Consider the following 72,089-nt stretch of genomic DNA (forward strand, 5'->3'; position numbering starts at 1 on the left):
TGGGGGTGGAGGGGGGTGGGGTGGGGGGTTGGGGGGCGGAGGAAGGTGCGAAAGGGAAGGATGGGAGAGGCGAGAAGCCGTCAAATCAATGCCTGTTCCCTGGAAGCCTGGTTTCGCTTATGACCTGTTGATGGGAAAAGTGAAGTTGGATTATTGCCAGTTTTTGGACTTACTGAATCAATACAAACTCCCTCTCTCTCTCTCTCTCTCTCTCTCTCTCTCAGCAATCAACAATCTCTCTCTCCCCTTTCTCTTCCTTTCTTTCTCAAGCTCCCACTCTTCCTCTCTCTCCCTCTCTCTCTCTCTCTATCTGTTTCTCTTTCCCACACATGTAGCTGTCATTACTTTGGCCTGCCTTTACGACTCACATCTCAATTTGCTTCTCTGAGTCCACATGTGGGTTCGCCTACGCCTCTGTGTGTGTGTGTGTGTGTGTGTGTATATGAGTAATTACAGGGCAGGGGGGGGGGAAACTTCTCCCTGTGAACTTTTTCCTTTTCTCCTCCTCTTTTCCCGCTCCTCCAGTCGAGGCCAGCCTGCCTCGGTGTGCAGAGACAAGAACAGCATTCCCACTCCTACATCTTCACTCCTGCATCTTCACCTCCAATCCTTTCTCTCTCTCTCTCTCTCATAACTCCCTCTCTCCCCCACTTCTTCCTCTCTCTCCCCCCCCCCCACTTCACCTCACACAATAGACTTCCCCTCCGAGCCTGAAGGAAAAGGTAGGGGGGGGGAGGGAGGAGGGTGTAAGATACGGTTTCTACAACAATGGAAATTCAATCAGGAAATGGAGAGGAGGCGGTGAGCGCTGTGTCGGCGACCTCAGGCTCCGTTTCCTGCAGTCCCTCCGGCCCGCAGGTAGACGCATCAGACGATCCCGTGCTCAGAGAGGACCTGCAGGCGGCCAAGAGGATCGAGAGGTTTGACATCCCGCTGGATAGCCTGAAGAGGATGTTTGAGAAGCCTGCAGGGGCAAACACAGTAAGTGCTGCCACCGGTTTGTTTGCTATAACAAGGCCTCTGTTCATTTTGCACAGTGAAACTTATAGCTGTTTTTCAGGCAAATGGGGGATTGAGTAACTATTATTCTCTGCTCTGAGTATGTGAGATAGATATGGATGGCTGGGAATGAGGTATTCTGCATTTTTATGTATTGTAACCTCTGTAATATGTTGCTACAACTTCACAAACCTTGAAAGAGACTTGAAAATGTTACAGTTGTTTGAGGCGGTGACATGAGGTCAAGCCACAGATCTGGTTTCTGAGCGGTGAGACTGCACAGGATGATTAGACTGCCGGTATGTGTGTGTTGTAGTCTCAGCTTTCCTATGTAATGACTCTTTGTGGAAGGGGATATTGTAGTACTGGTTATAAACGTTTTAGGATATAATGGGAAAGAGTGATACTTGCAGCATTTTTGCTCATCTTACAAACAATTTGCTCTCAGACTTCACAGAAATATGATACAGTGTTTGGCACGGGGGGGGGTTTTCCATCATTTATGTTGACTCTGCTGAAAAATGCTTACACGTCTCCTTTTTGCCGAGGAGGGCGGCCGACTCTCCCCCCTTTGGCTTTCCGTCCCATTGGAGTTGGCTTGTCTGAGAGGAAAATCTAAGTCTGTTGGAAGAAAAGTGGGTCATTATGAGAAAACCTCCCATTTACCAAATGTCTGATGATGAGAGAGAAAGGGCCCAGCTGACCTACTTCTGCTCTTATTAGTTTTAACGCTGTCCTGACATCAACCAGAGTCACTCCGAGTCTTCCAAGGAGGATGAGCTCAATGGAAATTGGACTGTAAATCTCTCTTCATAGTGTCCAAACTATAAAACTATAAAGCTACAAAATCCACATGAGCCATCATTAATGTGATACTTTATTAATCCCCATAGAGAAATTCTCTTTTCTTGTAATACTCATGCAAATCTTTGGACCTAATAGATTCAACATAATTCTCAGTGAATTTGAGACTGCTGCATTATGGGGAATGTAGTTCCACTGTATGCCAAGGCGAGCTGGTGGCACTGATACGCGCGCTCTGCGACTGTGCAGTGCCATGCGGCGGGTGCTATTCGACACCCTGTTATTTAAGACCTATTTTGGGGAGCTTTATGGTTAAGCAGGATTTTAAAAATAACCCGGTAATTGGCATGTCGGCTGTGGCTGGGAGCGGTGCACGGCTTCTCTGTGACGCTCTCGCTGCAGTCTGACTTTCTCAGATGGCAGAATAGAGGGAGAGAGAGAGAGTGAGTGAGAGAGAGAGTGTAGACGTGGACCTATTGGAAGCGGATCAGATTTGGATCCTGAGTCACTTGTACACCATCCTCTTCCTGCGCACTATTAGCTACGGTGTTCATTTGATTCAGTATTTTCAAGATTTCAATATTCAGTAACTTCTTGTCATATTGAACAAGACTGCCTGGAATTTGCCTCAGGGTAAGAAATAGGACATGACATTCAGGTACAAATCATCTCCCCCTATATATATAATATAGAGGTTTTTAACTGTCCAGACATTTTTACATATCAACAGGGCAGAGAGAGATGAAAACTATAAGCAGTTTCCAGATTACAATGATCTACTAAAACTAAGACTCAAAGAGGTTTTTTGAGGTTTTCCCTCTCTTCTCTTCTCTTTCAGCCGTTCAGGGTGACGCATCATCTGGTGTTCAGAGCCTTGACAAAACAAGGCTAATTTAGACTAGACTATGCTAATCTATTTGGACTGGATACTACTGTAGTAGGAGCCATAACAGTCTGAAGAGATAAGAGTTCGGCTTTGACTTTGCTGCGGCTGTTGCACATTCCAGTGTCAAGATTTTCGCTGGCAGAAAGAAAGAAATAGGGACAATTAGGTGGAAGAGTGTAAAATACTTCACTTATACAGAATAGTGACTTAGCATGAGGAGATGGTGGTGGTCTCCTCATCCCAGCATGAATGATGGGATTCATTCTGCTAATATCATCCATTTGGGAAACTGATACTTTGTGGAATCGTTTACTTTGACCTTTTCTCTTGACATCTTTAATTTTGACAACAGCTAATCAACTTTACCGTTTTACATTCATTGTCATGCTTCGCTTCCGTTTAAGTGCTCTTCCTCCCAAATTGAATCATCACTGTGTTATTTTTTTAGGCAAGGTGACCCATGGGAGACAAAAAAAAAAGATAATTTATTCATATTCCTTTTAAATAATCAATGCACAGCTAGACATAACTTCCACAATATGTCATAACTTGGCATTGCAACACATATCTTGGCATTGTATCATAAGCTGTAGAGTGCTCACAGTCTGCTCCTATCTTTTCTTTGACATGCTTCAAAAAAAAGCCTGTAGTCAGTGTTAATGGAGCATATGGGCAGCGTTCCCAGAATTCCAGAGAGAGGAGAGGACTAGAGCTTTGCAGCCGGCTGGTGATAAAACATGACCTTGTCTCTAACTCATCTGTAAGGCCGAGCTTAATATTTGATGATGCGCCGTATTTTTCTCTCTGTGCCCCATTTCATTATTTAAACGGCGCGATGTCATTGAACAGTCAGTCATAACAATGAGCGATGGATTCCCGGGTGGTCGCTCAGCTGTGGGCAGATCCTCAGCGGAGAGACGGAGAGAGGACAGGCCGTGTTTCCATGCACCCCCCCCCTCCCCCCCAGATGTGAAGTGATGCAAGGGTTTATCTCGAGTGCAAAGAGCGTGTTTTTCCGCTCGCGTAGTACCATCGGCAGGCCGATCCTCTGGGGACACAGGCTTGTGTTTACAACATCTGTCTGACCTTCTGGTCATGACTGCACACACAAACGCAGGCGAGGGTGATGCATTCAGTTATAAACACACACACACACACACACACACTCATGCATGTGCACATGCATCAGGTAGGGGAGGTGATACTGTACTACATTAGATGCATTAGGGTCAGGGGGGGCAATGTCAAGTCTTGTCTAGGGCCTAGAATTCCCAACAGTGCCCCTGCACACATGCACACACACACACACACACACACACACACACGCAGGCAAGGTTGCGTAATTCACATGCAACGCCACACACAAAGGGGATTACTCATCAACTGTCAAGCATGAGCTGAAATACATGTGCACTTTAGAAAGCATATGCCCCTGTTCTGTACTTCTTCATTAAGTTTTTCAAGCATAAATTAGTAGTTATGTAACTTAAATGTTGGTTTATAATGCACATGCCCCTCACTTGGCACCCCTTCATGGTGTGATGGCCTCTGTTGGCCAGCAGGTGGCAGTGTAGCATCTGTGAGACTGCAGCAGTGACTGTGATGTTAAAAAATGTCACTTTCTAAAGAGACACGCATGAGAAGGAGGAGATAATAAGTGTATATCCAAGAGGGATACACGGTGAGACAAATACTAATTACCTCGTGTAAATTGGCCGATTGAGTAATTTTCATACCGGAAGGTGTCTTACAATGATTTTCACTTATGTCTGAGGCTGTCAGATTATCGGGATTTGCATAATTGAGGGAATCTCATTAATTCCGACGTGCTAGGCGAATTCAACGCAACATACATAGTATTTTAACAGGGATTTCATACTGCAGGATAAAGCGAGTCACACCTGGGTGACGGGGTGAGATGAGAAGGGAGGCCCACCTTCACAACGGAGGACTGGGGCTCCAGCATCCGCCACGCTGAAGAGTCTTTGATCACTGAATCCCCAGCAACTTTAGCAGGCTCGTTTTCTTTTTCTCCTGCAAATGAAAAGAGAATTTCATTACAGGAAGCAGCGAAGCGTTGTGTTATTACTGATGTCACATCTTGCTGGCTTGTTAATTCAACAGAGAATATTTAAGAGTATTTGTTTTTTGGAGGTTGGAGCATGTTTCATCCTCTGAGCTCACCTGCTGTTGCTTTCTGTCCTTTTTTCTGTGTGTGTGTGTGTGTGTATGTGTGTGCCAGAGGGAGAGAGAGAGAGAGAGAGAGAGTGTCAGAGAGACAGGAGAGAGTCTGACAGCATGAGGTGTCTGCATAAATTCAGACGATGGCATTGGGAGGTCTGGAATGTTCCTGAGTTTATTTCCATGAGCTGAATTGTCACTGTCACTGACTCGCTCTCATGTGTTTTATGTGTCTCGCTCAATGCACCGAGCAGACACTGATACTTGTCATTTTGCTCTCATAAGCATATTTTCTCTGTGGGGCTTTTCATAAAATGCCCTCAGCGAATGGCCTCCTTTCAAAACAGCATTCAGACTCTATTTAAACGGCACACTTCACACTAATTGAAACACTGCATTAAGACTGTCAAATCGCTCATTTCTATAGCTGTTTTTAGGTCTTCACTTCTCCGGCTTTATTAAGTGGAGAGAGTTAGGTTTGTCTCTCTGCCAGGCTGAAAGATCTCACTTTAAAGTGTCAAATGACACGCTGAGGGATGGCAGAACCGGGCGGCCTTTTGGCTAATTGTGGACCATTTTCCGAAAAATAAATCAATATGCACCGCCGTTCCTAAACGTACTTAATGAAATGTTAAATAAACTAAAAGCCGCGGCAACTCCACGAGAAATTGATCCGGCCTCGATGAGGACACTCGCGTCCTCATTGAGCTCGTAAAAATTCCATTAACTTTTACCAGGCATCTCTTTCGTCTCAGTTTCACAGATTCAAATCTTTTAATGGAGCTGGCACCGGGGCTGTGTGTGTGACGCACTGCCGGTTTTCGCTGTGTGATGATGACTTGTTGCTTATTGCCTTGGCTCCGGGAATAGTTGCGCTGTTACGTGGTCTGCCAAACACGGCTCCGAAACTCCCCGCTCGGCTTAACTCATTCAAACGACTCCTATTCATTTGCTTACCTGCCGTTTGCTTTGTTTACGGGTTTTGGGGAATCAAAACCTGACTAAAACCTTTAAAGGATCCTCTGTAGTGCTGGAAATGCTTGTTGAAGCAATATTCCACTTCGTTTTAACATGGGGGTTATTCGGCACTTGACCGCCATGAAAACCAGAATATAAACTAATCACCAAGATCAGATCCAGCTGGACGAGTTTGTAGCGTTCGGATTTTTACTTCCCATCAATTTGAATGAGGCCATGAAAATAGACTGAAAACTGACATTTAACATATTTGTGAACAGATTCAACGACATATCTTGCTGCTGTGATTTTCAACTGACTGTGGGTCCAACATTTTAGAACATTATTTCGCAGAATAGCATTTTTATTGATAGAAGAGAACCTAGCGGGGGGATACCATTTAGGAGAGGTAGTTCCTGTTTGGGAGACAGGATCTAGTTTTATTTTTAAATACTAATTTTAGTGTAAAGCAAGAATAGAAATGCATAATGACGGACCCGGGATCTGTTGTTGAATCTGTTCACAAATGTTAAATGTCAGTTTTCAGGTTATTTCCATTCAAATGAATGGGAAGTAAAAATCTGATCGCTACAAACTCGTCCAGCTGCATCCGATCTTGCTGAGTAGTTTATATTCTGGTTTTCATGGCGGTCAAGTGCCAAATAAACCCCATGTTAGAACGAAGTTAAATATTGCTTGAAGGCGCCCCTTTATTCCAGAGGCATTGTAATCGTAGGTGTATATTCATTCCAACGTACTCTAATCCATTTCCATAGCTGGATAATGAATGCATATCTCCGGGCCTTTTTCCCTCCAGATTGTGCTGCGACTCGGATTGTCTTTTCTCTAACGCGGCTCGACACCGCGCTCTCTTCGAGAATGTGTGTGTTCACCGATTAGCCAAAGACCTAAAGGCTTAGTCTTTTAATCATTTATGTAGATATGGTTCTGAGACGATGGCACTGTGTCAGTCTGAGGATCGTTGCCATTGCAAAAAAAAAAAGAGGAAGCGGTCTTGGTTTATGATAAGGTTCACGATGCAAATCTGTTGGCCCGCTGATCATAAACTAGAGCTCAATCATTAAACTTTATAACTAGATGAGAGACAAGAGTTCACACACACAGGGACCAATGAGTTTATGTTTTAGAAGGATTAGAGTCCATGTCACGTTTCGGTAAAAGCCGAGGTGAGGTGAAGTGACGTTTGTTCACTTGCATCTACTTGTATTACGCACTCACACAATTATAGACTTAATCCCCAGAATATCAAATAGGCATGCGGTGTGTCACCCGATGTCAGTTGCACAGTTCAGTGTATATTGGGAACATTTCGAAGGCCTGAAAACGGAGCTGGATCCCAAGCCACTTTAGAGCCGTCATGTATAAATAGTGGTGGCTGGCGTTGTTGGCAGCGCTCACTTGAACATTAAGGGAGCAAGGAGCCTGATGAAAGAGACTGAAATATGATTTACATTCAATAAGCACTGGGCCAGATGGGGAGACAGAGGAGTGAGAGGGTGGATGGGAGGGGAAGGCGGGGGGGGGGGAAAGGGGAAATGGAGATGGATAGGGAGAGATTCAGAGTGAATCAGCAGGGGGGGTTGAGAGAGAATCCGGCTGAATGAAGAATGAAGAGCGAGTTCATATTTTAGGACGACAAGCAAGTCATAGTGCCTGATTAACAAATTAGATTCATGTTTCAATAAAGATAGGCCTCATCAGTCCCCACTTCAATCTTTGACACTGATGGTTTTACCATTTTTAGCTTTTTTTTTTTCCCCCTAGTCTTACTCTTTTCCCACGGCTTGCTCTCCCTGAAGGCGAGCGGATGCCTGTCAGTTTTCAGCCCCAGTTAAGAGCGCTTCCCCCCTAATCAGGAGAGAAACGGCGAGAATACAGAATGAGGAGACGCTGGCACAGGCCGCAAGGTGCGATGAGCGCACCTCTTAATGTTCTGCTAATGTCGCTGTTAGTTTTTCCAGCAGCCAACACACATGAGAGGAGTTTCCGCAGCCAAGCAGATTCAAGCTGGAATCGCTGGATGTCTGTCAGGCTTTAATTTCTCTCATCCTGCCCTCTCTTCCCAGATCTGGGTCAAATCAGATTTGCAAATTAATCTGGTTGGGGAAAGTGGAGAAGTAATAAGACTCTCGCCTCCCTCAGCAAACTGCAGGGAACCTTGAGCATGGCACTTAACCAAGGGTGGAAGTAACTAATTACATTTACTCACATTACTGTAATTGAGTAGCTTTTTTGTGTACTTGTACTTTTTTGAGTATTTTTTAAAGTCAGTAACTTTACTTTTACTTAAGTATTTTTTTTACTGAAAATTTGTACTGAACTACATTTTAAATCACATCCATTACAGAGTACACATTTTTTTGTAGGTAGTGAACGGTCAGTCAGCTGAGAAGAGAAGCGTAATCTGGCTTTACTTTGTGCACTTTATTATGTAATTTCAAAATTTTCCAATTACTGTAATAGAATCGAGTTTGAACTCCGTCCTCTAATCCTTTAAGAACTGAATGGAAAAGATCACAGCTAACAACGTTCTCTTTTCTAAAATGTAACTCAGTAACTTTTACTCTGAATACATTTTAAAGCTACTTTTTACTTTTACTTCAGTAGATTTTTACCCCAGTACTTTTACTTCTACTTAAGTAAAATATCAGCAAGGTAACAATACTTCAAAGTAGAGTAGGAAATTCTAATACTTTTCCCACCACTGCACTTAACCCTGTAGCAATGTATGTGTCACAGTAGCCTATACTAATGTGAGTACGGGGGGCTAAAAAACAGGCTAAAACTGTCGGAGTCTAGCAACAAGTTAATGTTACAGAAAAGACTGATAAAAAGGGAAATAATTTACAATAGTGATGAACTATGGTATGTATGGTGGGAGTCTATAAATAGGGCAGACATTACCCTGTCGGTCACTGTCACTATTCATTAACCTCATTGGATAACAAGCATCTGGGTCACAGCTGTTAATGGACTACTGCCTGGCTTTCTTGTAGCAAGTTAAGCTAGCTAGCTAATGAGGAGTAACAGTAACGTTAAATATAGCAACGAGTTTGTTCATAACCCCCACCTGCTCCAGTGGCCAGCAGTAGAAGATGTGGTTGTACCTGGCAGCTCCCAGGTGGGAATGTGCAAGTGTGAAGCAATTGACTGAGCGAGTGTCTTCCCTGGATAAATATTTAAATCTAGAAGTTTAACTTTCTGTGGTTCAGTTTCGTCTGCCTCGGTTTTAGTCTACCTAGGTGCCAATTTGGGGTTTGTTTGCCAAGTTTGTTTAAAAGTTAATTCAGTATACTTTTCTGTGATTGATGACATACCTGTCACAGTCTGAATTGTCCGGTGGCAGTATCATTAAATCAAAAACTTACAATTATTTTAAAATTATATTTTACCTCGGTTTGCACCGCGCTCCATGAAAATAAATAAATAAATAAAGAGCAGAAACCACTGTGTGTGTCAAGTCAACATGAGAGGAGGATTCTGACAGGACTGAACCACAAGTACCGCTGAGGGAAAGCTCTGACTAAATGTTGCATCACCCATCCCGAAGAAAAAAAAAGAAAAGAAAAAAAACAGAAAGAAAAACAGTTTCACCAACACGGGATGGGATGAAAACGCATCTCCCGAGCTTTTCTGTGTCAAAAAAAAAAAAAAAGTGCCAGAGAGGAAAAGGAAGCTGTGACCGGGGACTGCAGCATGCGAGCCCTTCCCTCATGTACTGGGGAAGGTTTTTGTTCTGTAGTTTGTTTGTTTTTCTGTCTCTTTCTATCTGTTCTTACGCAGTCATTCTCCCCATCTGTCTCTCTCTCTCTTCCCATCTGCCCGTCTCTCTGAGTGTCCCTCTATCCGCCTCGCCGCTGTCCGTCCCTGCGCCTCTTCCCGGCTGTTTGGCCTTTCAGTTAATCCATTCTGCCCCAGCTGGCCTTGAGCAGCAAACCTCAAATCACTATTACAAAGCTGCACCCCGACCCAGTCGCTACGATGATCCGCCCACCTCTTCCTTTCTCTCTTTCGCCCGTCTTTCTCAGCCTCGCTTCCTCTATCTGCCTTTGAATTGCCTCATGCGTCTGTTCATGTCTCTCTCTTTATCTCTCAGTGTGTCTCCTTCTGTCTTCTTCCTCTCTGTCTGTCCTCCCCCTCTCTCTTTCTCTCTCTCTCTTCTATCTGCACTCCACCATCTCTGTCTGTTCTGTTAGTCCTTCCATCGGTCTCAGTACTTCACACTCCAGTTATATCAGACTCGCTCTCTCTCTCCTCTACTTTGTTTTTTCTGCTTTCTCTCTTCTTCTCGTTTTTGGCCTGTGGCTCATCTATCCCCATCTCTCTCTCTCTCTCCCTCTCTCTGGTCCATGACTCTTTTGTGTCCATGTTTGCCCAAGAGTACTTGAAATATTGATGTGGGCGGTTCTCGCCATGCCTCGGTTTAGTCATAATGAGGGCAGTCGATGGAGGATTGTGCGGCTGCAAAAAAATGTTTTCATACTTCTATTGGATTGCAAAAGGAAAGCTTATGGCGCCCGGTGCCAAACAAACCAACACTTGAGGAAAGCAGCGTCTGCCAAGGCGGAGACAGAGAGAGAGGGAGTGAAAGGGAAGACAGCCTGAGAGCCTGGATGACCTTCAAAGGAAGAATGCAAACTGTTGTGTAACGCCAACAAGGAGAACGTGGTAGAAAAAAGGCAACCGATTAGCCAAGCAATCCAATTTCAGCCCTTACAAGACTCGTCCCTTATGCTTTATTGGCGTTTAAACTTTTATTTAGCACTATTCATACGGTTCTAAGCCATTTTGATGTGAATTTTCTTGTGTTGCAAAGCTAATTGCTCCACTTGCCCCCAAGTTTGAACCTTGAAATAGCAAATTAAGTATTATAGCACTCCAAAACGATCTATATCTATGGAAGCTAATCATTACCTGTAGAGGATCCAGCCGGTGTCATTGTGCCAACAAAGGAACAAAGTTGTCTACTGTCCTTTAAAGGATAATACTAGTGTTTTTTTTTATTTTTTATTTGTCCCAATCATCTATGTTGCCCCTCTCCTTTAGATTCTTCCTGGTGCACACAGTCAGTGTAGCTGGAGATATCAGTGCTTGTTTTCCTCCTCCAGAAGAAGAAGCCATTTGCTGCCATTCATTCTTATACAGTATGAAAAACAGCTTCCACAGAGTTAGATAATCCATCACAGTAAACCTGAAGCCTTAATCTGGTTTTGTCAGAGTTTCTGTTTTATCGTTATTTCATTGTACCAGAGTTGAGTGTTTTCATATCAGCGCTGCGTTACGTTACGCTCTGCCTCCTGTCAATCACCTGACACCCACAGGGAGAAATGGAAGGCTCTGTCAGGAAATAATCCCTCAAAAACATATCGCCTTATAAACTTTGTCATATACGTGTTTTTTATTTGGGGTGTCTTTGTTATTTAGCCAGGGCATCAGTTAATTTATGTTTGACACTGTGTGTTAAAAAACCTAATTGCATCTGGCATGCACTGCAAAATAATTGGGGGAAATGTGAAATAGACATAGACAGAAATAAATGAGCTACTCTAAATGACACCAGTAGGGTCCTTTAAAAAATGCTGTTTTTTATTCCGTGCTATCAATCTTTTCTCAGAGTAGCTGTCACTTTTTTCATATAGGCGATTTCTCATTGTGGGACTTCAAATATTGTTGTGTTGTTCTTGCATAGCAACAGTTGGGAGTCGCAGCTAAGAGCTTGGGTTCATCGCTCTGACTTGTTGGAAAGGGTCGTCCGTGTTTAGAGAAACAACCCTCCCCGAGCAGCTGGTTGCCTCAGTCAGCCTCCTGGTTTGTTTATCCATGTAGATCCTCATGACTCATGTCTGAGTGTGTCCACTTCCATGTTGTGCCAGCAAACCAATAAGGCAGCTTTCACAGCAAGAGGCGCCCTGTCCAAGAGCGGTCAGATGGTGTGTGTGTGTGTGTGTGTGTGTGTGGGTGTGGGTGTATGTGTGAATACAGTACATGTGCATGTGTGCTAGTATGTATTTAAACGCGTGTGTATCATTTTCCGAAAACAGAGTCCTCCAATTTAAAATGAAGTAGCCAAACAATGAGTCATGTGTGAGTGACTTCTGTCCTTGGCAGACCCATTCAGTCACTCGTCCAATACCTGCCATACTGCTGCTCCAGAGACAGAGAGAGGGAGAGGGAGAGAGAGAGAGGGGGGGAGAGGGAGAGAGAGAGAGAGACAGAGAGAGAGACAGAGAGAGAGAGAGAGAGAGAGACAGACAGAGAGAGAGAGAGAGAGGGGGGAAGCACTGCAAAAAAAAACTGTCCATCTTAAAAGAGTACACCACTTTGAGGTGGAGGACTTCTCTCCTCAAGACTCTCCCTCATCTGATATTGAACCAGACGACCTCATCGATCCGGACCGCTCGCTCCACCGGCTTCAGCCCAAGCAGTCGGGGCAGTAGCCAAGGCGATGGAGGTGCAGGAGAGAATGGGAGAAATGTCCAAGTGATATTATATTGTGGTGTTCAAACTCATCATAAACATGTTCATTTGCCTACAATTCATATTTTGAAGTCCACTCTCAAAATCCCAGTCTTGGTTTGTAGACTGTGGCTTGGTGAAGGACAAAGGCTATGAACGAACACTACAATCGGAATATGGCTGCCTAAATTACTAAATATAATCAAAGAACATTATCTTGAACTTCTAAACACTATATGAACAATATGAACATAACTAGAAAGTTACAAAATAGAAAAATAATGAAAAGTCAGTGCAGTCTCAGAAGTCCAGCAGGGTATTAAATTTAAACCAATGGGGCTGCAGGAAAACTATGATTTTCTGCGTTAAAAATGTTGAACTAACACATTTACAGCATGGAAAATGTGATTCAGGTTTTAACAAGTCATTTAGTCTAGTACTCATAAAATGTTGTTTTCCCTAAGTGAAAAAAAAATTGCAATGGGCTGAGATAATTGTACTTGTTTCACCTGTTTCTGACATTGATCCTGACATTTGCATCAAGATAATGTCACTCGATTCAAGAAAAATCTTGAAGTCGTTAAACAAGTGGAATCATCTCACTCAAATGGCAGATTTCTTTTACAGCCTACTTGGTTTAAGAAAAACAAGATTTTAAGACTCAATACCGGACCAAATGACTTAATACTGACAGTTTTTCACTGAGGAGGAGACAAGGGGGGAGAGGGAGAGGGAGAGAGAGGACAGACGTTTAGGAAAGAGCGAGACAGACAGCTCTCCTCGGAGACCTTCCGCACGTCATTAAAGTCCTACAAGTCTGCAAGCGGGAGCACCCGTTGTTAGAGGGCTAGCACCCGCAATATGTCAACAGCTGACAAAAGACAATCAGCAATGTGAAAATGTAGAAGAGCAGAAGATACGCGTCTCCAGGAACAGTCTTTGCAGTGGCGACGTCTCCCTCTAATAGGCACCAATCGACTGAGATGAGGGTGTTGGGGAGTGTGGGTGGGTGGGTGGTGGCGGGGGGTCACGATGTTCACCTCCCCAATCTAGCGCCGCGTGTATCCCCATCTCCCGTTGCCATGGTTTCGCCGACACCGGCCCGACTGGCCTCTTTGTACGCGTCTGTCACCGTTAATGTCACACATGAAATGGTCCCGGATGGCCAGCATTGATTTCATTAGGCGAGCTTCTTTTAAGAGGATCAAGTGAATTTTTTTATTTATTTTTTTTCTCCCCACTGGGATTATCTCTTGCGACAGGCCCGCAACGTTTAGACAGATTTCACCAAGCACTGTCCCTTATTAACTCTGTCAGTCTGTTGGAGATAGGGAGAGATTCACCCCCCCCCCCCCCCCCCCCCGGCGTGGCGGCCCGAGCCACAGGGAACATATGGTGGAGAGTAGGAGCTAGATAGCACTCACTGACTGCTACATGGGGCAGTGTGCTGTACAGTAGCACTGGGTTATTCTATTTCATAACACAGATAGCAACAGTCCTCAGTTCTGTTTGACACATAGTAAAATACCTGGTGGATGCACAACTGTGACCGCATAACAGTTAGTTAAATATTAATGTAGTCACCCAAGATCACCGCTCACCACTCAGCTGCTGTTCAAGAACCATATCACTTTATGACTTAACAGTTATCATTATTATTTAGTTATTAATCAGAAAGAAAAGATGAATTGAACATTTGGTGTGTTATTGCTGCTTTGTAACAGCAGTAAGCCATGCTTGACAGTGATTTGAGAACGGTTAATGCCCCATCTGTCTGTCGGCCCGCCCGCCTGTCTGTGTGCAATTGTGTGAGCGCTAACTGCGCTTCGCATCGCGCCTTTCACACCTCATAGCTGTTCAATTGCTTAAGCTGAGTTCCTTCTTTGCTCAGTTCCCGCAGGAGCAGAATACACAGATAACTGACCTGAATTAAGAGCAAACGTTATTGTTGTAAAAACATTTGCCACTACAAGGATGTCCTCAAGATGCAAATCAGCTCAATCAGTTTGCATTTACTTGTGTCTTGAACACAACCAGTGCAAAATCTTGGAGGAAATCTTGACCATATAGTACGGCCTTGAGTATATAGAAAACAGATATATGTGAAAAATAGACACTCAAAAGTCAGATTTCAACGCACTCCTTATCCAAGTCCACCGTTTGCTCTACTGTGTCAGCAGCGTTTTCCATGTACTGCATAAGATACACGGATCAAACTAGCAAATCCTAATATACAAGCCACAATGCTTTATCATACAATGCTATTTATTGTGTTTTGTGGGTTTGATTGATCAGCATATGACTCTTATTTTGAAATTTGGTCTGCAGTGGTGCGCAGTAGAACAAATGGTGGACTTGGACAAGGAGTGGTCCATTTATGAGAAGTGTTTGAGTGTCTGTTTTTCACATATATCTGTTTTGTATTCAAGGAGAAAGGCATCACATCACAACCTGTTACACCGAGCACCTCTTGCCGCACAGCATGTGGTCAAGATTCCCTCTCAAGATGCAAGTAAATGCAAATTAATTCCAGCAACATCCTGAAGCTGTTGATGTTACATGTGATGTAACTCTCACTTGTGCTGTTAAGCTATGTCTATGAGACCTGGCTTGTATGTTAGAGAAAAGAAGGAGGTGGGTGAAAGGGGGGATGCAATTGTTATTATCAAAATTAAATTAAATTAACAGGAACAGAAACAAGAGAGACTCCTTCACTACGGACACATATTCTCTGTCAGAAACGTACTGCTACAGCTTCCTTGGGTGCAGAAGTTCAAGTTAACATTTTAGTGGGCCCATACATTCTTCAATACATTGGCAGTAGTGTTTCTTTGATGACCTCTCAGGTTAGAAATCCACAAAATGAAACTAGTTCTTTTCATTGGATAGCAGGTAATGTACGTGCTTGATTGACAAAACTATAACATTTTTACAAACTGGAGTCTCTTTATCTCAGAGACAGTGAATGATTTACAGTAGGTATTGATTTTTTTCCAACATGATGCACATTTGGAAGAGTTCTTCACATAAATACTGTTTCCCTTTAACAGCTTTAAAAATTCAACACATCTTTCTCTTGTGCTCAGACCCAGTATGTCAGCCTCCTTTGATAGACTACAGTGTGAAGTACGTACCTTCTGCCATTCAAGTCCTGAATCAATTAATTCCACACACTGACGCCTATCTATTCTCGCTTGTTGACCCACTTACTGTTGAAACGTATGGCTTGGCCACCTCAAAGGAATTAAATAGACATGGTTCATTTATATGCTGGTTTTACCTGGGAACTGATCATTTCATTTCTGATACATCTGACTGATTTTAGCTAACAGGTATCTGGTTATGACTGTCCTGTTGTGCACACTATCTAACACAGAAACACAAGTAGAAGACAAAGAAGTAGGGATGGGACGATGTATCGGAATTCAATATATCGCAAAGCAAAAATGTGACAATACATATCATGGGGCAGAAAAATGAATCGTGATATTAGCAAAATTTTATTCTGCTGTAGTAATCACAAATGAGACGGCTTGACCATCACAATTTCACAAGCTCTACATCCAAATTATATTATTGAGATTTGTGTCTCCAAAATAAACATAATTCTGCAGTTAGACTTTGTTGTCATTGAATTTTCATTTATTACATCGTATCGTGGTTGTATTGAATGGTGAACCACGTTTCGCGTATCGAATCGTATCGTGAGATAAGCATATTGTCCCATCTCTACATAGAAGCTAGTGTTAGTAGTGGCTAGTAGTCGCATTTTAAGATTAACATCTGTTCCTTTGCTGAATTAGCCTACTGGCTAGTTAGCTAGCTAACAAAGCCAAAAGCAACAGTTTTTCAGGTTAATTGAACTGACTCTTGTCAGAGTGTTTTAGACCAGGGCTAAAGACAAGACAGTTTACTGTGTCACAGTAACCTACATTTGAAACAAATCTACCATATCAGAATATTCACTTTTACTTACAACATTACTGAACTGACCTACACTCACACCACAGCAGTATTTTTCAGGTATCTCTCTTTCCCTGCCTGGTTGTTACATATTTACTATGGGCATTACTTGCAGGCAGCCAACTGGACCTGCATGATGGCGCCAGCTGTGGCTGCTCGGAGATTTGTGACGCAACTGCAAAGCCTCTATAAAACACGCACAGCAGACTAAACTATTACTGTATTAGAATGTATTAAATTCATAATTTATGACACACATTGGCCTTAAGTGAAGTGTAAACAAGTCGCTGTCAGACAACCAAAGAGGGATATGTTTGAATCCTTTTAATGCCTCTCAGTCACTGACACCCACTGATCTACTACTGCTGTAGCACTGCACAAACATTGTACCCCACACACACACACACACACACTCACACACACACACACACACCTAATAAACATCCCTGCTGCCCGTGCACTTTTAATCATCCCCTGAGCAAAGTAACACGCCATTGTAGACAAAATGTTCTGAGAGCGTTATTTAATAACAGCAGTCAAATACAGAGCGCTGGGGAGCCGCCGTTAGCAGCCGGTTTGGACCGTGTGTTTTGCTCCTCGCTGCTCACCGATTTGAGCTTCATTCAATGTGAGTGCTACTTCAGCAAGAGAGAGAGCGACAGGGACAGACAGACAGAGAGAGGGAGAGAGAAGGAGAGAGAGAGAGAGAGAGAGAGAGACTGGGGCCCCCTGACAGGAAGGAAGATGGGCGCTCAGAGAGAGATTGTGTTTACAGCCATATTTTGTCATAGTGTCTTCATGTCTCTGGTGTGTGTGTGTGTGTGTGTGTGTGTGTGAGTGCACGTCTGAAAACATTTATCAGCTGCTCCCACTGCTGAAGGTGGGAGGGAGAAAATGGAAAGATGAAGTGTGTGTGTGTGTATGTGTGTGTAATACTGTTCAAAAGTATGCAAATGACCATGCATGTATTTCAGGGATTTGTTAAATGGGATTTTTGGCGACAGTGTTTTGTTCTTTGCCGTTTTTTTTATGAAATTACGGTTGACACCTCCAGCAGAGAGAAGGAGAGAGAGAAAGAAAGGGAGAGAGACACAGGTGTGTGTGTACGCGCGTGTGTGTGTGTGCGTGTGTGTGTGTGTGCGGCCAGGTTGCCAGGTGGTTCAGTCATGTGTGGAGTCATTGTGTGTTTGTTGTCACTCTCTGCGCTGACGCCCTGCAAGAAGCCGTCGCAAGAACGCTATGGGGAATATATTTGATTTGCAAATACTGTGGAGAACACGTCCCCCCACACACACACACACACACACACACACACACACACAAACACAGACACAGACACAGGTGTGTTTGTTCCCCCGCAGGGATGATTTGCAACTGAATAGGTGTGTTGCTTTGGCTGACTTCTAAAGTTTTGACAAAATGCTTCCAGGGGAAAAACAAGACTGTATGCACCAAGGACACGCCATTTACCAATGTTGTGCCGTTTTATCAGCGGAAGCCTGTGAAAACGCCTTTGGTTACAGCGAGAGCGCGCCTATTAAAATTCAGCCAAGTGCTCTGTTTGCTCTAACTTTCCACTCAATGCCTATTTTGCACGTTGCGCTCAAGGTCGTCTGTGTTTGCCCTGACAGATGTGTGCGGCGTTTGTGCGTGCATATGTGTGTGTGTGTGTGTGTGTGTGTGTGTGTGTGCATACGTGTTGTGTGTGCTGTTCAGACGTCACACACATTCCATCTAGCAGAACAATGTTCCGCTGGAATTCACAGCTTCAATGTCAGCAAACACTGTCTCGTTTTTCATGTTTGTGTCATGTGTGTTAGCATCTGCATCCTCCATTACCTCTGCCAGTGTGTGTGTGTGTGTGTGTGTGTGTGTGTGTGTGTGTAAGGGTGTGTACAGGGGTTTTGGGCAAAGCCAGCTGGTTATGATGACCCATAAAGTCACCTTTCCACCTCCCCTTTGAGAAAGCACAGGTGTTTCCTCTGATAGCGCTCTCTCTCTCTCTCTCTCTCTCTCTCTCTCTTTTTCTCTCTCTCTCTCTCTCTCTGACCAGGAAGTGAGAGCTGTCCACACGCCCCCGTCCAAAAGAGCAGCGTCCAGTCCCGCTCAGGTCGACCAGAGCAGTGACCCCTCGCCGGCGCAGAACATGGCCTCGCTTCAGGACGCCGGTCTCCGTAAGTCTTCATTTTCTCACCATTTTTCTTCTGCTTTTCATTTTGTCAGAGGGAGTTTATTTCAAAACAGACTTTCCAAAGTTCATTTTCAGGGGGCTTTGATATAAAGTCTGAGGCGTTATGGCGTCTGACAGCGGGGCCTTAGCTCTATGATTGCACCATCGTTACACTAGTCTGTCAAGCGGTGCGGGATGCATGAATGTGATGTGGTGTCCCGTTTGGTATATGGGATAAACATTTGGCTTTTGAAAACCAGATCGCTCATAGCCAGATAAGGCTGCCCCCACGGATCTGGCAGGTTCTCTTTTTTAATGGGAAACGGCGGGCTTGCGAGATACTGCGCTTCCATTACTGTGATAGCAACGCTGCTGTGGCTAGCTCCAGTTTGTTTTCCACTGCCACTGATAGCAGTGTACACACAGATAGAGCGTACAGTGAGAGGTTCAGCTCATTATTCTGCTGCGAGGCTCAGAGAATAACAAAGCAAAAAGGGAGCAAGACATACACACAGCCACGGCCTCTGAGGTGTACGCTGATCTTGGGAGTGTGTGTGTGTGTGTGTGATAGTTTTGAGTGGGTGTGGATGTGTGAGAGAGGGAGAGACAGAGAGTGAGAGAGAGAGAGGTGTTGTGGGGGTGGTAATAGTTGATAGTGAGAATCTAAAGTGATGGATGTGTTGACAGGCAACTGCCTCAAAGTGGTATAGAGGTGTTAACTTCAAACACACACATACACACTCGCAAGGCGCACAAGCATGCACACACACACACACACACTCACACACACGCATACAGAGCCTTTCCATCTGTACCTGGGATCAGCCAGGGTTTGGCCCGTGTGTCTCTAAATCTCCGTCGTGTCTAAAATTGGAGGTTGTTGACTCTCCTCTGCGTTCCCGCTGTCCTGCTGGAGCGATTGCTTTTGTCTTGGCTGACAAGTTGTCAGCGGTGCGTCAATGACAACACTGCCTGATTTGCCGGGTCAAATGACTGACAGCGGGAGCAAGGGGAGTATAGGGGCTCTTTCCCCCCCTGAAGCCACAATGTTTAAATAAAGCACCGCGGCTGACTAACGGCGCTTTAAACAGATGGAAAGCTCACCTCCAAATCTCCATGCTTCTGCTCTTTCTAAATAGGCAACCTTGTTTACTTGCTTTCTCACGTATCGCACTGGAATCAGGGCCATGACACTACTGCTGGGTTTATATTTGTATGGTTTTCAACAGGACTTTTATTTTTATCTTGGCGATTGCCGACATTTTTTATTGTTTTTGGGGCATGACAGACATGGACTGAAATATTATTTGATTTTTTTTCAAGCCATTAGTGCCACCGAAATAGTTCAGAATGTGCAAATGCTGGCCATTTGGGCAAGATTTACCAAATGTCTGTAGGTTTAAATAATCTCTTCCCAGGTTTGCCTAACAACTGATGATGTCTTTGATGTCTTAGTATTACCTTGAGGAAAAACAAAGCTTTTTTCCTGTCAGTTTTAAGTTTGATTACCCTTGAAGACATTATTGACATGCGTTGGAAATCGAAACAGGCTTGATTGTATTGGTATTGATGTGTGGCTGGCCCATGGCTTACGCTCTCCTGGGTGAGTCAAAATGTCTGCTGACAGGTTCAATGTGCAAAAAAAAAAAAAGAAACTACATGACTTGTCCCCTGAAATCCTTTGACAGCTCAACATAATGTTTTTTAACCTTGCTGAACAAACATGGTTCTCACTCTGGAAGAGCGTAGCACCTCTTTTCTTGATTATGCTATTGATATCTTTGGTTTCACCTTGACTCTGGTAGATACACTTTCCTCATTATTAGAAACGTTTCAGATAAAACGGGACAAATAAAATCCCATGGATCCCAAACTGCTATCTCCATCCCTACAGGAACATTGTATTTCCACATTGGGAAAAGTTGATTTTTCTTTTTATTTGCCATGTATTTATAAATCAAGTAACTAGTCGATAAAAGTAGGATTTTAACGACCTCTATCGGTGTCCAAGGAATTGCTCAATGCCGATGACCAAGTTGGCGTCGATGCCAGATCCAGACGTTCACCCAAGAATTCTTATTCTACTTATTGTGTGTATTTCTTTAATGTTCATTTTGTTATACAGTTATGTTCATTTTGTTATAACAGTTCATCTTTGTTTGCCCACTCTTTGCACCAATTGCACACCTGACCGTCCTGGAAGTGGGATCCCTCTCTCTGTCAAGCAATCCCCAAGGTTTCTTCAATTTTTTTCCCCCTAATGAGGTTTTTGTGAGAGTTTTTCCTAAGGCCTAAGGTTCGGGAGTGTTGTTTTATTTATTGTTTCAAATTGCTGGCATTGTGAAGCCCTTTAAGACTGTAACTGTGATTAAGGGCTATGTAGATAAGCTTGACTTGACAGATCTCTGGCACCGTTTACGGTGGCCTGTAATTGACACAAATAATAAAGTCAGATTTTTATGATAGAGAGGAATAAGCCAGCTAATTAGAGCAGAGATCCAACGAAAACGTCTAGCGAAGAGGTAATATATCACCATGCAAAATACTGTAATAATAATACTGCTTTGCTTTTTTGGCTTGAGAACAAAATGCCTTGTAACACCAGTCGCTCCCTTGAGGCACTGGCAGTGATTAACAAATCTATCAAGACCCCAAAGATATATTATGGCCATTTTGTGTTATGGGACAGTAAAAATCCTACTCATTGCCCCTTTATGTTGTGAAATTTATTTCAGTTTAAAAGCTAGTGTGGACTTCTCAGCCCATCATTAGGTATTCTACAGGAGTGTGTTTATTTTCCACTTTAGGAACAGGAAATCCATGTGCAATTTCAGCGGGATTATCAGCCGAGTGCAGCCTCTCCACAGGCCTGATAACCAGGCTTTTCTCTAGTCGATGCGCAGCCGAGGCCAACTCACGGGGCGAGCAGGCAGGCGCGCACCCAGTGTCTTCGCTACTGGGGGTCGGTAAACAGTAATGATCACAACTCATAAGATGGAGTGACTGGACATAGATGATTCCCGGAGGGTTGTGTAAGCCGGAGAGTGCCTCACCTCTGATGTCGTGTCAGGATGGGCGCAGGCTGAAACACAGAGAGTGGAAGACCGCTGGAGAGCCGGCTTTGATCGGACACTCACACTGAGCAAGAGGTCGCTGGTTTAAAGGAGGAGATTTGCCATTGCTGCAGGGCGATGTAGGGCTGGTTCCTGTGAGAGAGAGAGAGAGAGAGAGAGAGAGAGAGAGAGAAAGAGATGAACAAAGAAAGAAAACAATGATACCAATATGATTACTCACCTTCCACCGAATATGTCTCCCGCCTGAGTGGCTTCTGAGTCTTGATTATTGGTGGTTTCCACCTCAGTCCTCTTGGGCCTCGCACTGCAGGAACTGTAATGAGTGAACTCCTTCTTTGCGTTGACCTTACCGCCCTCCTGTCCATTTCAACAGCTATATCTGGCAGGCGTAGGGCATACAGTATAGTCTGAGAAAAAGCTACAGTTCACCCAGAACGGGAGAAGCAATCCCTGCTAGCATGAATGATGCCCTTCATGTATTTTGTCCTAATTCTTTATTCATTCATTCACCTCGTTGAAAAGATTCACAGCTGTGCGCCGTTTTTTGCAACTCACACATATTCCACTCGACTTAAGAGATGCATCTGAAGCACCGAGCGAATATCCAAGTATCTCACACCTACACAGCACAAAGTGAAAGGTTTTAAGGTGTTGGACATCTGAGTTTCTGACCAAGGCTATCAGTGAGATAAAGCACCTCCGAGTAGAAGTGCTGATCTAGGAGCAGTGGTCAGAGCCGCTTTTCCCATCTGATGTTATTATGGTTTAAAAAGCAAGATTACACCCTGACTATATGTGATACTAAGCCCATGAATCCATAGGTCCATAGCTGCATGCAGAGAGGCAGGACTAGTGGGGTAAATTCTGCATGTAGGTTCCCATCCAAACCACCTATTGTTAGACCGCCTGTGAGTCTTATCTATTTTCTATTGTTGTTAACACGCCATGAACCAGTGTCAGCCACGTCAACTTCCCCATGTTTGTCTGTCTCTGCTGTCAACACACTGTAAAACTGTAGTAATTCATCTTGTAATGCGAACAGGCCCATTCACTGGTGATTTAGATTTTTACGTTAAATGTATACGGACAGCCTGTTGGTATCTATAAGAAGCAGTATTACTAATCCAGACTCAAAGTTTTCACATCCCCCCCCCCCCCCCCCCCCCCTACTCTTAGCCACTTTGTGCATATGAGCCCTCTGAAATGTATATGAAGCTATCTTCACCATGTTGTGCTATTAAATGCCATGATGTTTACCATGTCAAACATCCAGGTATCTCGTATCCCAATGTCTCCTTGCCCTTCTCCCTGTAAATGAAGGCTGTACCACATGCATGTTTTCCAAGTACACGGGAGATATATGGGACGTGTGTGTCCATAAGATCACCGTGACTTAACGTTAAGGGCATGTTGGGTACCTCGTCTAAAAAAAGCCAACCCACATCTACCCCCCCGCCCCCCTCCCCACCCCCCCTCCAACTCCATCCTATTTTTTTCTTCTAAAATAAAATCAGCTGTCACTGGATGCCTGGGCCCCACTGAGCTGTGGAGCGCACTGCTGGAGCTGGTCTCCAAGCCTCACTGTCTCTCTGCCCAGGATTGGCTTGCTGTGCTGGGTTAAGGCTGGGTGACCAAGCCCCCCCGCTTTCCTTTACTGGAGACCCAAGGCCCTTTCTATTCTGTTGGATTCTATTGTGAAGTAAAGAGCGACCTACACAGTTAAAAAAAAAAAAAAAGGTGAGCAACGCATGTGGATTATCAGCATTTCAAGGTTGACTCTTGATGTGTAACTACTGACGTAAGCCCCGCTCGTCAGTACAGCTTTCTGCGAGCGATGATCTACACAAGCAACAAGCGGAGGGAGACAGATTGAAAATGGTAGACGTCATTTTTGGTTGATAGTGAATTGGTGTGATGCACCCAGGCTCAGCAGTCTCGAGATATCTTTGGCGTAAAATCAGAAATAAGATGAAGCGGGGTTATTTAAATTGTGTTGCAATGTCGGGCGCTGTGGCTTCTTAAAGAATGAGATATGGTATTGCGGTATGTTTCCCGTGATTCCATTAGGATTTGTGGATTGTCATAAAACATGCATGCGTTCTTCCTGCTTCCTCCGACCAGACATAACCGGCAGCTATCTGATCCGGAATATTCTGAAAGCATAGCAAATTGAAGACAAAGTGCTTAGCCTAGCATAAGGAAGCACTTGAGGGCAATCCAGTTTCCGTGTAAAGAACTTCTTTTGATAGATTTGACAGCTCAATTATTGTGCCTGTTTTGCCTTCGTCGGTAAGGAACAAATCGCCCTCCGCGGCTGACATTTCAATTAGTGTTGCTCTTTTTTTGGCTCTCCTGTCAGACTTCGCCAGCCAAAAGCTCGGGTCAGAAAGTAGTGAACAGGAAATTGGGTTGATTTTGGTTTCTATTGTGGAGGGAGGGCAGGGAGAGGGGAGACACCTCTGTGATTAGGGGACGGCCTCTGCTTGACACAGATCTATGAGCCGATTTCACTCGGAGCTGCAAAGCCCTGCCGCTGAAACGCTGTCTCTCTCTGTCTCTTTCTCTCTCTCTCTCTCTTTCTAACACCCACTCACATATTGTCTCTTTCCCTCTCTCTCTCTCTCTCTCCCCGCGCCACCCTCCACCTCGCCGTCTCCGGCCGGCCGGCGGCGCGGCAGCTTCACCACTGATCACTTAAGCGCAGGCAGCGGCGAGGCGGTAGTGACAGGGAGGTCAGCGGCCCTCGGCTCGGCTCAATATAGCCGCTGAGTCGTGCATACCGGCAGCGTGGCTCTCCCCCGCCGACTTTTCCCGGCCCTCCCTCCCCTCCCTCCCCTCCCCTCCCCTTCCTATCACTAGTGCCAGCTGAAACCACCACTGCTGTGAAGAGATTAGGAGTTAATACCCCTCTGGAAAAGAAAAAGAATAATACTAATAGTCACCAATCTTCACCCTGGAGTGGTGGTAAACATGCGAGCAGTCCAAGGTGTTCTCCATCAAACGGCAAAGGAAATGATACAGGCGAAGCGCTGGTCCATGGAGAAGGCCGTCACACTTTTTTCCCCCCTTGATATCACAGTGTAAACAGAGACTAGGCCCTCATTAGAGAGGGGCATCTTAGGCAATAAGGCATCATGGTCGAGATCCATTAATAATGCTAATTAAACATCCGCTGGTGCCAGCGCTAATTAAGTGTTAGTCGGTGCCAGCGTGAGGGAGACGGAGGGAAGGACTTTCAAATCTCTGAAATGCGCGATCTCATTAGAAGTCCTTGAATCTCGAGTCTGACCTTGTTTTCTCTCCATCTCTTTATTTTTGTCCTTCTCTCCCTCTCTCTCTCTCTCTCTCTCACACACACACTCATCCACTCCATATCTCTCCCTATTACCGGGGAACATGACTCTGCAGACAGAGCCAGTTTATAAAAAGGAAAGGGTTTCTGTTTTTTTCAGGAGCCAGCACCCCCCCCCCCCCCCCTCGGAGCCTGTGTGTTACCTCACCTCCATGCTATGGGAGCTTTGCAGACGGCATACCTTCTCGGAGGCCGGAGATATCCAAGCCGTTGTTGTCGCCGCTCTCTGGCATCAGAACCCTTCGTCTGTCTAACCCCAGACCGTGACGCGAACTCTTATCCCCGGTGATAAATGAGGGCATTATCCTTGTGTTTCGGTCTTCAAACGGGCGTCGGGTTACGGCGCGGCCTCAGGTGTCGAGTGTCTGACCCATATTTATAGGATGTAGCGGGTAAAAAACCCCCGTTTATTTTCAGACGTTGCTGTCTCGGTCATCCCCCTCATACTCTTGTCTATTTCTTCTCCCTGCCGGGTTATTGGTTACACTAACATGCCGGACGTAGCAGAAAGCTAAAATTGGTGGGATGTGGGGGGGGAGGGGGGGCATGGTTTTGTCACATGGCGTCTGAATTACATCGGATTCCTGACTCATGTGAGAAATCATGCGGTTTTACCTAGCGGATGCTGCTTAGAGCGAGATCAAACCGGCAGGTCTTTGGGTGGTTCGTTGTGATGATCAATCTATGGATTCCAGGAATTGGCTAAATCAAGCTGCTGTATTCATAGGTGTTCTATAAGCGGGCTGAGGAAGGCGTTAAGATAGCTTGCTCTGCACAGCGGGGCATGAACGGCATGTACTATACCAAGCACCGAAGCTATTACTAACCTCTGTAGTACTATGGCAGCAAAGGGACCTTCATTAGACCCATACGCAGTTCAGAAGCAGCCGAGGAAATTCATTTTCAAGTAATCATCAATCAATTCTGAAGTAGCACCGATAATGAACTCAAAGTTATGCTGCTGCATGAAGAAATGTGTAAGCACCTGGTGCAAAAACACAACTAGGAGGCGGATTTGAAAATGTCAAAAGGTTACGAGGTGAGTATCTAATGAAAGAAAATAATTTCTATTTAGGGGCTCCTTTCATCCAGCGGCGCTGTTACCCAGAGAGAGAGAACATGCTACGGGCTAAAAGGTCCAGTGTGGGTGTACGCCGAGCCGTAACGCAGCCTTCTCAGTTGCTTAATGATGCTTTGTAGCACAGAAAAGTCAAATGTAAAATCAATGCTTGGCTGTAATTGGCTATCCGTGGGGATGTGCCGAGCAATATGAAGAATCATAAAGTGCTGCGCGCTGATTGATGAGCGTTCCACTTCGGCTTCACGTCAACATTCGTTAAGGATGGCCTCCGTCCGCCTCTGGCCACATCTTGGTTTAAATATCTATCTATCTAGAACTTTACAGAGGTGCGTATTGAGCTCTGGATGGGGCTTTCGGTCTTTTCATGGCATTTATGGTCAGAAGAAGGAATGCGGTATTGATAAAAAAATAGTTTGCCATAAAACTTCAGACATCAAGACTCCACTTCTATTACATCTGCTTATTTCCTATCTTCAGTTACATGGTGTAAATCTGTCACCCGTATAATTAAAGCAACCATGATTGCGTAATATTGTAGCGAGGGTAATGTTCCCTCTGAAGCAACTAAATGAAAATCTATTGCATTGACTGTGGTTGAAATGGACGCCCCAACCTGTTGAAGTAATAATGACAGGAAAATCTCATACCTCATTGCGTTTATAAAAATGTCCCATAAGTCCAATTACTAAATGGCAAGCTGTGTCTTAGTCCTCATTGACCCGCCAAAAGAATAATGAGAAGGTGGCAAATATCAGCAGGGCTCTTGAGAGGCACGTGTGGAACTTTTAACATTAATCATACTGTATCTAACACACATTTATCATCTAACAATTACATGCAAATTACTGTTCCACGTGTGTTAGGCTTGCAGGAAGAAATGATCTAAGGATGCATGCATCAGTAGAGGGCATTCATGTCTTACAATGCAAAAAATGGAAAGCTGTCAAGTGATTTTATCTTGTTTCCAGACCTATCAAGCTTTTTTTTTATGATTATTTGGGTAACACTTTACAATAAGGGTACACTAAGTTAAGGGTTAGTTAATGCTTAATAAGCATTAACTAACCCTTAATTAACAGTTAACTAATGTGTAATTTACGAATGGTGTTCATGTTAACTACGGTATTAATTTATACATTATTTAATAGTTTATAAAGATGACTATTAAATAATGCATAAATTAATACCTTAGTTAACATGAACACCATTAGTAAAAGATTACCAGACACATTAATTAACTGTTAATTAAGGGTTAGTTAATGCTTATTAAGCGTTAACTAACCCTTAATTAATGTACCCTTATTGTAAAGTGTTACCATTATTTGTAGTCAAATTATCTCACTGCACTGGCAGATAATCTTACTGGTTTTAATAAATTTCTCTTGACACATGCCAATATGACTTCTTTCAAGAAATCATCATAAAACAATCAAGAAAATCCTGAAACAAGAAACTTTCTACAAGATAATTTCATTTTTACCAAGTAAATGTCCTAAAACAAGTTACAAAAAAGTCAAATACTTTGAAACTTATGAAAATTATCTGCCAGTGCAGTAATATGATTTCACAAAAAAAAATCCTAAAATGAGCTTGATAAGTCTGGATATTTAGCAAGTTGGTCAGTTTTGCAGTGCAGAAGTTAAATTCCTTGTGTGTGTGTGTGTAGCTGCAGGCAGCCCAAGTGGACCCAGGTCAGGACGTCCTGAGGAAGGGGTGAGCCAGGGGAACGGGGCCCCCAGCGCCGAGGACCAGGAGCTCGAGTCGGTGTCGGTGAAAGAGCGGCGGGCCATGTATCAGGCTGCCGTGTCCAAGAAGGAAACCAACAGTTCCTCCTCCGCCGCGGTAAGACGATACTTCCACAAGGATGTAACCAGAGCCGCCGCTGAGGATATGCAGGCAGCCGCAGAGACGGCAGACAAACACATAAATGGACTCGGACACATAGCAACACACGGGCGTGGATAGCCACACACACACACGCACACACACACACGCACGGTTAGAAAGTCGCGGCACACAACACCATCACATCAGTGTGATTTTTAACCGGACCTCTGGACAAAATGTTTTGCAGCAAACACAGATGAACCCACGCAGCCCGCACAAAGCCATGTCCTCAAACATTATTTATCTTTTCATTAAAAAACAAAAACATTTATGAATACCCCTTAGTCATTAGTCATTACCAAGGACCAAAAAAAAAGCAACAGCAGCTTTGAAAAGCCTTCATGCACTTATGCACCAATAATTCAACGTGTGAGCATGTATTCAGCCAAGGCCATTACAGTAAGTCGGCTCAATTTGTAAAATAAAGCCCTGTGAACTGGAACATTCTTGTTCTTTGCCTGTAAATTATGGCCTACTACTAGATTACAGCTTAATAGGACTATCTGTTACAAGCACGCAAATGTTACTCTTATCTGTTTTGTGTGATAGAGGGATGCAAAATGGCGCACAGCTATGCCTCTTAATGTTGTGCCTGACATCTAAACACTTAACATTGATGATGCCTTGATGGTCATAGCTCTAGGCTTTAGGCTCGTCCGTAAGAACTACTTTTAAATGCTGAATGTTAGATAGCAGCAGATATTCTTTTAACCCCAGCCTTATGTCCAGTCCTTGAATCTATTGTACCGTGAGGTGATACTTGATCAGCAGTCTACCAGCATCTCTGTGGCCTCCTCGCCACCCATGTCAGTCATCAGACAACACTGCAGCGGGTTCACAGTGGGCGAACCTGCCACCTCCCGGAGTCTTCCGACATGGATGAGGCAACCCAGCTTCATACTCATGCAACGAGCCACAAGAGGCTGCGCTTTACACTGACTTTAAAACAGCTAGAGGCCATTCTATCAAGTGACGGAAGCGAACTCAAAGATAATAAAAAATATATAGAATCAAAAATCGAATGGAAATAAACTCAAATATTCAATATTAATTAAATAATAATAATGATGTTATTCTTCCCCCAAGCAATATTGCTCTAGCTCCAGGTATGAGTGGTGATTGTCAATTAGTGCATTAATATTTACATTAACTATTACCTGGTCAGAGGTTTGCATTTATTGTAGTAATAAGACGCTTGAGAATATTAAAGCAGATGAGCGGTGTTGTTAGCATAATGCAAAGTGCTGTTTGCTGTTGTAAAATCAGCTTCTACAAAACACCATTGTCTTAAACAACAAGCGCAAAAGTTCAATAAATCTTTTATTTTTAATCGACGATAATTAAATAAAACCAACAGCTAAATCGTCCACCAAGGAATATGTTTGCTGAACAGTAGCTAAACAAAGTGGTTTGCTAAGTGGCATGAGTGCTGATTTTCGGTCAGCGCATGAATATTTATATGAACAATTAAGCGGTCGCGGTGTGTGTGTGTTTCCAGGGTGTTTTACAGCAGCGTCGGAGGGGACTCCTCCAGTCAGAACCGCTATCCGCTTTAGAAATTATCTCCTTACACTACACTTCAGGTTTTCCTTCGTAATTGAGACTACGGCTGACTCGACAGCGCCACCACCTCCTCGACCTCAGCTGATCCTCGGTGTCGTGCCTCATGTGGCGGCCACTGACAGCCGACTGTGTGTGTGTGTGAGTGTGTGTGTGTGTTGGGGGTAGAGGGAGAGGGGCAACAAGACGGAATCTGCATGGGAATTTTTGTTTCTCCTCTTTACCTTTTACAGCTGTTGTCAGTGTGTCCACACAACTGTGTAAAGATAACGGCTCCTGTCGTAACAGTCTGTCACACAGCGCTACTTCCTCTGTCCATAACTGCAAGGAGAAGATGATTTATTTTATTTTTTTTATTGTTTACATGATTTAAAGTGATAGAAGAGCAAGGGAGAGATCTAAGAAAAAGTCCTGTGACATACAGAAGGAGGTTTCTCTCAAGTGTATGGGTTCAAAAATCCTAAAAGAATCTTAAGAACTCACACACTGATAAGAAGGGAAGAAACAAAAAGTTTAGAAAGTGTGAAAACTAAAGGCACACAACAGAAATAATATACTGTATATATATAACAAAATACAATAAATGTTCATGATGCCCCCACACTGCTCCTGTGGGTGTGTGCTTAGCTGAGCATGTAATGTGTTTGTATGACAGTCATGCTAAATGATAGATAACATTATCTGATGATAGATGTTTATTATTATTATTATTATTAAACCTTTATTTAATTTTAATGTTAATTAAAATTTTAATTTTAATGTTAATTTAATCCAATACTCATGTCATATCAATGAGTCTATTGTACCTTCAAATAATAAATTATTGATAACAGAGTGATCTGTGGTGTGACATGTCACCCACATAAACTCCTGTGAATTAACTTGAATTAATTGTGAAGAAAAACACACACACACACACACACACACACACACACTAGCAACAAGCAGGGCAACGCTCATTTATATTGTATTCTTTCCCAGAAGCTATATGCAGAAACGCACGTATAAATGTTTTATTAGGGAAATAATTGACAATCCTGAAAGGAGCTTATTGTATCAAAATAGTCTGTGTGTTTTTATCCAGATCCCGTAGGGTCTGGACGGCAGTTTCCATACTGATTAGATTTAGACTCTGTCCATTTGCCTTTTGCAAAGCAACTATGCTTTTGTGTTTTCCAATTTTTTGGACTCCTTTCATAGCTCAATAATGATTAGCAAAAAAACATGTGAAAAAACTGTGTGTTCCTTTAAATTGAATAATCTGCAAGAACTAAATATTGATGTTTGACTTTCCACTGTGGGATAGATATGAAAAAAGTAATGACATCAAACTTGCCATCTTTGCCGTTTCAGAAATTTCTACCAAAAACATACACTGGTGGTGGCTGCTGCTATTCACTTATTTCTATTTGTTTTGTTGATGACAAAGAAGTGACTTGTCCAAAGACCGCCACACATTGCAAGCACTGAATCTGTCACTAACCTGGACTCATTGGAGGTGGGACCTAAATGATCTTGCCTACTGCTCTTTACCCCCTCTAGAGGATCCCAGAGGAAACCCTTCACCTCTGATGTTAATCAAAGCAAGCAGATGAGCTTTTAATATCACAGCAATCATGCTGTGTGTTGAAGAAAACCCAGCACTGCTGATGCTGCGAAACGCATTAGCGGATGATTTGAAATATGCTGAAAGAACAATGATGGGAATAGAGATCGGTTCATGTTGGGTCAAATCCAATCTCCTACATCCTACACAAACTGTACAGTGTATTCAAACTATGTATAATGCATGGGTTTCCGGGTGTGATTTTTGTTCTTGCTCTTGCTGATAGATAATGGATGAGTCGGAGGCCTGTTCGCTGCCAGGTGGCCTGGCCAGTGTAAAGAGACAGTTTGAGAACCAGGAGTTTGCCGCCTCCTCCTCCTCCTCCCAGGCTTCTGTCACCCAGGTGCATTTCCAGCAGAGATCAGTCCAGGTAATGTAATCTCCTTGTAGTTTATGTATATGTGTATGTCAGCCATACACGTTCCTTTTTCCTGAATTCCCGCTATTCCCAGTATACGAATTCCCGTTTGTTAGTCTTACCTTCTATTTGTGAACATGAACAACTTTCTCATGAAGCCAGAAGTACAGAAAGGCTCAAGGCTCAAGCATGTGATGTCATCAGGCATTAAAGTCCCCATGAAATGAACTCCCATTACTTTTACTTCCTGGTTTAACAGAGTATCTTTTATGGTGACCTCATGCTGCACTAGGAGGCGTAAACATAAATTTCTAACCAATAAAACCATCTGATTTTTCAACAGTCTCGCCCCTCCGCACCCCTCCCATCAAATAAAATTGCCTTTCTCTCCTTGACCCATATTCAATTTGTATCCCTCACTGCATTGTGTCCCGCCCCAACATCCTGTTTCAAATCAAGAAAGTAAAGATGCCGTTTCATGGGGTCTTTAAGTATGCAGCTTCTCCGTGAATTGGGAAAGATGGGAAAGATGACAGGGAGAAACTAGGCAAAAGGCCACTTTTTCTTCTTCCCATAGGAACAGGAAAAAAGAGTGGCATTGCCCTGTCTGTTCCTGAGCTGTATGTAAATTGGGAAATATATGACAGCCACTGAATGATTTACATGCCGCTGTGGCTCTTTATTGAAAAAACTGTGGCTGGCGTGGCTTTGACTCAGCGGGGTTCTTGCAGGAGGTCAGACCAAAGAGGGCACCTTGAACTTTACTCATCTATCTGGCACTGTCATGCAGTGCGTGAGGAAAATGCCAGAATGAGTTAGCAGCCTGCGATGGGGCTGTGGGCTCTCACCGGATCTCAGTGAAGTAAGGTCAATTCTGCCCCTCCATGCATTCTTCCCATCTGCTCATTCAAGCGGGAAGCAGAATGGATTCATTGAGCGCACGAGGACCTTGCTGAATACTAAATTTTACATAGGGGGTTTGGGAGGGGAGACGCCCGAGTCTGTTTGATCGAGTTATTGCTTCCATGCTGCAGCAGCAAACCACTTTCTACTCATCTCTTCTTCACAGGTGTAATATGTGAGCGCTGTTTTAAAGCCGGTTGTACATTGGGAAAGATATTACTCTGCTGTAAGTGGTTGCAGAAGTGCAGAGCTCTCCCACCATGTATCTTTCATGTCAGCGGTAGAGGATACAACCAGAAATTCCATATTTCTCTTTCATCTCGTTCAAATTGCATGAATCTCACTGGAGGAAATGGCTGATGCCGTTTTTTACAGTTTTTGTAATCTATTGCCGTTTCTTGCCACCACTGCGCTCCTCCTTTAGCGGAATTTAAACTTAGTTGTTCTCTCTGGAGAAGCTCCGTAATGGAAAAACATTTGTTATTTGTCACAGAAAGATTTTATTAAGCTTCCTCAGAGTATAAAAATTACTTACGCTCCTGCTGCTACATACAGCTTGCAGTCATAAGGTGATAAAATCATGGTGTGTGTGTATGGCTGTGTGTGAGTGAATGCCTGGGTGAATGTGTGCCTGTACATGGTGAGAGTGAGGAGGGATTCAGTGTGTCTACATTGTTGTTTTCTGTGTGTGACAGGAGGTGTCCAGCTCCTCAGAGGTGACGGTGAGGAGCAGCACCAGAGAGGTCGTCCCCACCACCACCCTCTTTCACGATCAACAAGAGGTACCAACATATTACACCCACCATTTATCACCAACTGTAGGGTAGAGTGTTACTGCTGAAAGGCTGCTAAAAATAAACTGTGACAGAGTCTGGATTCTTTGGCTTTTGCAGCAATTTGTGGTGCCTTTTATACACTATGTACACTACCAGTCAAAATTTTGGACACACACATTTTTCTTTATTTTTACTATTCTTCACATTTTAGAATAATAGTAAAGACATCAGAACTGTGAAATAACACAAATGGAATTATGCAGTGACCAAAAAAAATGTTAAACAAATCAAAACTATCTTCTGTTCTAGATTCTTTAAAGTAGCCGCCCTTTGCCTTGATGGAAAGGCAAAGGCTTTGGAAAGAAATTCATACATAGGCATCAACTTCACTATTTATATTTGTCTAAGAAACACATTTCAAGCATTTATGCATAAGCCTTTAGATCAAAATGGCTTTAAGATAATGAAAAACATTCAATCAGGTGTGTCCAGTGTATATTCTTTTTATTGCATCTATAACCTTAAAAAGAGTCAAATCAAGTCTGTGAAATCTGCCTTATACTGTAGTTTACATGACAAGGTGGGGCAGGGTACAGGACATTAACCTCACTCTAACCCCTTTACTTCTCACTGATTAAATTAATTGGAGGCAGCAGTGCTATTGCCTTTATACTAACGGTTTGCTGCCATCTTTTCACAGGTGACCCACGATCAAAGAGTCCAGCATAACAATGTGGCCGCCAGTTATGGAAACCATTACAATGAAACAGGTTGAGAATGACATTATTCTGCTCATGCCTTTTATATTGTAATTTGCACTTTTTATCACAGTACTGCTTGTGTCCTGTATATTAATGATTGTTCCCTCTATGGCTGAATAAGGAATGAGCTGTGAAAATGAGTTGGAGTGCAGATGATTTTCTATTCAGTGCATAGCAGCAAATCTAATCAGAGCAAAGGCAGGAAGGTAAAATATTGGAAAGTGGAAATTGGGCAATCACCGCTGCATGGTTTCAGAAAATGAAAACTACTCAGGTTTTTAATGAAATGATTTATTTCTCTTTCCAATCCCCCTGAGCTCCCTCACTGGGAATGACTTAATGAGGCAGTCTTCTTCTTGTGTCTAATTCAGTTATGCTCGTCGGAGGAGAAGACCTACCAAAGGTTTCCACTCAGGCTTTGAAGGAGCAGTATGAAAAAACAATTGAGGAAGCTGCACCAACCAAGCAAATTAAGGTAATGATGTTGTCTGTTTATCCAAAAACAAGATATTATGGGTTTTTTTTATGAAGTATCAGCATGGCGATGAGGCCACATCATGATCATCAATGGGAAATTGTGTATGCCATGAGTGGTGGTGAATAAATTGGACTGGATGAAAGACCTCATGTCATTATAAAGGGAATGTCAGAGAATTTTCACAAATGTTAAAAGGAAAATCCAGCCTAAAACAGAATTCACATTACTGTGTGTTATTCCTGTGATCTTCAATAAATATTTCAGTCAAGTCAATAATTAGGAACACGAATAATTAACCCTCCGCCAAAGCTTGAACCCAGAAAGCCAGGACTAATCTTTGATGTAGTCACAACTATAACTTCTGTTGCTACTTTGTGCTTTTACACCGAAACAAGATTCATTTCTTGGTTCTGTTGTTTCTAGCTTTGGGAGAGACTATTTTGACTAAACTGCACAGAATCATAGAAATAACATGAATTCTGGTGTAGGGTGGATTGTTTTAATTTTACATTGCTTCTCTTCATTTCCTCTCAATCACTCTTTACTTCTGAGCTGTGTCTTTCTATGCTTTTGATAGAAAATTGAAAAAAATTATCTTCATTTTCTAACTGCAACACAACTTTCACTGTCCTTCTCTCCTTAACTAACACTGCTTATGAACTATAGGTTGATGTGGATTTCAACCAGTTTCAATGGGCACCAGTTACTCAGTCCTCCAAAGGTTCAGCCATGACTAGCTATGACACCTCCTCCACTGTAAAGACCGCCACCGCCTCTTCATCAGCCTCTGCCTCCTCGGTGGCTTACGAGACGACAGATCATTTCCCTCCCCCGCCCACCGACCTGCTGCAGGTGACGCATGAAGTCCCCGAGTACTGGGTCTCTCCCCAGCCTTACGACCCAGCCTCCCAGCAGAAGTACACCATTAACAAGGAACAATACTTTAAGCACAGGGGCATGGCTGAGCTAAAGCGCCTGTACAAGCACATCCACCCAGAGGTACGCAAGAACCTTGAAGCGGAGTTCTTAAGCCAGCTCACCGAGGCGGAAAAGGCACAGTTGGACAGCGAGGAAATGGTGGGAGAAGTCCAGCAGGCGCGCTATGTGTTTGAAAACGACGGCAGTAGCCCCAGTAAGTGTTTGAGCCCTGACAGAGAGGACCTGGAGTGGGATGAGATCCTTAAAGGGGAAGTGCAGTCCATGCGCTGGATGTTTGAAAACAAACCGCTGGATACTATCAAAGATGACACTCCAGATGAGAATGAGGTGAGGAACATCGCTCAGCAGGAAATCATTGCCGGTAAAGATGTCAGATACACAGCGTGGATGTTTGAGACTCGGCCCATGGACGCTTTGGGGACGGAGACTCTTGATTCCGCTGAGCAGTCAGAAAAACTGACAGAACTCGCGAGAGGCGATGTCCGCACTGCTACCTGGCTGTTTGAGACGCAGCCGCTCGATTGTCTGAATAAGATCTACCAGGAAGACGAGCAGACCCTGGATGTTGTCGTCACTAAAGACATCGCCGGAGGAGACGTGAAAACCGCCCGGTATCTCTTTGAGACCCAGCATCTGGATTCCCTGGGTAAAACAGAAACCATTGAAGAGAGTCACTTCCTGAACCTGAAGTCCGAGCTCGAAGAGATCAAAGGGGAGGTGAAGACGACCACTCGCATGTTTGAGACCCAGCCCATGTGTGTCATCAGGGGAGATTCGGGGGAGATGCTGGAGATCACCACCATCCGCAGGGAGGAGACGGAGAAAGGAGACGTGAAGACATCGCGCTGGATGTTTGAAACCCAACCTCTGGATTTGATTAACAAAGACCCTGCTATGGTGAAGCTGATCTGCGGTGTTTCCATGGAGGACAACATTCAAGGGGGCGTGAACAAAGGTAGATGGCTTTTTGAGACACAGACCCTGGACACCATTAAGGATGAGGAATGGGAAAGTTCCAGGAGGCAAAGGGAGGAAATAATTGGAGCTGATGTGAGGAAGCATTGTCTGGTGTTTGAGACTCAGCCTATGGATTCTCTGAAAGACAATGCCAATGCCAGACCTTTACCTTCAGAGGAGATTGTAGGAGGTGATGTTCGATCAGCAAAACATCTGTTTGAAACAGTACCCATGGAAAATCTGAAGGATCTCCCTGAAGTGGGCAAGCTGCAAAAAATGGTTGCATCTGAGGAGGAAAAGGGTGATGTGAGACATCAAAAGTGGGTCTTTGAAAGCCAACCGCTTGAAAATATAAGGGAAGAGAAGAAGGAGATTACAAGAACTGTGAACGTAGAGGCTCTCGACAAAGGAGATGTAACAAACTATAAGGAAAGGTTTGAAAACATGGATTTAGGTAAATGTGAGGGAACACAGAGAATACAAGTTGAGGGTGTCACAAGTGGATCTGTCAAATCCAACAAAGTTCTTTTTGAATCCACGCCTATGTACGCTATGCAAGACAGCTCCGGCCATTACCATGAGGTGAAAACTGTGAGGCGTGAGGAGATTGTGAAGGGAGACGTGCGGAGCTGCAGATGGATGTTTGAAACGCGCCCTATCGATGAGTTTGATGAGAGCATCAATAAGTTTCAGATCATAAAAGGTATATCAAAACAAGAGATTGAGTCAGGGGATGTCAAAACAGCTAAGTGGTTATTTGAAACTCAAACACTTGATGCCATAAAATCTTTCAGCAATTGTGAAGATGAAGAGCATAAAACTAAAGAAGGTATTGAAATTGAGAAAGGAGACGTGAAAACTTGTAGGTGGCTATTTGAGACTCAACCAATGGACGTCTTGTATGAAAAGGTAGAGAAGACTGAGACTGATGTCGAGGAGGTCCAAAAAGGAGATGTCAAAACCTGCACATGGCTCTTCGAGACCCAGACACTTGATAACATACGTGACCATACAGAGTCGGAGTCTGAGACCATTCTGAAAACCTGCACTGTAAAGCAAGACGACATCCATGGAAAAGATGTGCGTCTGGCCCGCTTCCTCTTTGAAACCGAGAATCTTGAGAACATCACAGGTGAGGACGCCGGGTCCTTCAGGAGGGTTACAGAAATCAACATCCAATCAGGCGATGTCTCCAGGATGAAGTACATCTTTGAGAATCGTTCCTCTGACATTATGAGCTCTACCTCTGAGGAAATGATGCACAGGTTGAAGACGCAGCAGGCCGAGGACATCCAGAGGGGAAACGTGGTCAACTGTACCTGGATGTTTGAGAATCAGCCAATAGATGCCATCCACGATGAAGCTAAAGAGAACAGGGAAGCTCGCACTGTGACTGATGTGCAGGGCGGCAATGTAGATAAAGGCCGTTTCATTTTTGAGACTTATTCTCTGGATCAAATTCAAGAGGAGTCCGCTGAGACTGATATTTCAAAACTCACTAGTCACATTAGAGAGGAGATAGAGAGGGGAGATGTGAAAAACTACACCATGATGTTTGAAACTCAGCCACTGTATGCCATCTGTGACAAAGAGGGCCACTACCATGAAGTAACAACGGTTACCAAGGAAGAAATAATGAGAGGAGATGTGGTGGGGGCCCGATGGCTATTTGAGACTAAGCCTCTGGATTCAATCAGAGATTCGGAGGAGGTCTATGTTATTAAAGCCGTGACTGAAGAAGGCATCAACAAAGGAGATGTTAGCTCTGCCAGGTGGAGGTTTGAGACGCAGCCTCTGGATGAAATTGCAGAAGACATGAAAGTGAGGTCTAAAACAGTCGCCGACATCCAAGGCGGTGACGTGAAGACGAACAAACAACGGTTTGAGACTGATGAGATGTCGCAGAAGTACGTCAGAACTGTTAGCGTGAGCGAGATCCAAAAAGGAGATGTGAGGTCTGCCACGTGGATGTTCGAAACACGCACAATTGATAAGATCCACGGTGAAGGCACTGAATACGATGCAATGGAAACAGTGACAAAAGAGGAAGTGATGAAAGGGGATGTCAAACAGTCCGTGTGGCTCTTTGAGAAGCAGCCACTTGACAGCATCAAAGAGACTGATGACACAGAGCTTGTTGTCGCAAAGGAGGAAATCCCCCAGGCAGATGTGAAGACAACAACATGGCTATTTGAAACCACACCTTTCCATGAATTTAATGAGAGCAATGTGGAAAGGACAGAAATAATGGGTAAAAGCATTAAAGAGACACTTGAAGAGCTTTATTGTCAGAAGATGGTTGACTCACAAGGGATTCTTATTGAGGCGGATGAGATTGGCGATGTTCGGATGGCCAAATATAAACTGTGGAACCAGGAGGCTCCACAAATCCAAAAGGAAGAAGTTATCAGAGGGGATCTGAACAACATTATGATGAACCTCCTGAACCGCAGGGAGGCCACAGAGAGGGGCATAACTATTGACAAGGAGGAGAGGGGTAACATCAACACCACAGTGAAGCAGCTATTCAACCAGGAAAAGGGAATCAATGTTGAGAAGGAGGAAATCATCCGGGGTGACATTCAAGAGGCCATAAACAATCTGCTCAAGAACGAGGGCTCCTCCAAGCGTGGCATTCTGATTCAAGAGGATGAGAAAGGAGATGTGAGAATGACTATTTATTCCCTCTTAAATAAAGAGGAGGGAGCTAGCGTAGAGAAAGAGGATATCATTCAAGGCAATGTCAGCAGAACCCTTCATCGACTTCTGTCCAACCCAGATGCAGAAGACTCTAAGAGGATAAGGGTGGGAGACACAGAGAGAGGTAATGTGAGCTTTTACTCCACGTGCATTGAGTCTGGAGCCTTGGATTACCTGAAACAGCTGCAGTATGAACCTGACGAGGCCCCGGAAAAGGTTGAGAAAGAGCACATCATCGGTGGTGACATTGAAGAGACCAAACTCATACTGAGAAGGAATCACCAGCAGATAGGTCGCACAGTTGCAGAGGACGATATAGTCCCTGGTGATGTACCCAGCACTGTTCAGGTGTTCATGACTGAGCCTGCCGCTACATACAGAAACCTAGAGAAAAAAGACATTGTTAAAGGTGACCTCACTGCAGCCCTGGATTCCCTGACCCAAGCCATCAATCAGAGGGTGGTAATAGAGAAAGAAGAGGTAGTAAAAGGAGACCTATCCACTACTTTGAAGTCTCTGGAGGAGGCCCAACATCAAGCCAAAGAATTGGAAAAGCCAGAAATTGTCAGGGGAGACATCAGAGGTGCTCTGGAGTCACTGGAGAAATCTGCAATCGCAAAAACTGAAGCAACTGTCGAAGATTTAGTGCCAGGTGATATCAAAGGGACCCTGAAGTCCCTGGAGGAGGCAAAGCAAGCTGTGAAAGAGGTGGAAAAAGAGGAGATTGTCAAAGGAGACATTCACACTGCCATGCAGAGTTTACACGAGGCATCAAGTGAGAAAAAGATTTACCAGCATCAAGTGAGTGAACAAGGGGATGTTAGAGGCACCATCCAGCTCTTGCTAGAGCCTTCCACCTCTCCAAGAATGCAGCGCAGGGGAAGCACTGAAGGAGATGTGAAAACATCCATAAAATCCCTCTACGAAGGACAGGAGGCAATGCTGGTTGAAAAGGAGGAAGTAATAAAAGGTGATGTTCAAGGGGCTATAAAGTGTCTAATGCAAAAAAAACAATATTCAAATCCAAAACGTATGTATCCTCCCAAGAAAGCAAAAGTGCCTGTGAAAAATCCATTAACTGCGAAGCAAGCGGAGCATGAATGCTTACATGTGGCTAAGAGTGAGAGTGTAGCAGTCAATCCAGCCCCCGCTGTGAAAAACCTTTCTCAGAGCAGTGAGTCAGAGAAGCACATACAGAAGCACACCGAAAGTAAATCAGTGAAAACTAATGTCATAACCAAAGAGGACCACTCTCTTTCTGCAGCCAAAACAGACAATACTTCTGAGGCCTGTCAACACATGAGCATAAAAGAACAGAGTGTGAAACAGAAAATGCTGCCCCTACAGAAAACACCGGCTCCCAAGCCCATTATGATAAAAAATAAACAAATGACTAATAATGAGCCGGTGGAGACAAAAGCAGTTGTTGATATGAATGTGATGAAAGAGGTGCAAAACACATCACAGACAAATGTTTCAACCAAGCAAACACGTGAAACAAAGACAATCAGACAGGTGCAAACTACAGTGACAGAGCACAAGACTGTCACGCAGAAACAAAATGTAACCGTGTCAGAGCATGTGTCTGCCTCGCAAAAGCAAAATGCTACAACAGAGAATAAAGCTCTCGCACAAAAGCAAAACATCAAAAATGTGAAGAGTGATTACCGTAACCTTGACATTAAGGGGAAAGGCATGATCAAAAAGGGGAAGCCAGAGATTCACTTCCCCCCTCCTCCCTCTTCCCCTCCGCCGCCTTCAGAGTCGGAGCTCTCCCTCCCTCCGCCTCCGTCACCGGTGGTGGAGAACCCAGCACCCCCCACATCCCGCCCCCCTATTATGAGACAAGACAGTGATCTCCCGCCCCCGCCCCCACCCCCACCGCCTCCTGTGGAATGTGTGAAGTCTGAGCCAGAATTTTTCCCTCCTCCCCCTCCTCCTCCTCCACCCTCTGTGACCGGACAAGATTTCCTTCCTCCGCCTCCCTCGCAGCAAGAGCTTAACGCTATGCCTCAGCCTCCCACTGTCAAGCCAGGGAAGCCAGTCGGCAGGCCCTTATTCAAGATGCCCAAGCCGCAGGAGTCACCCAAGCAGCCCATACAAGTTAAACCCAAATGGCAGAAAAAGCAGCCGACCCCTCCTCCACCTCCACCACCTCCTCTCCAAGAAACAAAGGCATCAGCAGGCCTTAAGGAGGAAACTAAAGTCCAGGAAGTGAAAAAAGAAGTGACTAAACAGGCTGAAACAAGCAAGCTGTTTCAGTCTGAATCAACAGCAGCATCAACAACAAAAATTCCAGCAAGCATCCCAGTTGTTAAACCAACACAAAAGGAAATGCCACAGCCACCTAAAAAAGCTTTTGTCCCTCCCATTAAACTGCCTCCACCTCCTGAACCCACTCCAGCGGCAAAGCCTAAAACTTATGCCCGCAAATTCAAAACCCCTCTCATGCTTGCAGAGGAAAGGTACCGCCAACAAAGAGTGGACAAAGAGGACACAGACAGGAGTAGAGTTACCACTCCCACCTCTCCCCCTATTAATATACAAGTACAAGCATCCTCTGTTGCTAGTGGCGAGGTTTCCACAGCACAGAAAACTGAGAAAGAAGTGACCATGGAAGCAACAAAAGCAAAGGCTGAAGAAGCTAAGGCCATTTCCAAAGAGGAAATATCAGCGCAAGAGACGTCTGCCAAAAAAAACCCTTCCCACATCCCTTTGAGCAAGCCTTTGATCTCTATGGTAAATAAGAAATCGGCTCCTGGATCTACAAATATTTCCTTAGATAAAAAGCAAATCACCAGTGAGCAGTCTTCTTTGGTCTCCTCAGAAAAAACACATGCCTCGTCTGATGTCATTAAAAAAAGTCAAACAGCATCCTTGGCCAAGAATCAGACTGTTGCTGTCTCGGCTGCTCAGTCTCATCATGAGGCCTCCAACATTAAAGTCCAGTCATGTTCTAATGTGGTCACTTCTTCAGTCACGGAGCAGCAGCAGTTCATTAAGAAATCTACCACCAAGTCTATCGCTGCCACACAGAGCGCTGTCCAGGAAAATGTAAATCTTCAAAGCCAGTCTGCGGTGACATTGAAAGCTGAAGATGTAAAGAATATTAATATGCCTCTGACACAAGAAGGAAAAATGACTCCCTCTCAACCTACTAAAATTCCAAAGGTAACTCCAAGCTTCAAGGTGAAAACCTTTAAGATGCCAACAGAGAAGAAAGAGGAGAAATGTGACATTGTGGGACAAAAAGAAACAATGAAAAGTGAATTGCATTTACAGCAAGACAAAGATATTTCACAGAAAAGTGACACAAAATTGATTCAGGAAAGCAACCAGGTGACGTCAGCGAGAAATGAGATCAAAGCAGAAATGAAAGTAAAAGAGAAGAAAGATCAGGTGGCCTCACCTGTACAAGAAACTAAGCTGGAGGTTCAAATGAAAAAGGCAAAACAGGTGTCAAAGAGAGAGCATGAAGTAAAGCAGTCCCCGTCGATTAATGTTTCTATGCCCAAAGAGATTAAGATAATGTCTGTGCCAACTCCTCAAGGACAGGGCCACATATCTGGCTCCCACAGTCAGCAGAGCATGAAGGCAGAACACAGTCAAAGACATGAAGAGATGGTTGTGACTGAGAGTGTGGTTCAGCAAAGCTTTCAGAGGCAGGAGGCTGTTCATACTCAAAAACAGCAAATAAAGATTTCCCAACAGCAGCAGAGAGCAGAAACAAATAAAATGCAGGTAATGGCTGGAAAATCAAAAGGTGAGCCTAAGGATGTGTTGGTGAAAGGTAAAACGGCCCATACAGATGAAGCTCAATATTCAGAAGAAAGCATGGACTTGGAGAAATGTAAATTAATGCAGAAGCTACTTACTCAAATAAAAGAGCTTCAGGGTACACCCAGCAAAATAGACTCCAGTGCTGTCAGGACGATTATAAGTGAAGTCCCTGACTGGATGATGGGCTTGGATGAGAAAAAGAACTTTAGTGAAATTGCTCTTCAGCAAAGTAAGAAAAAGCTAAAGGAGATGATTGTCTACGTTAGAAATATTGTTCAAGCAAAACTCACATTTTTGGAAGAAAACTTGACAGCCGTGGAAAAGCAAGACAAAGAAGCACCATCAGCACCACCTCCGGTGCTTCCAAAACCTGACAAGAAAGTTTCCAGTGGAGCAACTGCAAAGATATCTAAAATTAGCATTGGCTCGTCCAAAGTAGAGACACAAAAGAAGGTGGTTGAGGAGAAAAAGTCATCTCATAAGAGCAAAATGCATCAGGAGCCGAGTGAGGCGACAAACATCGATCAGACAGTTTCCTCCCCGCTAACAAGTATCCGCACTCCATCACCCACTTTCATTAGTATTGAGTCAGTAAGGAGGACAGATTCGCCGCTCAGAGTGACCCCTTCTCCTCCACCCTACAAATCTGCCGGGACTCCGCCACCCCCTCCTCGCAAGTCATACACACCCACATCTCACTTCAGCAGGGCCACACCCTCTCCCACCCTGAGCCGTTCAGAGAAGTTGATGAGGCTGAAGGATACTACCACTAAACTCTCTCGGGGCATGACCCCTCCTCCTCCCATGCCGGTGCCGGAGTTTTTTGCAGCTGAAAGAGAGGAATCTTCTCCATTTAGTGACAGAGAGACTCACTTAGAGACATTTGAACAGGGGCTGGCAGATGTGACAGAAATGGTAGACTCCATGATGACTGTCAAGGACAAAAAGTCTTTCTTTGAGGAGGCCCAGAGGGCTGAGGTCAACAGGGCTTACAGTCGGAGGGATCCCATCGACATCCCAGAACGCCTGGGACCCGAGTCTGAGGAAGTCCCAGACACTGTGAATGTAGACCTTCTGAAAGAGGACCTCCCAAGGGTTGACCTGTCAAAGCTGGTCAACAGATTTGAATCTCCGCAACCAAAGGTTTACGCCAGAAAAGACCCCATTGTCATCACGGAGAGGCTGGGGAGCGACACGGAGGACGCGGAGGCCGACCCCAAAACTCCAAAAACTGAAGAAGTTCCTTCATTCCACGTCAAAGCAATAAAGGACGTGTTTGAGACCGGAGAACATAGTTCCCAGGCGGCCAGAGAGCTAAGAGAACAAATAGAAAGAAGAGAACCTGAATCGGCCTATTCCGAACCGATGGGGCACTCCGAAACAACATTGGTCACTGAGCAATTCTCCAACATCGATGACTATGGAAACATGACAAGCGGGATGAGGAGCGAGACAACCATGCACTCCGAGTCCGAGAACTCCCTGACCCGCGGCAGCCCTCCGTCCTACGCCGACGTGGTGCGGGGGAATGTTCCTACGGTAGCCGTTCCCCCCGAGGCCTCCACCGAGGAACTGCTGAGGAACTTCCAGCAGTCGTGGGCCGAGAGCCAAGGGGTTTTCCAGAACCTGGGTTTCAGCGTCACAGAGCAGAGGACGTCGCAGTTCGTAACGCACCAGCAGGAGACTGTCGTGACGGGTAAACCGTGCTGTGCAGCATGAGGACACTAAACCAAACAAGAGTGACGGTGTGTTTAACATGCTTTGAGTGTGAGAATTAAGGGCATCAATGGCATTGTGTGGAAAGAAAAAACATTAACATTTATTTCACTGCATTTTCTTTGATGTGTTTCCTTTCATTTTAAAGTATTTATTTCAGTAACTGCTAAAGCTTTGAAGAGCTAGTATCTCAGGTACTGGCAGTTTCACGCCTCTTAAGATTCATAGGCTACAATTCTTCTTGTTTATTTGTGCCTCGGATGTGTGAAGCTTATTGTCAACAGGCAATGATGATAACATATTGGACTAATATTTTTCACGCTTGGGTGTGCGATGCTGAGTTTATTGGAAGACAATGGAGGATTGTTTGAATTGTATCCAGCAAAAAGCGCAACACTGTTTTTCATTCCTTTATACTCTTCATTTCAAGGTGCATGATAAAGTTACACCTGCCGTTCCATGTCAGTGAAGTGAATTCCAAACAAAGTACTACTTTAAAACACAAACAAATAATCAAAAACCTGCTGTAATTGAATTTTCACATTCCAGAGTTCTTATGAATAGCACTCACAATCCATATAACGCAAACCATTATTAGAAAATGAACTGTATTGCAGTTAATTGTCATTACAGTACATTTTCTAAAACCTAATTGAATCTGCACCATATTGATATGCTGAATTGATGATATTTTGTTTGTTATCAGCTCTTAAATCAAAAGGAAATGATAATAAATATTATTTTGTCCTTTGTGCAGAAAATACGAGTTCCAGAGTCCGAACTGTGCACGGTGTGTCGGAAGAGGGTGTACCCCATGGAATCGCTGATCGCGGACAAACAAAACTTCCATAAAAGTTGCTTCCGCTGTGAACACTGCAAAGGCACACTAAGGTGAAACTATTTCACAGAGCAACATCACTCTCATTGTTTTCATTCACTGTACTTGTATTGTAACCTCTGTTTTTTTCTTGTCTTTGATAGCCTTGGCAACTATGCCTCTCTCCATGGACGAATGTACTGCAAGCCACACTACAAACAGCTGTTCAAGTCCAAAGGAAATTACGACGAGGGATTTGGACAGAAACCACACAAAGAACTATGGAACGCCAAGAACCAGCAGAATTCGGATGAAAAAACTAAAATAAAATCACCAGCGCCTGAAAAGATGGTTATGGATCCCGCTGCCCAGAGCAGTGCCACTGCAACAAAGGTAGATGCATCAGTCACACATGATGATGACATAAGCAAAGCGGATGAAGACAGAAAGCCCGCCAGTAAGATTGCTGTCGTGTGGCCCCCGCAAACGGATTCCCCAAAGAAATCCTTCAGTGTGGAGGAGGAGCTGAAGCTGGTTAAGCCAGCATGGCCCCCTCAGGAGGGTTCGACACAGGAAGACGAGAACCAAAGTCAGCCTATTAAGCCTTCATTAAAAGAGTCTGATAATCCAGCCGCGAAAGCAGAAAATGGACCCCAGGAAAATGCCACAGTGCAAGAGAGTGCCTCCTTAACAGAAAATGTGAAAAAGCCTGAGGAGACTCCAGTAGAGAAGGAGGCTTTGCCCTCCTCTGCAGCAGCCATTGAGGCACCAGTGAATGTTACTCCCACTCAAGAAACCAAAGAGTCAAACAGCGGCAATGAGGCCGTAGCGCAAGTGGATTCTAAAATTGACTCTGAAGCGAACGCTGGAGTGGAGGTGAAAGCGAAAAGTGAAGGGAATGATGGCGGAGCTGCGGAAAGCGCGAAAGAGGCCGAGAAGGATGAACAGAAAAGTGGAAAGGGGGACGAGGAAGTGAAAGTAAACGGGCACGACGGACAGACGGGAGGTGCGCCGGGCGAGAATGCGAGCCAGGAGGAGAAAGATAAAGCAAATAATGACAGCGTGAACAATGGGGAGGCTGTAAAGGTCACGGTAATAGATGAGGCGCAGGCTGGACAGGCGGCGAATGCAAACTCAAACAATAACAACAATAATGGCCAGTTATTGCCTGACCATGGAACCCTGTCTCAAGTGCTTGATGTGGAAGAGGGAGAGAAAAATCAGCCGCTCTCTTTCACAGGTTCAAGTACAGTGGCAGATTTTTTACTCGATGATCACTGTGGAGAATCAAAATGGATGCCAACTGATGTGCTACAATTGGCACAGAGGGATGATGCTTTTGTGCCAGTGGGTGCCAAATGTATGGAAGCCACAGACTGCTATTCAGACACAAATTTCTTTACTGGGAGCGCTGAGGGAACGTTCCCTTTCAAAAACGAGGCCACTGAGCCAAAGATTAGCACATCAAGCTTCCTCGAGGACATTTTCGCCGGCCTCAGCACGAGCGGCTCCAGCCTGCTATCCGATTTCAAATCCGACATCTTCGGTCCATCTGCCGGCGAGACGCCTCTGGTGTCGGCGCTGGATGACCTTTTGGATTTTGGGATGGAGTCAAGAGAGAGCGCGGATAAACCCCGTGATGCGAGGGGAAAGGATGAGCACACTGACAGCTTTGCCACAAACTTCAGCGCAAACAGGGACGGCACTTCTCTGTGGGCGGATGACGATGAATCCCTGACAGTGGAGGAGCAGATCAAGAGAAATAGATACTACGATGATGACGATGACACCGACAACTGTTGAATTCGACTACGACCGGCCCCCGTCAACTAAAATCAGGCAGCGTTGACCACATGCAATTTCACACCCAAGTCCATGGAGAGATGAACTGATCTGATTTATTTTAGCGTTTCTTTTTTTTTGTACTGAGATTTAAAATTATATTTCTGCTCTGTAATTCACTATCTAGGTTTGTTTGGATGCTGTTTGGATGCACCTGGCGTGCAGAGAATAAGTAAATGGAAAATGGATCTTTGTTCTTGTATGTTACTTGGTATGCATATCTGTTTTTTTCTGATTTTGTGGAAATATCAAAACAGGGCTATATCTGCAATACGCAATTTGCAATATGCGCATTAAATTACAAGCATAGTGGTTTTCTTTGTTGCTTTGTTTGAATGAATGGCTGTCAGGTTTCCTTTGAGTCTGAATAAAGAGGTTTTTTCTTTTCCAATTCTGTTGTATATCTTCTGGTAGAAGTAAAGCCTCATAAAGTCGACACTACATGACTTTTTAATCAGTAAGTGCACAGACAAGGGAGAGTGGTAATGGTACTTAGCTGCATCTCATTGTGTGGCTGGGTAGTTTGATCTATGGCCTACCTAGATAACACAGTCCAGCTGAGATCTCTTTGGCTAAAGTCGTATTGATTTTCACTGAGGGAGCAGGCCTGTTGTAGGAGTTACAGATTTTTCCATTAGGTGGCTTTTGTCACCTCTGACAGATCTTTTTTTTTCTTATTTCCCACTCAGTTACAGCTTGATGACATGGGGTAATTGGCTTAGAAAGACCCCCACTGTAATGCTAATTACATGTGTAAAAGACATACTGTAGTGCTTAACACAGTCTGTGTGGGTCATGCCACTTCCTGCTGACAATTCCTTTCAGTAAGCACTTATGTTCTTGGTTCAAAAACAAACAGCATCCTTTCCTGGAATGCTGTTTGGCGTCTTTTTAATTGGGCTATTTTGTCCTTTTGCTGTAATGTTTTATTTGATAGATCCAAAACAGATTAAGTTTGGTTCTTTTTAATCATTTTAGCCCCTTGCCATCTAGTGATTGATAAAGGCTAGACAGGTATAATGCCCAAATTGTCCCACCAGATGCCCCATGGCAACCATTTACCACTGGTGCCCCACACTGCCCGTGGTCACCATTAGACCCTGTACATTGCATCCGCCCAGTCAACTGCCCACCCAATCACATACACCAGTCAAAAGTCTGGACACACCTGATTGAATGTACTATGTTTTGCTTGAAACTTGTTTCTTAGACAAATATAAATAGTGAAGTTGATGCCTATGTATGATTTTCTTTCCAAAGCCTTTGCCTTTCCATCAAGGCAAAGGGTGGCTACTTAAAATAATCTAAAATATAAGATAGTTTTGATTTGTTTCACACTTTTTTGGTCACTGCATAATTCCATTTGTGTTATTTCATAGTTTTGATGTCTTTACTATTATTCTAAAATGTGGAAAATAGTAAAAATAAAGAAAAATGTGGTGTGTCCAAAGTTTTGATGGGCAGCGTCAAAACTAAAAATAGCTGCGTGCTCAGTAGCACATAACCAAGGTGCAAAATTCAAAATACAAATATATATTTATATTTAAATACAAAACCTGGAGCTTTTGGGGTCCTTGGTGTCCCAAGGGCCTGTTCCCCACATGTCCTGTTGGCAACCCAGAAGTCCCAGCCAGGTATCATCGAAGCTTCATTGTCATGTTTTTAAGCAAATGATGAAGTGTTTGACAGAATCGGTCGATCACACCGAGGTCTCCTTTAAAATCTTCGCTATAGTTAATTGGGTCGTGGGTTTATTTTTGCCCGGAGGCCATCAGATCAGTCGGGCATGACAAGCGGTCGCTCTGTTGCTTGAAAGTCAATCCCCGTTAAACAAAGCAGCATCCTGCTCGCTTCCGGACCGATTGGCTGCTCTTCCTCTCATCAGGCGGTGCTGATTGGACAGCTCCTCTCCTCTTCTCTCCTCTCTCCTCTCCTCTGCCGGCTGCAGCCTCCCCTGCTCTCCTCTCCTCTCCCCTCCACGCTCCTGCCGGGAGAGGCTGAGCAGAGCACAAACCTGCACAGTCTGGGACGGACACGCCAGCGTCCAGGACAAGTTGTGTACCGACGGGACATGGAGAAACAAAACGGGTAGGTTTCGGAAAAAAACAAACAAAAAAATGCTGGAAAATGCTGCGTTTGTCCAGCGTGCTGAGTGTCGCGCGGCATCCTGCACGGTATCCACGCTCTCCTGCCGCCGGACGGACGGTGCATTTGGAAGTGGGATTCAGTTAACGGCTGGATGAATCCATATAATCTAGTGTTGTGCTCGCTGTTTGGTTTATGAATGCGTCATTTGACCCTGGCTCTGGTAGTTAATTTCGCCCTTTGCTGTGCCGCGAGCCAAAGCGGTGCGCTTTATAAGTACAACTGCACAGCCCGGTTTACATCTGTGGGAACGGTGGAATTTACAACTCGCCTTTTGAGGATTACTTTGAATAAATGTTAGTTTGTGTTGTCGGATGCAACTAGAATGGCCGTGCCTTGTGCGTGGGGGCTGAAGAGGTGTTTGTGGAGCTGCTGCCTATTGTGTGAATATTACTGGGATTAGGCTCTGCTCTCTAGGTTAGCCTGGAATCACTCAGACTTAATCTCGCGTTTTAACTGCATACCATCATTTTAATAGGAAGTATAGGCTTTACGGTGTCTGGCATATTGGCATTGGATGTGTGTGTGTGTGTGTGTGTGTGAGAGAGAAAGAGAGAGGGAGAGAGAGAGAGAATAAATCCAGATAAGTAGATGAGTGCATTGTGTATTTCCTAATGCTGTGCACTTTATAGCCTAATATCAAATAGAATGATGTATCTGGCTGCTAATCCATGTCACTTAACATGAACTAGTAAAATCCACCAGTCCTGTGTCCCATTCCATAAAGGATGGGTGTCATGATATTGTGGTATATCACCCTGTCAGATACTGCAACACTACTCCGAGGTGGAAAGGATAGTAAAAATGGAAAGCGAGGGATATAACCTTCTGTGGCAAGCTGCTCAATGGGATTTTAGCTTGTAGTCAAGGGGTCATAACAACAATTCATGGCCAGTGTCCCTGCTTGCTGTGAACAGTATGGCCTAATCCTCCAAAAATCCATTTCTAGAGATTTACTTTGACAGTGCCTTTGCAACATGAATGCCACAGATCTCAAATGCATCTCCCTCCCTGCAGGACTGATCCTCTTTTTGGAATTACATCGCTCCTTGAAGGCGTTACATCAATACTTTTTCTCACTGTTTCTTGTCAGAAAGTAATGCGGGAGAAGCCAAGCCCATCTCTTTTGTGAGCACTGTCTCTTTCAACCTTACAACACTGCCAGGGTCGTTAATACCGGCAGCCCTGCCAAATTCTCTCATTTAAGCCTGTGTGCTGGCACTCGACCAGAAACTGATATTGTATGAGTGGGGGGAAAAAAAAAATTCCATTTAATTTCAGAAATGTCCCACAGTTCTCCATTCATCTCCCGCGGCAAGAAATGCAGTGGTTTAATCTCAATTAAGTGATGACATATCAAAATGGGCGCCTCGCACACGTGGATGAGTTCAGACGACAATGATGGACATGGTTTTGGGGGGTGCAGTCTGGTGAATTTAAGGTAACAGAGGAACTGGTTTCTGTGTTTCTAAACAGCACAGACTAGATGTTAATTGGTCTCAATGTGCATGACTTCCTCTCACTAGTTCAATTTCTGTCTTCTGGCAGACAGCCTGCTGTAACATGGCTGTAAAAACTGTGTTTGACTAAGCAGAATCAGGACAGAACTAATTTCCTGCCACTGAAGCTCTAAGAAATGCACAGATTTACAACAGTAAGGATTTCAGATCAGATCGTCAAATTGTCTACAATGTTCCTCACAGCTCCTAATGATTTTCAAAATGATTCTGATAGTGATTGCGGATCAATAAGTTGCTGCTGCCGCATTAGGTAGAGCTGCCTTCTTGCTGACTATTGTAACTTGTCAAAAATCATTGATTTTTACCATATGGAAGGACTCTTTTTTTAAACACTGCCTTAGTAAATCATTTTAATGTTAAACACATGATGATCTGAGTCTTATCACAGCCCATCTATCTATGAATATGCTGTTTACATCTGCCATGTTGTAATCTGCATCCTATTAAAGTCCTGTGAAAGGAGGCATGCCCCTAGGTGTGAATCTAACAGTCCTCGTTTTAACTCGCTTAACCCTTTGTGTGTGAAGGCATCATGCGTGTCAGAGTTATTGGGTGAATGTGACACAGCGAATCGATCTTTTGAAATGTCCTGCACTAAATAATGTGATGGCATTCTCACTTGTAGCCTGGAATAGAAAATTGAGCACTTTTTTGGTGGGCTGAAATGAATCCAGAAAAAGCCCACAGGCAAGAACAGATCGTCTTAATTACATCTTTTTTTTTTTTTTTTCCCTGGAAATGATTGGAATTCGATTTATGGGACTACTGTGTTCCCAGACAGAGATAAACTGTCTGTGACATTGATGAATGGCATTTGTAAAGAGCACAATAGAAAAGTGTATTACAAACCAGCTTATTAACTTGTTCACAATTTATATGCACTTCAGCTTTTGCCACTGTTATTCTTGTCAACGCAATTTAAAAAGGGGGAAATCTGTCATTTCGTGGGTTGTTGTTTGGTATCGCAGGCTATGGCATTTCAAGGCCCTCGGGGATCTTATTCCTTTCAAGTGTACAGCTTGGCTTGTCAAATGTCACTGCTGTTTTGTACGAGTCTTCTTTAGAAACTGCTGGTTTTAGGTTCTTTTTTTCCATTCACCGCCGTTGGTTTAATCCTATTTGTCTGGCAGATCTGATGTGATGCTCCTGGCCAGTGTGAGAATCCATTACAGTGTCAGAATTCTCTTTTTTTACCTTTTATTGTGCCGGCACTATTTTATGTAATATTCTACATCCTATATCTCCTAGATGATATAGATGCAGTGACGACTGTATGTCAATGGTCACAACTTAAAGGAAAAATCAACTTGGTATCAAACCGCTATTATTAGTGATGTACCTTGCATTTCTGGGTCCATTTTGCTGTTTGGTGGTGTGTTTTTCTTATTTCCCCAGATAACTGGCCAAACATAGACGACTTGAAATAAATTTGACGTGACATAACATTGAGATATCTCCAGCGCAGCTACAGTGGAGTTTAAAAGCAGACATTTTTTTTTTCAGTTATCTTATAAAACATCAATGGTAAACATCATGGTTTTGATGTCAGAATCAAAGAGCAAGGGCTTCTTTCCAGACTCACCGACGTTCAACAATCATACAGGGAGAAATCCATTGTAGAAGAGGCAGAGAGAACAATTTCTCCACTGACTGCAGCCTCAATAGACCAGAATGCAATCCAGCCACAAGACATGTTGCGTTTTGAGTAACTAAATTCACCACTGCTGGCGTCATTGCTCCCAAAATCCCTATCATTGGGCAGCAAGATCCTTCAACTGGAGGGATTCAAGTCCCCATGTCGGCAAGCATCCGCCCTGCTCAAGTGTCCTTGAACGCAACACCGAATCCCTCCAGACGGCAGCTGACCCATCACTCTGACCTCCTTGAGGGGGAGGGCAGGCAAAAAGAGATTTCCCTTCAGGGATCAATAAAGAATGATGCTATTATTATTCACTTGACCTTTACTGAATAATTAACGGTCACATTGTTGGATTTGATCACACCATGAGAAAGCAAACCGGAAAAGAAGAGCAGTGCCCAGTCCTCTCCTTTCCAGCAGTATTAAGGGATTCTGTGTAGCAGCTCATAATTTACAATACATTACATTTTATTACTGTCTTATTACACTTTAATTACCCACATGAGGAGGCTGTAACTTGCAGCGCTGTCGTCTTTTATAACGCCTCCAGTTTTGTACTTCTGTGGCTGTTGGATTTCAAGGGATTTCTGCCTGTGATTTTTTTTCCTCGTTCTCTGAGGGTATTCAGTGGTTTCACACTGATGTGCTTTGACCTATGCTGTTCCTCCACTCTCTCTCTCTCTCTCGTCCTCTCTCTCTCTGTCTGTCTCTCTGGAGAAGGGTTTGGAAAGCATCACAAGTGGCTCTGCATTTCATCTGTCTTGCTTCGCTCATGGTGGGGTTGTGATCATCTCTGTCGCTGCCGTCCAAAGTTTATTGGATCGTTTGATAATCCTGTTGGCCGATGCTAAAGCACACATGTCCCCGGTTCTGCATATAACTCCTAAGGCTCAGATGAGAGAGTCGAGTCTGAAGCCAACCGCAACATACTGTGAACATACTGAGTCCCTTCAGCCCGTGCAACAATGTGGCTCATGAATAAATGAATAAACAGGCTATAGTTGTTTGTTAGTACAATTGTATCACAAAAAAACATGCATAGCACAGCATGCCTAGTGGCACGGCATGGCCAAGAAGAAAACTAAGCGACATGTGTTGGCATCTATTTTACTGTTTTTGTTTACAAAAATGACAAATGAGATGGAATGCCAAAGAGATGAGCTGTTATTATCCCAAAATGCTCAGCTGGCAGATGTCTGCTCTCATTTTCCTGAAGACAATAAACCAGCGTGATGTGAAAAGACTCTGCCTCAAAATGGCTGTCATGCCCCCACCATGCATTTGGGGTTGATGAGGTGAGTTACTGTTGGAAAACTTCCCCAGCCAGGTCTGATAAAGCACAGGCGCGCGAACACAGTCCATTAGCTTCTTCAATTAAATCACATGGCTGAGTTTGAGAGGGTGGGGGTTGGGGGGGTGGGGTGTCCGGGTTAAGTGCTGAATTGCATTTTCCCCCCTTTGTGCAAAGCTCTTAGGGTCACGCCGGTTCCTTTTTAACACTGCAGTCTTATCACACAGCTAGTTAGACAATCTGTGCGCGGGGAGTCAGCTAGCGTCACGGCGGTCCCGCTGGAACGCCACTCCCCCGCAGCGCGTTATCTCCTTCTCCACCGCTACAAGCTGCGCTCGCGCGTTGGCCGCCGCCGCCGCCGCCGCGTTCTCGTTTTTTCCACGCGGCGAGGCTACATGCAAAGCCCGCCGAGCCCCTCCGCCACCGCAGTTGGCATCGGATGAGCGCGGAGCCAAGTCTCCTAGCCCTGGGTTTTTTTAATTGGGTTCTGATGACGGGGCTTCGCCGGTTTGCCAAGCTGGCCGGTGCGGCCGCTGATGTCTCCCGGTTCCCCTCGGTCAAGTAGATGATTGGATTTTCACCGGAGTGGTCAAATAACATGGGGGTGGTGGGGCGAGGGTCCTATCTGCTGCCTCCCTCTGTTTAACTCTACTGGGTCTTTGGCCTCCCTAAGCCTCTAAGGGAACTGAATTTGTACACTGCAAAAGAAGTCCGTCTTAACGAGTCATTTAGTCTCATATTCAGCCTTTTCCTTAAACCAAGAGAAAAATTCTACCAATGGGGTGAGATAACTCCACTTGTTTCCAATGCAGCTTCACTTGTTTCAGGAATTTTCTAGAAATGAGTGTCAACATCATGAAACAAGTCAGAATAACGCAGATCACTGCACTGCTATCAAGAAAATGACACGATTCTACAAAATTCTTGAAACAAGTTGATTTACATTGGAAATCAGTGAAATGATCTAACTCCACTGGCAGATTTTTTCACCTATTTTAAGAAAATGAAGACTTTAAGACTCAATAATAAACTAAATGACTTGTTAAGATGGAGATTTTTTGCAGTGTAGAATAGGAATGAGTATAGTAAGAGGAAGATTTTGTTTTGCGTGCATGCAGAAACCATGAGGTCACGCTTCCACTTATCTCTGCTGCCGCATGGATACCTTGTCACTCCGATTTTGAGGTTTTGGAATGAAAGTTTATGTCTTCCATTATATGCTGAGCATGTTTGGCAACCCCCACTGGCCTATGAAACCCATTCAAAACCCATTCATTTCAAAATGTACGCTCCTCAATCAGAGAACAAGGCTGTTTTTCCTATTGCCTTAAAAAAAAAAAAAAAACACTTTTTGAAGATATGCTGGGCAGCAGCGTTGTGCTTCCGCTGTGCCGTTCCATTTTGAAGCGGCATGCTAGTCTCTAATTAAAACCATTCTGAAAGCTTTTTGTCGGAATTCTTTCCCCCTTCTAATCCCCTTTATTAAAGCCCAGCATGGTTCCATACTGATATTTGTACGTGGCAAGGGTCAGGAGAAAAGTAGGATGATGAATCGAATTCATGCCATTTTTGGTTATTCGGCTAAATTAATTAAATGCAGAGAGTGCAGCTCGCCCTTCGGTTGCCACGCTGGAAGCTGGATAACATTTTGTACTGCTTTTGGCATAATTTTGTAGGTAATATTAATATCTTGCTGTATGCACGGTTGATTTCAATCAGCATCTGCTCTGAACAAGCGCACATTCCTCAGTGGACCAGAGTAACCCATTTGAGTACTCATGTGTGTTTGACTCCTAGGCCTAATTATAGAATATGCACTATTATGTGCGCACAACCACCATACAGAACATAATTAATCTAAGCCTAACTAGATGCAACACCAATTATCTCAGGTGTGTTTGATACACTTGATGCGTGTTTAAGCACCTCAGTCCTTTGAGGCCTATATGTAAATTTGACATTTGCTGCTCAAAACGATGTCTACCAAATTGATTTTGAAGGCAGGCAGATTTAATATGGAGCAATCTCATCCCCATCTGATCCCAGTTGGTCTTGTTAACTGCCTCTGCTCTCAGCTATAACTTTCTCAATAGAAAAAAATATGAAAAATGCATTTACATTACGCTTACAGACCTAGATAATAAACTTTCTGCATTGCCCTTCTTGACCGAGAAGATGTTTCCTACAAAATGAAACATTTGAGAGGTGATGCTTGCCGCCTCGCCTGTCTTCACTCTTCTTCTAGTGAATGGCTGCAGCAGGCTATGTACACAAACAGTGATGATATGCTGAGTAACACAGGTACTTTCTTTCCCTCCTCGAGGCTGTAGAGCCGGAATTTAGAAGTGGGCCTCGAGGGAGAGATGAGGCAAAGAGTTGGAAGGCAAAGTTTACGGTCCAGTTAAAATTGGAAAATGTAAAGCTTTTGCGCCATTTCAAACTCAGAGCAATACTTCACTTTGGTGGAACATTTCATAGAAGTTCAGGAGCAGTCGATATCCAACATTGGCTGCCTTGGGGATTTGCTCTCACCACACGCATTCAGGGCTTTTTCCTCGGCTCTCAATATCGATGATTGTAAACAGGAAGAATTACTTTTTGATGTTGAAGAAAATATCTAATTTTCTTTATTACCTCCACCAAGGAGGTTCTGTTTACGCCCCTGTTAGTTTGTCTGTCTCAAAAACTTAACAGATTTCCATAAACGTTGGTGGACAGATGCCTTGAGCCAAGGAATTGATTTGATTTTGGTGATGATCCGAATCATGGATTTCCACTATTAGCAATTATTGTTTTTTAGCCATATGAAACTCACAGAGATAGACACATAGATTCCAAATCCTCAGGGTGTGTTTACAGAATCAAGAGATCAATTTAACTTCAAATTGAAGTGATAGGAACGATGTGTTTGGGTGTAACTGCAAGTTGGAGAATTGTTCAGCATTGGCTGGAGGTTTGCGCTCTCTGAGTTCTTTTTTTGCAGATGTGTTTGAAGCAGAGTTTTCAAGATTAAAGTATAAATGTAATGCTGTCTACCAGTCTCCAGAGAAGCCTTTTTTTTTTTTTTTTTACCATTCATGGACTCCTATGAGCACTAAAAGCATCGATGTTCTACCAAAGTAAAACATTACTTTCATTCTTAATGTATTGTGCTGTGTTCATTTCTCATTTCTCTGCCTTTCTTCCTGGGAATAGCAGTGAGCAAGGCTTAAAAGGTAGAATAACACTTGCTTAGTCAAGCCACCTGAGGGACGTGAAGAAGAAACACTTCCATACAACACATATTCTTACTCTTGTTGCATTTATTTTTTTATTTATTTTACCAGGGGGAGTTTATTTGTTGTTGACTATGATGCTCTTACAGTGGCACAGTTTAAAAAGCAATTTTTACCCATGAGCACCCAAGAGGACAAGGGGATAGAGGCGGAATACAGTGGAGGTTTGTTTGTTGTAATCATTTCTTAGAGTGGTGTTTATTCTCAGGCTTTTGTTATTTTTGCACTGCAGGCACCACACACTTAATCTGCCCAGAAGAGCCTGTAAATATTTCGCGTATTGATTTGAAAACTATATGTTGCACCCCATTAGTCGCTGAATTTTGATTGCATACATGGTTTGCAACATGAAAGCGATCATCTGAAAATGATAAATGACTTGTCTTGAGCTCTGGCTCTGGAGATCCTTTTATCTGGTTAGATTACTTAAAGAATGCCAAGCAAAGCGTCCGTCTCTTTCAGCTGCCTTCGTAAAAAAAAAAAAAAAATGTAGTCGGGCCATGCTAATGTGTTTTCTGGTGTGTTGCACACTGTGTCATCTCTAATATGTGGTCTCCATGCATTTTTCATGATGTGGTTGATTACATTTTCTGGACGATTTTTCATATTTAATCAGCTCCAGGCTCTATGCGTTTTACTTACACAAGAGTACCAATAAATATTCAGTATATACTGCAGCCATATACTATAGACATAAAACATTGAATACTTACATACACTTTGTTTTATGTATAGTAGTTGTGGAGTGCTTCTGATGCAGCAGACAGTTGCCATGGTCCAAGCAGAAATCTGAAATAATATATTTGATATACAGCATTTGGTGATATTGGCTCCTCTCTCTACTTAGTCATGCATTATTGTTAAGCCACTGATATAATTGTAGCACCTTTAGCTTCCGTTATAAATTTGAATTAAGTATCTAATGACAGTCATTTATCTTCCTGCAATACTGATCTAATCTCACTGTGTTAGAGTCTCCCAGAAACCCTAAAAATGTTGAATGGACTGATAATTAGTGATGTCACAACTGCACCTGAAAGCCAGAAAAGCTACTGCAGGAACGTAGAGCAGATGGCAGTTTGATTAGAAAGAGAACATTTTCTGTTCATTTATAAACTGATTTCTACGGCACAAAATCATTCCACTTTCTTTAAGTGGACATGTGGTGATTTTACTTTGAGCCTGCTCACCAGCTCTGCTGATCTTCTTGATATTCAAATCATTTTTCATTCATTTATCGTTGTCATCATCCGTCTTGCTTAAGGGAAAAGCCGCGCTGGCTCAATCACGGACACCCGTTGACCTTTCCTGGAAGAATCCGCTGCGGAAATATGTAGCGGAGTCATTTAATATGGCTGTGTTATCACTGATGCCTCTCACAGCTTTCACACCACCATGCAGTATTAACCCCGGTGTGTGACGCTGTACGGAGCAAAACACCAAGCAAAACCCAAGTAATAACAGACGCGTTCGGCTATTATTACAGAGGGAGAAAGCAGGAAAGTGTGTCACCATCATCTATTTGCTGCTGACATGACTTCTTCCCCTGTACAGTGGAACATAAGCAGTCCTGAGGTCCTGCTCTGCAGTCTGCATCTGCTTCATCCAGTGAGGGATCGTAGCTTTGACTCCCCTCAGCCTTTCAGATGTGCTTGCTGTGCTGTGACGCCTAAAGATGCCACAATAGCCCTGCTATTTCAAAGCCAAGCGCACAGCGGTCCCCACGCATGCCAACTAGGACACACAGAATGTGTTTTATGGCAACACGCTACAGTTTACCAGTCATTTTGTTCAGCGCCGATGATGAAACGCTTGCCTTTTAACCCATCATGATAAATAATATTTTCCTTCAGAAGAAGAAGAAGCCATTTGCTGCCATTCATTCTTCTATAGTATGGAAAACAACTTGAACATTACCACAGACGTGAAAATTACCTGACCAAGATAATCCATCACAGTAAACCTGAAGCCTTAATCTGGTTTTGTCAATGTTTCTGTTCTGTCGCTCATTTAATTATACCAGAGTTGAGTGTTTTCATATCAGTGCTGCATTACGTTACGCTCTGCCTCCTGTCAATTACCTGACACCCACAGGGAGAAATGGAAGTCTCCTCCAGGAAATAATCCCTCCAAAACATGTCGCCTCTAAAACTTTATTGTGACATCCATGTCTTGTTACTTAGGACGTCTTTGTTAGCCGGGACAGCAGTTCATTCCAAGCTAGGTTTGACACCATATGTGTTTTAAAAACGACAGAAACAAGTAAATGTTAAAGAATCGCAAAATTGCAAAATGACTGGGGAAATGTAAACTACACATAGAAGTAAATGGGCTGTAACTCCAACTCTCTATGATGCTGGTATTCTCTTTTAGGTGTGATATTCTTTCATTGTGCACCAACTTCATAAGTAACAGGTGAAATTGTGAGCAGATACCCGCTATAGGACTGTTACTATTCTTATTCTTCATCTCATCCTTGTTATACTGCTGTAATGGTGGCTGTGTGCAAGGCAGACTCATTCCTGGACACAGTGCGACGGCACCATGATGTAGAGTTATTGTTCCCTTCCATCAGTGGCAGTAGGCCTGCCATTTCCTGTGCATTCATCACCATTAAGAGAGCAATCAATGGTGCTGGAGATCAGTTTAGCCTGTAGGAGACACGCGGTCCAGATGGCAGGTCCGGGTTCACCCCCGTTCCCCCCTCCCCCCTCCACCCCCCACCCCGCAACTCCCCATCACTTTATCGAGTGCTATGATCTATTGGGGGAGAAAGCCGGAGCGGTCTTCAAATAAAAGCAATAACTCTGTGACTCTGGAGAAGGAAATCAGGAGGCAAAGCGCTTTCGTAGCGAGCCAGCCTGCCTTCTCCATCTCACCCGCGTGTGTGAACATACGTTTCACCCTCCTCCTCCCCCCCCCCCCCCTCCTCCCCCTGTTGTGTTCTCACTTGGTGCTCAAGTTTATCATCAGCTGGTCCCTGTAGATGGCTTATTGCCTTTTCCACCCTCATCTGTCCGCCTGGCTGAAAAGGCCTCCCAGGAAGAGATTAGCAATCCAATAACTCGTGGAGCATCCACCTCAGCAGCAGGTGCTCCCCAGAGTGAATGCTGATGAGAGCAGCCAGGACTCTGTAATAACGGAGCTGACCGCGTTTCCCCGACCGGCCTCCTGGAAGCCCCGGGCCGCCGGACACCCCGCACTCTTTCCTAACTCCTGTTGGGTGACAGCAGTTTTTGGTGCCATGCTATAAATTCCCCTACATCATGTGGAGGAATTGTGTTCAGAAACGATTGGCTCGGTTGGCTGGTTGTACTGATTTGTGGAGCGCATCGTGTTTTCTTAATTTTGCATGACCCGAGTTCTCTGGATGTGGTGAATTGATTACTGAACATAATGAAAGTAACTGAGTTGGGAAGATGGCTGGTTGCCAAAACTCTGCAAGTATTTTCAGCGTTTACTGGTGGCGTACTCGGCTGCATGTAGGCGAGGTTCATGTGGTTTCATGCGTTTCAAATGCTGGAATTCCACCTGATTGCATTTAGAAATTTTTGCAAAATGGTCAGAATTCTTAATTCATTTGTGTGCCTTTGGGTTTTGCCATGGTGAAATTTTTCAAATGCAAGTATGCATCATTTAACCATTTGTATTGCTTGATAATTACTTGGATAGACTGATGATGATGAATGGTCAAAATACTTCTGGAACACTCTCCACTCTACAGTAAAACAAGCTATGGGCTTTGTCAATGTATTTTTCAGTGATTTTGAAGATAGCCTTGAAAATAAAGCTTGATAGGAAACCAGGAAATGTACTGTAGACATAAATACTGTTAACTCAATAATTAATAGTGCATTACATTGAAGAAAGCACAGTGCTCTTTAACATTAAGCACACAGTAAAGGAAAGCATGTCAGCAGATTTTATCCATCTTTTAAAATTTACCTGGGAGGAGATTCCTTTAAATGCAGAATATGCAGGGAAACAAAAAAAAAAAAAACCTTAAGATAAAGAAAACAATTTCAGTGCAAGGATGAGTACATGTTCCAAGTTGACTCTTGAGTTTAAAACACTGTGGCTGGTTAGAAAAGTCCGAACAGCTGTACAGTGAGAGCAACCAGAAACTCAATCAGGAACCAAAGGCATGTCCACACTTTAGTAATTTTTGTCTACTATGCATTAAAAGTTTACAAACTCATATTTATGAGCAAGAGCCCAACAGAAGATACGTGCAACATGGCCATATTAGTGTAGCTATCTGCAGCCCCACAGCCGCCGGCTAATCCAGCCATTCTCTTACATTATTACCCCTGTTCCTGATATCAAGACTCCAACAAAAGGCTGCAATTGAAAAGCCACAAACACAAACTCAGCACAAAACAAACTGTGGGTGCGTTGCTGTTTTTTTTTTTTGTCCACAGGGAACACAAAAGGACCTAAACAGCCTTATAGCGTCACTGTGAGTTGTCTCCCCTGTCCATAAATCGCCTATGGCTTTCTGCTGCAGGGTCCGCAGTGGATTTATGGGCTGTGTGTTATCTGCGGTTTGTGTTTCTCTTCAATTTCATGGGGGCTTGTGTTTCACGATAAAGAGGCAGTTGGAGTCAGCGCTTCAAGGCCACCAGCTCAAGATACTGTAGTGCTGCTGTTGTGTGCGGATCACCGTTTGCACCTGGTAGTGGAGATCAGCTGCCGTCTCGCTCTGCGTAGGCAGCGATGGAGCGTTTGTAATGCAAGAAAAGGATGTTTCATACACTGATTGATGGGGTCAACGGGGTTTTCTTCTTTGCAAAAATGCACAACCTCACCTTTTTCTAAGATGACTGCAGTTGCCAGTCACTCACAGTTGGAAGTAGGTTCTTCCTCTTTATCTTCCGTGCAGCTCTGCTTCAACCCTGTCATCTGTCATTACCTGTCTATTCACAGAAAGCGGCGCAGAGATCGTGTGTTTTTCCAGGCGCTGCAAGGAATGATTCAAAGTACCTATTTTGACTTGTGTAAAAATACAAAAATGTCTGAGCGAGAGAGGCAGAGACAGAGGGAGAGAATGAGAGAGAGAGACAAAGAGAGACAAGTGACAAAGGGATTGTCTTGGCCATGCTATTCGCTGATTGGCATCTCAGAAAAGGAAAGAACGTACACAGACTGGTGAATGGGAAGCACAGGTGCAATGAGCATCTCCACTAATTGAGTGAAGTACAGGAGCCCAGGAGGGACAGACCAGGTGCACAGATACAAGTCAGGGTTAGCTCGGGTCCGCAGCATTACGCCGAGCATCCTCCCCCGCCACTGTCCTCCTAATTGCGGCTCGCCTAATCTGTCCCTCGGCGTCCTGCCTGTGAAAAAGATGCGAGCGGTCACCTGGCCTGAGCCTGAGCACAGAGCGCCACGCCGGGCCAACGAGAGCTGAATTACTACGCTGAGAGATAAATGGAGGAAAAATGAAAAAAGGATGGATGGGACTGTGCAGAGACGGCGGTGCTACAGGTGGGCGGAAGGTGTCTGGAGAGAGGAGAGAGCGATGCCAGACGTCAGACGCTGGCACCCGGAGGTGCCGCGCGTTCCAGCAAAATGATCGGCCTGTGCCGTAATAAAATGGGCTGCTGAAGAGTAGCGTCATATTAATTGCAGCAGCGCCCCCCTCCCCCACCATCCCGTCTGTGACCAATGGGAGCCTGACTTGATCCTTAAAGGAAAATCCATCCTAAAACTAGAGTTCCTATTTCATGTGTTTGTCATGATAGCATGAGGAAGTCTCTACAAAGCTGGAAAAGACAGAAATAAGTAATTGTAATATTGTCAAGAGACTGTGGGATGCTGGTATTATTTATTATTTTTGGTTTATTTGTTTTGATTCTACACTCATTTCATTGTAGATTAAACAGTTATGATCCATTAAAATGTGCTCATATCCCTGTAAAATCACCCTGGGTATTGTTACTCTCTCCGCAAAGTTGGTCTTCAGTTCATTAATAATGGAGCAGCGCAATGATTTCTCTGTTGATGATGCCTTTTTTTCTCCATTTGGGCAAGCGGCAAGACAAACAGGATTAATTCAGTATCACACAAACTTTAATTTCATAGGACAACATTTAGTTCAATTTTTTTTTTACCTTTTGCAGTTGTTATTTTTCATTCTAATCAATACGGATTGTGAAACATGCAGTTCCACCACAGCAGTCGTTCCTGTCTGAGGTTTTCAGAAGCCTCAGTGTCAGTAATGGCAAGTGCTTTTATTGACAGGGTCGTTATTTTACCCATTGTGTCTTAAATTACTTAATTTTACTCTGTTTACTAAGATAAACAAACCATTCACATACAAAATGTATTACAAAGTTGTTTTCATCTGTCCCAGCTTGTAATCTTTTGTATCAAGACTCCTGACATGAAAACTGCATCAATTCTCATGCTTACAGTAGCTGTTCTGTGGCGGGGCTTCCCCTCTGTGTGCGTTTGGATTATGGATTGGGCCTTTAATAATCAATGACAGTCTGGTTGTCAGAACGGATTAGTCGCATAATCTCCAGTGTATGCCTTTATAATACTCTTCATAATACTCTGTCACTCTCAAAAGCAGGAGAAAGCCTGAGCTTAGTATGGCTGCAACCGATGTCTGTCGCCATATGAGCATCCGATCCAACAGCACAGTCGAGTTCATTTCTAACCCCTCGGTGTCAGAAACACTGGCTTTAAGGATTTCATTCGAGATTACTTCTGACGTGACATTCTGCAGCAACTCTATTTTGATCAAATTGATAAAACAGATTGTTTGACAGCCGAGCTCCCAAAGGCTGTCAGAGCAAAGATGCGTCTCAAATTGATAAGGAAAACATCGAGCTCAAGCAAGCAAACACAAACATCGTAATCGTCACTTGCGCTCCTCCTCCTCCTCCTTCGCTGCAGCCTCTGTGGTACAGTGACCATCCCTCCTTTTCTCCACATCCCACAGATTTGGGAGGCAGGAGGTCACCATCTGTTCTAATCACGGCAGAGCAATGCCTTCTTCATTTACATTTATCTGTGTTTATTGAGGTGTGAGACGCTGGCGTGCAAACACTATTATTCTCACTTCCCCTGGCTGATTTCCCAGCACTCCCGGCTGATAAAGGCGAGTCGACGAGAGGCCCGATGGAAGACGAGCCGCGCTCCGTGGGCAACAGGTTTAACACAGTAATTATGAGCAACGGACACCAATCAAGCTTGAACATCAATCTTCGGAGCGCACACCGCACACGGTTTCTGTTTAGTGAGTTGCTGGGGAAACAGCTCTTTTATGTAAATAGGCGGCGGCGTGAGAGGGGTTGTGTATGGGTTGGCAGGCCGGCCGACAGGATTTAGAACCTGGGGTTTGCAGGAAGACTCGTTTTGTGTTTAATGACTAAACAGGGACTGGGGATGCAGCCGGAGCCAGGGTGAAAGCAGGAGACTGTTACACTCAGCTCTGCCCTCTTTAAGTGAAAAGCGTTGGATACCGACAATATTTGGGAATCAAGAATACTGTTTTTAATCCTTGCAGTGTGACGGCCGTGCCTTTTACTCTCATTCAGTGTCAGAACATGCTGACAAAGAACATTGTCACAAAATACATCAGCCCCCGCTCATTCATTTTTTTGCTAAAGGTCTTTCTTCGTATCATAACCATTTCTTTTTCCATCTTTTTCTCCAAATTTCCTCTCTTGCCCCTCTCTCTCTCTCTTGGCTGGTTGCATGGTGAGCTGAGCTGCTGCATACGCATGTGCTTCTGCTGCCAGAGTCAAGGTTACAGAAGGAAAGCCTTCCTCACACTACAATGCAGTGTACAGCTGCAGCCTGAAAAATTCTCACAGTGATTCCTCTGGCACAGGCGCCGCACATGTGTGTCTCTAGAGTTCAAAAGAGAAAATTGATTTTTCTCTGAGCAATTCCCTGGTTAGACTGCAGCAGATTCCTTTACTGTCAGACATTATCAAAAGTAATGGTATTTTAGTCAGTGGAAGCCTAAATGACAAATGCTGTAGTTTGTGAGCATTCCATTAGTTTGAGGGCTCGGCTATAAGTTTCATTTGTTGCAGGTCGGAGCGATGTATTTTGAGGTTAACTGCCCCGCACAGGCCAGGACTCAGGAGGATAGCTTGCTTGTTTTTCTCTCTCATATAAGAGCAGCGAAGCGCAAATCCTGTTGTGTCACAAGCTTCCCGCATAGCTCCCGCTAGAAATATGGGGCTGGAAATTAAGGGGTCGGATTCATCTCGGCGAACGTTGAGGTGCACATTGAAGGATTCCCCTGGCTGATTGTTGGCTGCATGATGTCACATCCATCTAGAGTTCAGGAGCCTTGGTCTGCTTTGCATCTCACACAGGCCTCGGCAAAATGAGAGCAAATCATACAGGAGCGAGCGGAATTAAATCCATCTTTGGCAATTTAATGAAATTCAAGCGTCTCATCTTCAGAATTCTCATCCCAATTAGAAATGAAGAACTGGGAACACAAGGGTAGGAAATTATTAAAAGAACAGTTGGCTATAAGTGGAAATTACAGCGTGCCCTCCGCCTCCCCCTCTTTGAAAAGTGAATGTCAACGGAACTTTGTTAACAAAGGTTAACATGGACATTAGAATTCAGCCTGCAGCACCTCTAATTTATTCCCAAAGTGGTGTAATTCATTTATGGATCCGTTCCATATTCAGGGTGAAGGCTGGTGGCAAGATTTCCATTCTGGAATGTCATTTAGAACACTGTATCTAAATCCAGCCACTTAGCTCAGCGCCTCTGTCTTTGACTCATGGGTCAGGGATTAACTCTCACTAGCACAAGCTCACCTGCTGCCAGTCACAACCTGAAACAATATATTCAATCTCTGTAATTTGAAACATGAAGACATTCACGTCTGCACTTACAGTCAGTATATTAAGGTGTCTCCTCCTTAAACATCTGGCCTTGACAACAGTACTAGGTCTTTATTTTCTATCTCCTCGAGTAAAACATTCAAGCAACAACTCTTGTCAGCGACTGATGCGCTTCTCAGCTTGGGAAAATGCAAACGCGTTTTGTGGTGGAAAGCAGGGCTGGCGCCTACGTCTCTCCCACTGATTAATGACTAGAGGTGGAGGACCCATGTTGTGGCTTTGATGAGGCAATTTGTACAGTTCTCCAGGAAAACAATGGCAGTTCATTTTATTGCAATGTGTCTCCAGGGATACATCAGCACTGCTTCTACTGCGTACAGTGTGGAGTTTACCCCAATAATAAATCAAAAAACGTCGGTGTGCCATGGAGGGGCGGCATTACAGCTCACTCTTTAATGGCCCATGTGCTGTTTGTAGCCCCATTTGGATGCAGAGTTTGAAGCCAGTTGCTTATTGTATGTTATGAATACAAAGCCATAGTGACTGCACAGTTTCTTTTGATACATCCCTCTGGGTGTGTAGCAAGCCAGCAGTCGATCATTAGCCCATTGTGTTATAGCACATGTTGCAAATGAACACTACAGGCATGAAGCCTGGGAATTGCAATTATAACATCATAGACATACAGCTTAATGGTCATTAAGAACAGAAAGTTAGCAATAAACCGCAATCTTGTGGATTCAGGCAGCTAGTCCAACCATTAGGATATACAAGCCCTTTGGACAAGCACAATTTGCTGATTTTACTGATAGACTACCAGACACAGCACACATACTGTATATGCATGACATCAGGTGCATAAATATCACTGGTGCAACCAGTCCAGCTGCAGTCCAACTGGGTCCTGGGATGTCAAGGGGCCCACTGGCATCCAAGTACACATTGCCCCTCATTTCCTCATGTGTATCTGTACTGTGGTAGTTAGTGAATTTAGAATGCATTTCCATTACTGGCTGCTCAAAAAGTTACTAGAAGTCACCAGATGATGTCACATGCTAATTTGCATATCAGTATATTTGCTGCAGTCCTTGCTGTCAGCGAAGGGAGAGGCTACGCTGAGTATGGGAAGCGCTGTGATAATCAGACCTCTTAATTAATTAGACAAGCAAGTAGAGCAAATCAGCATCAGCCTTACAGATTTGTTGCCAAATGCTTTGGGAGTCAACACATTAACACTGTTCCCCATGGACCCCAAAAGTAGCTACATTTTGTCACCTGCCGCTTTTGAGGAATGACTTCACCATGGGAATCTGAGAAGTTGCTAAATGTAGCCACAAAGTCACCAAGCTGGCAACAGTGTTCCTATAGCTGCTGCTGGTCCAGGTGTTGGGGTTTGTGCTGCATTGTGCTGAGTTGGCATAGCTACCTCTTTGTGAGTCATTTTCGCAATTGCATGCTCTGTGATAGATACACCTGCAAATTTTTACATGATAAAGATGTTTGCACCATGGCCCTATCACTGCTATGTTAAATCAGTGCATCATATGTAGGTAGCAACACAGCGGCTCTCCAGCAATCAGTCAGGTCCACTTGAATGACTTCATGGGGTTTCACACAAGCCTGATGCCGGTCATCTCTAATTCCACACACAAACACTGAAGCCAAAAAGGTGACACAGCTGCACTTGTTTTCCACCATTAAATAAGTTTAACATTCAAGTCAATCCGCCTTGATGCACGATGGATATACAAAAAGACAGTTATGGAGATTTGTAAGTTGTACTATTTATTCCACAATGTTCAAACACGTCCATGTTATTTTCTTTTCTTTTTCCAAAGCAACATTTAAAATGAGGCACATAATTGAGCAGTCAGGAGAATGGGGCTGAAAGCACAACAGCAGCTCGTAATGCACAGCAATTTACTTTCAGTCAGACATGTTTCTCTCTCTCTCAGCGCCATTCAGTTATTATTTGCGACAGGATTGCTCCTGAGCAGTGGGGTGGCTGTATAGTAGCATTAAAAAAAAAAAACCCACCAACAACAAAGTTCGCCTCTCGTATATTTCTTCGCTACAGAATCTCCCACAAAGGATTGATAAAAATGCGGGACAGAATGTTGAAATGTTATTTCTTACAATATTGAACCGGAACGGCAAAAAGCGCGGGGATTTAGGAGACGGAAGAGATAGCAATACTGAGGGGGCGAGGAGTGAAAGAGAAATAGAGAGACCCTACGAAGAAAAATATTCTGTTTTGCACACCACTCTTCCTCCATGGACGGTCCATGCATAAATGAATACAGATCGCTTTGTGAAATGAGCATGGCTAAGAAGTAGCTTGGCACCAAGATGTTGCAGCTAATCAGTCCCCTCAGCCACTATACAACCCCGAATATAAAACTACCACACATACTGTATATAACAGCTGTGTAGCTCACATAAACACACTTTCATCATTTTGCCTGATATTCCTTTTCACATTTCTTTGTATGTAACCATTCATCACAATTCCAGTGGAAATCTGTGCTGTGCAGCTTATTAACCTACAGAATACAGATATGTTTTTTTGGATACTGACAGTTTGGGATGGGTGTTATTTTATTATAGCATATTTCATCATTAAATCACTCATTTCACAAATTCACAGTGAGTATTGCAATGTTACTGAGAGTGTAGTCGGGTATTTCTATGGCCTAGAAGAGTCCAATCATTGGTGTGAACTTTAGCAACTTTCTCCCAAAGATAGAAACTAGGAAGGAAAGAGTTGAACCTGTGATTTCGTCAAAATGAAAAAGCTGCGGTGGCTCCTCAGAGAATATATTAGGAAAGGTGACAGAGCACCCAGGAGGATTTTCTGGGGGTAACAGTACAGTTTCTGGTTCATAAATTATAATGCTGCCATAGAATGGAGCTGGTTTAGGTATGTATGTATGCATGAGTGAATTCATGTATGTATGCATGTATAAATAAATCACCACATAAATTCATAAATACATAAATAGAAGGTACTTAAACGAATAGATAGATAGATAGATAGATAGATAGATAGATAGATGTAACAATACATTCAGCTGTATTCAGTTGTGCTGGTTTTTTTTTATTATTCCTGAGGGAAAACCAAAACAAAGCAAAAGTGCCAACCATAAACAGCGTGACTGCAGGTTTGTCTAAGTTCAATTTCAAACTGTTTAAGAGCTTCTTGATGCCAGTTCGATTAAAATTTAAGACCAATTTCATCCCCAAATAAGCCTGAAGGGAAATTTATCTCTAGAAAAGTAAACAGCTACGTTTTTAAGACCTCTGAAACCATATTTAACACTCACATGCAACATTTACTGTGATGTTGTTGTTGAAAAACTTAAACCAAAAGTGCTGCCACACAGCAGACTGAAAACTTGACGGAGCGTCCTCAGTTTCAGTTTGTCCATCTTGTTGCCTACTTTGTCTTCACAGTGAGTTCAGCTGGACTCAGTGAAGTGTGATGACCCAAGCTGCACCCTGCTGCCTTGTGCTCTCTAGTGTTCAAACAATGCAGAAGAGAAAAGATCATTCTGAATGTCATTTCTTAGATATTAGAAAGCAGCTAACACTTTGTATTATGAAAGTTCGCGTCACAAACTTTTGTTACATGTCTAATAGATAAATGTTGAATTTTTCGAGATTTCGCAACATTCAGTTGTGGAGCTAACCATTTTAGCATTTGGGGTCACGGTGTTTAGTACTTTCTCAGTGTGATAAGAGGAGTGTGGGAGCTTAAATTTTCACAAGAACACAACTTTTACTTGACTGACTGACCGACCGCTTGAAGATCACAGCACAGTGGGATAGATCATGTTGGAATATAAATTTGGAAGAATTGCAACCAGGGCGACATACAAAGTGGCATCAGCGTCTTGATAAACTTATTTGGTGGTTCAGTTTGGCAATATAGATAAACAAATCTTAACAGAATAATTTCTTGAATATTAAATCAAAATTTGAACCCACTGATAAACAGGATTGTAGTTATTTACTTGGAATATTGTTAATTTATAAATTAAAACACTGGGAAGTCTTGGGTAGCTCAACTTCTCATCTGTTTAGTCACGGTTTGCAAAATATTGTTTGGTGTGTATGCACAGTTAAGGAATAGTGAAGTTCAGATAGTCATGTGACCTCATCAGGGCTCCTCAATCTTCCTCTTCTTAGAAATACTGTATTATGAATATGGCACAACATCTGCTCCTTTAACACTGATGTGTCATGTTTCTATGTTAAGCTTTGGATAACACACAGTTGTTACTTTTTAGCACAGCGTATATTAAAAATGGTTTATGCGTTACCACTGCATCATTCTGCTGCAGATGTCTTGTTCTGCGATGCGGGTTCTATTTATGCGTTGATTACACATAATTATAGTTTTTGAGTAGCTCTCTGAAGTTTTTGTGATGAAAACACTTTGTCAGTGAGTCAGAGTTGTAACAGAAGTGTATGTTGTAATGCTACAAGCGATAACCACATTGAAAAACAGTTTCATCTCATCAGAGTTTGCAGCAACACAATTCATTTACATATTAATTGAGGTTAATAAGGGTGTAGCATGGATGACCCCTTTACATTGCACATGGTTTGTGATCATTAAGCAGTCCGGAGCAGGGTTGGCGCCATTCGTGAATTGAATTGAGAATGTATGGTAAATTGTTGATGAGTTGGAATGTCACCCAGCTCTAAGGAAACAGAATGTGAATTGAATTGGAATGTCTGGAAACAGAATTGGATTCCATTAAATTCCATTTCTAAGAGAGTTTGTCTTTATAAACTTTATAAATCAAACATTCTGAATCAAATAAAATCAAATATATTCAATCATAATGTATGTATTACAATTATATGTTCTGCATCAAATACCACCTGAATGGTACCTTTAACATTTGATGATATTCAGGATTGATCATATACAGTATAACACTACCTGTAATCTCAGATATGTGGTAAGAAAAAACAAAAAAAACATGGAATTTCACAGAATTTCACTGAATTAAAAATCAACTTCCTGAAATTCCAATTCAATTCCAATTCTGTTTCCGGTAGATTTATCAAATTCCAATTCCAGCTCCTTATTTGAATTGGAATTGATGAGTTTATTCAGAGCAACAGCATGTATGGGCGTATAAGAGTATTTAGGGAGGAGGAGAGAGGATGACACACCTCCAGTCAACCACTCCCCTTCTATTAGCCACTATACGCTGGTGTGTGTGTGTATATACAGTATGTACGTGTTTGATGTTTATGTTAGGTGTGTGTGTATGTGTTGGGCGTTTGTTTGTGTGCGAGTGCGTGTTATTTGGCCTCCATCTGCACTCCACGCTTCCCCCTACTCCCTCATCAGCCATCAGTCTCATGAACACATGTTGGGTTTTCACTGCGGCAATGCAACGACCACCTGGAGGGGAAAATGCCTGGCTGGCATTCTGACATGCTGTTTGCAGCTGACAGCTTCGGGATAATCACTTCACGACTCCCATGAAATTTCCTAATAAGCCGTTCGCGGCGCGTCAATCCAACTTTACCTGGGCGAGGTGCGAGCGTGCGAATTCAGGAGGAATTTTTAGTTTTTTGTTTTCTTCCCTCACTCACTTCGCTCACTGCCTTGACAGCTGTTGTTCTTAATTTTCTCCCTGGCTGTTTCCTGTGGATCCATCTGGTGCTGCTGAGTGTTACGGGCCGATGTGGGAGCCGTGCTCAGCGAATCACATGCACATGCACATGCACTACACACACACACACACACACACACACTCACACGCGCACGCATACGACTAAATCAAGTACTTGCAAACAAACCCGGGCAAAGATTGTGCTCTCTCTGTCTGTAGGTGCTGGGAAAACTCACACATACACATGTGCACATTCAGTCTGCACACACACACACTCTCACACACACACTGTCACTATGCACTGGGAAAACACACACATACACACACACATACAACCAAAACAAATACAAACAAACCAACATATTTGTGCAAAGATTATGCTCTATATGTTGGGAAAATACACATACAACTAAAACAAATACATACAAACAGACATACATATGCAAAGACAGGGCTCTCTACATCGGAACAAACACATTGAGTATTCTCTCCATCCACATGCACACACACACTCATTCTCTCTATGCATTGAGAAAATGCACATGCACACCCGCTCGATGCATGCCTAACCACACAGTAAATCTCTCTTTACGAAATGCACCAGCACATTCACCAAGCAGGGACTCTGATGTATTTATGTGCCCATACATGCAGTAAACCAATGAGCACCTCGGCTTTTCTGCTGCGCCGAACCAGGAAGCATCAAACAATAACAATATGGGAGAGTGGGAAAA

The 72,089-nt window shown here is 43.7% G+C and overlaps 1 protein-coding gene across 1 annotated transcript; it reads left to right on the forward strand.

Moving 5' to 3' along the window:
- The first annotated feature begins 763 nt into the window (after positions 1 to 763).
- xirp2a (xin actin binding repeat containing 2a) lies at positions 764 to 45,484 on the forward strand. The gene is made up of 11 exons (XM_078291140.1): positions 764 to 997; positions 16,150 to 16,157; positions 18,321 to 18,441; positions 27,611 to 27,786; positions 31,224 to 31,367; positions 32,954 to 33,040; positions 33,735 to 33,804; positions 34,167 to 34,270; positions 34,940 to 44,345; positions 45,123 to 45,256; positions 45,347 to 45,484. Exons 1-10 carry the CDS (start codon positions 769 to 771, stop codon positions 45,215 to 45,217), a joined length of 10,440 nt encoding a protein of 3,479 aa, XP_078147266.1. The 5' UTR covers positions 764 to 768; the 3' UTR covers positions 45,218 to 45,256; positions 45,347 to 45,484.
- The last annotated feature ends 26,605 nt before the right edge of the window (positions 45,485 to 72,089 follow it).

This window comes from Centroberyx gerrardi, chromosome 21, assembly GCF_048128805.1.
Source record: "Centroberyx gerrardi isolate f3 chromosome 21, fCenGer3.hap1.cur.20231027, whole genome shotgun sequence".
In the NCBI taxonomy this organism is placed as follows: domain Eukaryota; kingdom Metazoa; phylum Chordata; class Actinopteri; order Beryciformes; family Berycidae; genus Centroberyx; species Centroberyx gerrardi.

Bases quoted from the DNA above. Each gene is read 5' to 3' on its own strand.
- xirp2a (XM_078291140.1), top strand. From the start codon at position 769: ATGGAAATTCAATCAGGAAATGGAGAGGAGGCGGTGAGCGCTGTGTCG. The intron at 34,271-34,939 runs GTAATGATGTTG...TATGAACTATAG, and splicing joins CACCAACCAAGCAAATTAAG to GTTGATGTGGATTTCAACCA. The intron at 44,346-45,122 runs GTAAACCGTGCT...TCCTTTGTGCAG, and splicing joins GCAGGAGACTGTCGTGACGG to AAAATACGAGTTCCAGAGTC.